The sequence below is a fragment of the Eptesicus fuscus genome, chromosome 22 (genome assembly GCF_027574615.1).
Source record: "Eptesicus fuscus isolate TK198812 chromosome 22, DD_ASM_mEF_20220401, whole genome shotgun sequence".
NCBI classification, from domain to species: Eukaryota; Metazoa; Chordata; class Mammalia; order Chiroptera; family Vespertilionidae; genus Eptesicus; species Eptesicus fuscus.
The window spans coordinates 31711159-31781221 of record NC_072494.1 but is presented as its reverse complement, the minus strand read 5'-3'; the positions used below and the strand labels follow the sequence as shown (position 1 = coordinate 31781221).

The window sequence follows — 70063 nt, the reverse complement described above, 5'->3', positions numbered from 1 at the left end:
TAGCCCCTGCCCTGGGGATCCCCAATCTACGTGGGGAGACACAGGACCTGCCTTCAGAAAGCACTCAGTCCAATGGGCGACACATAGCCCTGAGATCTTCAGTCTGAACAGTCATAGGCCCTGTCCTGGGGACCTCCTAGTTTGTTGGAAGAAGATGTAGTCTGATGGGAAAGACACAGTCCCTGCCCGAGGGGAGTTTTCAGCCGCAATAAATCCTCTTCTCTAAGCCTCTTCCTGACCTTCAGCCCCCAACCCACCGCGCTCTCGTCGTGCCCCAGGCTTGACTCTGCCTTTGGTTTGCAGCTCCGGAAGTGTTGGCCCAGAAACCCTACAGCAAAGCTGTGGATTGCTGGTCCATTGGCGTCATCACCTACATATTGTGAGTAGATGTTGTCATTGGCTCAGTTCCTGGGAATTCTCAGAACCTGCTCACCCCCTCTTCTCCTGTCCTCTGTCTCCGCTCCTCAAGCGGCATCCACCTCCAAAGCATGTGCATAGACATGTGCACACACACACACACACACACACACACACACACACAAGCACGCTTGCACACACAGCTCCACCTGCCCTGGTGTCTACCAGGTAATGAAAACAGCTCAACAGGAACCCACTGTTCAGCCACCTGGTAGTCCGTCTTCCCGCCCCCTTTACTGCATGTGCTGAGTCCTCCTCTGCGGGATGAGCAGTGAAAAGGGGAGAGGCCAAGCGCAGCTCGGAAGCCACGTGGGCACAATGTTCACATCTAAGATTTTTCTCCTGGTGATGTCAGCCCAAGGCCACGCGATGGTCTGGGTGAACCTGGTCATTGCTCCTCCCCACACACTCCCAGGCTCTCCTTTCCAAACCTGCTCACCACCCCTTCCCCTCCAGCTCTCCTCACCTGTAGTGAACTCTGCTCTTAGAAAAATAACCTACTGTTTGTTATTTACCACTTAATGTGGATTCAGTTCTCTATTTCCTTAGCTTATGTCGAATAATGACTCTCATTCATTCATTTACTCAACAAATATTCACTGACTGTCTACCCTGTGCCAATCACTGGTATAGGTACTAAATAATAAAGAACAAAACAGCCTTTTAAATCCCTCATAAAGCTTACACTCAAGGATGGACATTCTACCATCCTTCTTAAAGATATTTTATATCGCCCTAACCGGTTTGGCTCAGTGGATAGAGCGTCAGCCTGTGGACCAAAGGGTCCTGGGTTTGATTCCAGTCAAGGGCACAGACCTTGGTTGCAGGCTCCTCCCAGGCCTGGGCCTTGGTCGTGGCTCATGCAGGAGGCAACCAATTGATGTGTTTCTCCTCCCTCAATGTTTCTCTCTGTCTTCCCCTGTCTCTTCCACTCTCTCCAAGAATCAATGCAAAAATATCCTCAGGTGAGGATTACAAAAAATGTGTGTGGTGGGGGGGGAGGAAGATATTTTATATCATCTGGGAGTCAGGGGAGGTACAGGGAGAGGTGGCAAGGGTTTGGGGGAAGAATGTCCAAAGGGGCCTTCCAGGGCTGCCTGTTCCAAGCTTTGGCTGCTGCATAAACACTTGATGGGACCTGCACTGTTCCTGAGTCAGAGGCAGGCCCCCGTCCTGGTCACACTGCTGGGGGGGGGGGGAGGGGGGGACCCTTGTTGCCTGCCTGTGTGCCCGGTGGGAGGCTGGCCCGTGGGGAGAGGCTGGCCCAGGAAGGAAGGGTTGTTCAGCAGCATGGCCCTCCTGTTCCCCTGCAGGTTGTGCGGGTATCCTCCTTTCTATGAAGAAACTGAGTCTAAGCTTTTTGAGAAGATCAAAGAAGGCTACTATGAGTTTGAGTCTCCATTCTGGGATGACATTTCTGAGTCAGGTAAGGCCGGTGGGTGTGAGTGACAAGATAACAGGCTCCAGGCTGAGGCGGCCGAGAGAAAAGAGCTTAACAAAGGATGACAGCAAGCTCTTGAAAGTCCCTGGGGAATCTCACGGAAAACAGGCTGCCAGGGAGGGCAGAGAAATCTTTATCTGGTTCAAAGGCCAATATATTATGCACATCTAAGGTTCATGCTTTCGCTTTCCCTGGAGATAGAACCATAGTCCGCCTGGGAAAAGCAGGGAGGTAGTCCATATGAGGGGGCAGGAGGCACAGCCAGGACAGTCTTCCAGCAGGACTGGCAAGACCAAGGCCAAGTTTTGCCTTTTACACGCCAAGACCAAGACCGTGCCACGTCTCTGTGTGCGAAAGGCAGTCATTGCATGTTGTTGGATCCATTATGTAGAGATCAGAGCTGGGAAAAGCCAGCACTCACATGTGTGCCCACATGTGGGCGCTGGCCCCTGAATGGTGTAAATACACACGTTGGTGCCTCGTGAGGAGAGGTTGACGTGCGCTGCTACGTGGGTGAGGCTGAGGAGAGGCTCTCTTTGGTGCTTTATGGTGGGTTGTTGTTAGGTGGTTTGGTTTGTGTGTTTTTTTTTATCTCTTTTTAAGACTTAAAATTACCTCTTTGGAAGATTAGCTAAAAGATGCATTCACTGCCACCCACCAGCCGGAAGTGAATTTCCATCAGTCATGAAATCTGCTCCTTAGCTGCTGTGTCTTTGATTGCTCCTCTTAGCCAAGGACTTTATTTGCCACTTGCTGGAGAAAGACCCGAGTGAGCGGTACACCTGCGAGAAGGCCTTGAGGCACCCTTGGTGAGTGAGGAATGGGGTGGGTTCAATCTCCAAGCCGTGGCTCCCCAGATACCACGCTGACCTGTCCAATGGAATATTTCCCTGGAGTCTGCTTGCCCTGAGCTGTCTACTGTTGTGGCATTTGGGGAGCATAGATGTATTCATTGGGTCCAGCCAGAGACGCAAACAGCATTTAATTAAGTGGGTTCTGACCCCAGGGTGGCGGCTGGGCCATCTGGTCAAGTGCAGAGGGCAGCAGCTAGGCTCTGTGTCAGCACTAGAGGGCAACACTCAGTTCTAGTTACCCAAGAGGCAGCTCTGTCTACTCTTCAGAGCATCATTTAACGCTACTCTGCGGTTAAAACCTGTTCCATATGAAGTGGTTTGAACATGACCACAATTCATGAAGTAGGTCAATAAAGTCTTGAAACACCTCCTTTTCTTCTTGCTACATCCCTGCTCAAGAATTAACAATAGCTCCCTATTTCCTACCATAGCAATCCCAGAATCCTTTGCCCAGGTTTTCCCTAATCTGGCCTGACCTCCAACTTTACTTCCCAGGATTCCCAACACACCTTCTCTATTCCAGAAAGGCCCATGAGATATACTTCTGTCCCTGCCTTCCCCAGCCCCATATACCAAGCTCTTTCCGAATTGCACCTTGGGTTATACCATTTTCCCCACCTGGGAGGTCCTGCCTCTTGCCTTGCATGTAGCATCCTTCCGGATCCAGAGTGGTCTCTGCCCTTCCCTGAAGCCATGGTTCCTCAGTCCATGGCGTGAAGCTCCACACCCACACTGTAAGCCCCTAGGGGATCAGGACCACGTCTGTTCCCGCTCTGGGTCCCTTAGTACCTAGCAAGTACCGTGCACATGGCACGTGTCTGAGGAACACTGAGAGACGTGTGAACAGGGGCTGAGGGGACAGGACAAGGGCCGCCTATATTGGGTGGCCTCACTGAGGAAGGTTTCCAGAAGGAGGTGGGTTCTGAGCAAACTTTTGAGCTAATGGATGGTGACAACCCAAGTGCCTCTGACCCAGCAGTCAGAAAACTTTTTATATAAAAAGCCAGATAGTGAATAGTTTAGGCTTTGCTGGCCATGCCACCTCTGTGGCAGCTAGTCTATCTGCCTCTGTAGCACGGAAGCAGCCATAGCCCATCCCTGAATGAAGGGGCATGTCCGTGTCCTGGGAAGACTTTTTTTTTTACAAAAGCGGCAATAGGTAGATTTGCTGATCCTACTCTATCTAAAGCAGGTTTGGGTTTTGCCAAAGCACAGACCCCTGATGACTTTCCCAGGGGACAGAGGAGCTCGGATCCCAGCCTTCCCTGCTGTGGGCCACCCTCTCCTTGGGCTCCACTTGGTTTAACCTGGACCTACATGCACAGTCTCCTGACTGAGTTCCCTTAGGCATCCACTATCCAGGTGTCCCCTCTGCATCCACAGGATTAACGGAAACACAGCCCTCCACCGGGACATCTACCCATCAGTCAGCCTTCAGATCCAGAAGAACTTTGCCAAGAGCAAGTGGAGGGTAAGTGGTCCTCCCAGGAGGCCGCAGGCTGCTCTGGGCCCCTGGAGGCTGGGCTGGGGCAGGGCTAGTGGAGGGCTTTCCTTGAGGATTCCCAGCAGACACTGGCACTCCCTGGACCCTCTCTGCACTGAGAAGTGGGCATTTTGGTTTCAAGAGGCCACAGGGCAGAGGGAAAGTGAGCCCTGTGGTCCTCCGAGCCTGGAGATGGCCAAGGCCGGCCTTGTCTCCTTAGCAAGCCTTCAACGCAGCCGCCGTGGTGCACCACATGAGGAAGCTGCACATGAACCTGCACAGTCCCGGTGTCCGCCCCGAGGCGGAGAACAGGCCTCCGGTCATGAAAGCCTCAGAAGCTTCGAGACCCAGCTCCCCGGAGATCACCATTATTGAAGCCCCCGTCCTGGACCAGCGCGTGGCACTCCCTGCCCTGACCCGGCTGCCCTGCCAGCATAGCCTCCGGCCCACAGCTCCTGGTGGCAGGTCCCTCAACTGCCTGATCAACGGCTCCCTCCGCATCAGCAGCAGCCTGGTGCCCATGCAGCACGGGCCCCTGGCTGTGGGGCCCTGTGGCTGCTGCGCCAGCTGCTTGAGCATCGGGAGCAAAGCGAAGTCCTCCTACTGCTCTGAGCCCTCACTCTTCAAAAAGGCCAACAAAAAGTACGTGTTTTCTTTTCTTTTCTTTTTAAATATGGTTTTCTTGGTGCTTAGAGAGAGCGGAAGGGAGAGGGCTAGAGAGATAGAAACATCCATGAGAGGGAAACATCATTGATCGGCTGCCTCCTGCACGCCCCCTAGTGGGGACTGAGCCTGCAAACCGGACCTGTGTCCTTGCAGGGTATCGAACCAGTGACCTCTTGGTTCCTGGGTCAATGCTCAACCACAGAGCCACACCAGCCAGGCAAAAAGGATGTATTGTCACCCAAAGACAGAGGTCTTGCCCTACTCAGCCTGGGTCTGAAAGAACTCGGGCAACGAGCTAAAATAAATTGACCAAAGGATCTCTCCCATTTGAGGAAGCTCCGTAGTGTGGGAAGAGCTCTGGCTCAGGGGTCTAGGGAAATGCTGTCCTTCTCACCCACTAGCTGTGTGGCCATTAACAAATCAATGTCTCTGCCTCTATTTTGCTCATCTGTAAAATGGGTTCATTGAATTATATTTACCTGCTCAGCCTGCCTCACAGAGGCACTATAAAAGTTTGGTGAAGCAACAGGAATTATAAATGCCAGCAGAAACCTGGGCGTATGTGTGAATGAATGAGCATTAGATTCCTTGAGTTTCTGGGGTCTCGGTGTTTTGGGGGGAAGGAAGGGAGCTTGCTTGTCTTGTTTGTCTTTCCTGCAAGTGCTTGTACTTTCTGAACCGCCTAGAGCAAGCATGTCAAACTCAAAGGCTAACACAGGCCAAATAAATGAGGCATGCGGCCCATGGGCCGAGAGTTTGAAATGCTTGGCCTAGAGCCGTGGTCGGCAAACTCATTAGTCAACAGAGCCAAATATCAACAGGACAACGACTGAAATTTCTTTTGAGAGCCAAATTTTTTAAACTTCAACTTCTTCTAACGCCACTTCTTCAAAATAGACTCACCCAGGCCGTGGTATTTTGTGGAAGAGCCACACTCAAGGGGCCAAAGAGCCGCATGTGGCTCGCGAGCCGCGGTTTGCCGACCACCTGGCCTAGAGGAAGGGCTGAGTGGGTGCCACAGGCACTGGAAACTATCTGGGCTCTTCTTCCCGTGTCAATGACATCATAGCCTGCTGCCCCACTTCCTCTCCAGGAACTTCAAGTCCGAGGTCCTGGTGCCCGTCAAAGCCAGCGGCAGCTCCCACTGCCGGGCGGGGCAGACTGGAGTCTGTCTCATTATGTGATCCCTGTGTCGCTGCAGCTTTCAGGTGAGGGGACTAGAGGCAGGAGGGCTGGGCGGGGAGCTTGGTGGGGGAGCTTCTATCCCAGAAGGAAGGCCCCATCCCAGAGTCTGAATAATGGGGTCTGAGGGGTGCCAGCAGGGCACCCCCACTCCACCCTGCACCCTTTCCTCTGCAGGAGAGATGGCCAACTCTTCTCTGCTCCTCTGAACCTGGCTCGACTCTGCAGCAGGAGGAAGGGGAGCAAGCGGGGCAAGGCGTGGCAGGAGCAATTTCTGGTCAGAAGCAGCCAACTGCTTCCGCCTGGGGCACACCCTCACCGCAGGCCCAGGCATGAGCCACCCGGTGACAAGGCCTCCGAAGCTGTGGGCAGGAGGAACGGCACCCGCCGGCTTCCAGGTCTCCCTGGCCTGCTGCTCTGCGCCCCACTCCCCACGTGCCGTGGCTCTGTGCAGTGTGCGTAGATAGCTCTTGCCCAGGTCTGTGTCGTTTGTCTTGAAAAGCTTAACAGGCTGGCCAGGCTGTGTCACCCTCAGAGCAAAGCCATAAGGAGCAGCTACCCAGACTCCCCGCTCAGCACTCACTCGCTCCTGCCTCTCAGGCCTCCAGCCCTGTGGCCAGAATGGGCTCATCCGTGTAGTCGCCTGCCCATCCCATCCGCATGAATGACGGGCAGCTGGGCGGCCTGCCTGTGCGCTCTCAAAGGGAATTTCTAACTCCAGGATTGGCTCCTCACTGTGCCGAGACCCCCAGCCCACTTCTGAGCCACCTCCCTCCCCGCCCCAGTCCAAAGGCAGTGCCGCACCCTCCAAGACGGTAAAGGAGGAAAACCATGACGACGTACTGTGAGGAGTAATATATCCTGGCCAGATGCCCTCCGCACGCACATCCGATTGAGTAAAAACTGGAAGTTGACTGTTTTCATTGCAGCCAGTAATTCTAACCCTGCCTCTGCTCCCCTCTCTCTCCCTGAGAGTCAGGCGCATCGTTCTTATCCCCCACCCCCCACTTTTCTTGCCATCCGACCCCCTTTCGGCTTCATGCTCAGTGTTGTGCTTAATAAAATGGACATATTTTTCTCTATGAGGCTTCTGTTGGTTCCTTTTTTAAAACATATTTTTGTTGATTTCAGAGAGGAAGGGAGAGGGAGAGGGAGAGAAACATCAATGATGAGAATCATTGATCGACTGCCTCCTGCACGCCCCCTACTGGGGATGGAGCCTGCAACCCGGGCATGTGACCTCCTGGTCCGTAGATTGACCCTCAATCACTGAGCCCTGCTGGCCGGGCTCCTTTGGGTCTTCTAAAGTCAGAAGCAGCTCAGGGACTTGTGAGCATGTGTGGAGAGGAAAGTGCATGGGGAGGTTGAGGCCAGGAAAGACCTAGCAAACATGGACCTGGAGCATACGGTGTGCCAGGCACCTGGCGACGGGAGTGAACACACTGACCCATTTCCTCCTCACAAGGACCCCCCGGAGCCCAGGGGGTCCAGCTGCAGCCTCCATGCTCCTAATGACTGTATGAGAAGAGCATGAAGTTGAGGCCCAGCCCTGCCCTGCCACATCGGCGACCCTGGGGAAGTGATGGAACCCTCTGTGTCACCTTGGTTTCCTCATTTGTCAGATGAGAACAACAGCGCCACCTACATCATGAAATAGTGCAGAAGGGGTGTCCAGCCCAGTGTCAGTAAATAATCTCTTGATATAAAAACCCTGAGTGTAACACGGTCACGGCAGAAGTTCGACCAACCTGAAGGAAGTCAGTCCTGAAGGGGTCGCCTTGGCAACGGCTGTGTCCTCCTCGAGCTGTTCCCGTGGAGGGCGAGGTTTGTGGCAGGAACCGGCCCTCAGAGCGTGGAGGGTCCTGGGTCACCTTGGCAACGGCTGCATCCTCCCTGAGCTGTTTCCTTCGAGGCCTGAGAGAAGAACCCACCCTCGGAGTGCCAGGAGCGCCCAGCAGCAGTCAGTCCTGGGTTGCCGAGGCCTAGGCCATGGCGTGGTAGAACTCTGGGTCTGGCCCAACAGGGGGCGTGGCCGGCCTTCAAACCAGACCCTGACAGGAGGGAGAAGGGAGGAGGGAGGAGGGAGCCCCATTCCTCACGGAATCAACAGGTCAGCTAGGAATCCTATTCACCTGCATATCTGTATGTGCTGTGCCTGCACGGCCAAGGGTGACCCTGAGTGGGGGTGGTGAGAGGCTTAGAAAAGGCAGACAAGAGAATGAAAGCTGGGTCTGGGTGGGATGCTGCTTCTCTGAGGGAGAGACAGCGACCAGCGCCCACAAGCCGTGTCTTTATTTTATAGCAGATGCCACGAGGCAAAGTAAGGGCGTGATCAAGATGTTTACAACATTCTCATAGGTTTCAATCCTACTCAACTACATGCACCTGAACTCTATCAAGCCCACGTCACTCAGGCACGTGGGGCCACGTGTTCGGACCATAGGTTCAAGCCCACAACCATAGCTGTTGGCTATCATTGTGCTGGGAGGGCCCTGCCCTCCAAGCTGGAACTTGCACGTGGCCACGAGAGGACTGTGCCCTCTCATCAGTCCAAGGCTTGAACCTGTCCAAACACTGTAGCTGCTCCCCACATCAGTATAAAGTTTTAATACATTATATTAGAGGTCGTGGTGGTACTGTTTTACCCACAGCGTCTACAGGAATTGCTGCAAATTTACTTCTCGGTGGAAGTAAATTTATTCCCAATATAAATTACAAATTCCATTAAATGAAACTTCAATTTCTAGACTCGATATAAACAGTGAAGTTGCTAAAACTATTAAAAAGGCCCAACTTCTCATTATTAATGAATGCACCATGGCATCCAGTCATGCTATAAACGCCATAGGCAGATTACTAAGAGAAATTATGAATTTAAATGTTGTATTTGGTGGGAAAGTTCTCCTTCTTGGAGGGGATTTTCAACAATGTCTCAGTATTGTGCCACATGCTATGCGATTGGCCATAATACAAATGCGTTTAAAGTACTGTGATGTTTGGGGATGTTTCAGAAAGTTGTCTCTTACAACAAATATGAGATCAGAGGATTCTGCTTATAGTGAATGGTTAGTAAAACTTGGAGATGGCAAACCCGATAGCAGTTTTCATTTAGGAATGGATATTATTGAAATCCCCTGTGAAATGATTTGTAATGGATCTATTATTAAAGCTACCTTTGAAAATAGCATATCTATAGATAATATTAAAAATATATCTAAACATTCGATTCTTTGTCCAAAAAATGAGCACGTTCAAATATTAAATGAAGAAATTTTGGATATACTTAATGGAGATTTTCACACATATTTGAGTGATGATTCCATTGACTCAACAGATGATGCTGAAAAGGAAAATTTTCCCATTGAATTTCTTAATAGTATTACTCCTTCGGGAATGCTGTGTCATAAATTAAAATTGAAAGTGGGTGCAATCATCATGCTATTGAGAAATCTTAATAGTAAATGGGGTCTTTGTAATGGTACCAGATTTATTATCAAAAGATTGCGCCCTAGCATTATCGAAGCTGAAGTATTAACAGGATCTGCAAAGGGAGAGGCTGTTCTGATTCCAAGAATTGATTTGTCCACATCTGACACTGGTCTTCCATTTAAATTGATTCGACGACAGTTTCCCGTGATGCCAGCATTTGCGATGACTATTGATAAATCACAAGGACAAACTCTAGACAGAGTAGGAATATTCCTATCTGAACCCGTTTTCGCACATGGTCAGTTATAAGTTGCTTTCTCTCAAGTTCGAAGAGCATGTGACGTTAAAGCTCTAAATACTTCATCACAAGGGAAATTAGTCAAGTACTCTGAAAGTGTTTTCACTCTTAATGTGGTGTACGGGAGATATTAGAATAAGTTTAATCACTTTATCAGTCATTGTTTGCATCACTATTGTTTTTATATCATGTTTTTGTTGTTTTCATATCATGTTTTTGTTGTTTTTATATCATGTCTCAGTTGTTATATCCTTTTGTTACTGTTTATTTATTAATAAACTTATATATTATTTTCATATACATTTTACTAATTTTCCTTCATCTCTCATACTTCTATTATAGAGAGAGGGCAAATAGCAATATTAAAGTATTTCCTCTAATTAATTCCCTTTTAATGTGCACTGGGCCACTAGTATGCCTAATAATGATCAAGATGTTCCTATAGATAAATGTCTAGCACAGTGCCTGGGCTATGGCAGCACACAAACCCTCACGCCATTTCCATATCCACTCCCCATACACACACACACACACACACACACACACACACACATGTCCATTACAACTTCTCTGTGAGATCCCAAAACACAGAAGTTCTGGTCGTAGTGCTGCTTTAGAAGCCATGTGAATTTGGGCACCTTGCTTCACTTCTCTGGATTTCTATTCCTCATCTACAAACGTGAAATCAGGTCATTGTTCAAAGACAAAATGGCTCCTTGGGTCTCTCGAGGATGGAATCTGCCAGGCCCTGGGACAAAGGGGCCGGGTCTCCCTGAGGTTGGGTGATGAGCAAGCTGGAGGAACAGCGTGGGGCAGCCGACACCTCCTACACCACCAGGCCTGGGGAGGCAGACACACGTGACAAAGCGTCACTTTATGGGCGACAGACTCCTTTTGAACCTCCAGGCTCCTTTCCAAAGGTTTTATTGGGCCTTTTCACTTGTACATCATTTGGGTTAAGTTTCTGTGTTGGTCCAGGATTCAGCCTCAAGGGAGAATGAAGAGCGAGGACACTGCCCAGCCTACCTCCCTCCATTTGAGAGCTCCTGGTCACAAGGGTATGGCTCATCTCTGCCATCTCTGACCCTCACATGTGGCTGTCCCATCCGCTCAGCCTCAGCTGCGGCCCAGAGTACTATTAGCTGCACGCCAGGGGTGGTCCAGGCGGTGCTTTCGGCTGCATGCAAGGAGCTGGAAAGCATTCCAAACCAGTCTGCGCCCCCCCTCCCTCCCAGAAAAGAGGGCAGATGCGTGGGGCCGGGGCTGGCAGCTGGAGCATCACTTGCAGGTGGCGTAGTAGAGCACCCGCTCATTGATGTAGTCGCGGATCTGCTCCACGTGCTTCTCCAACCCCGTCAGGTCCGCGGAGCGAAGCATGATGGCCTGGCTCCCCTGCAGCAGCTCCGACTCCATGACTGAGGGCAGATGGAACAGCAGGGGGAGGAGGTGAGGCTGGTGAGACCCCCAAAGACTCCCAACCCTTCCTTCTCCTCCCACCCACCTAGAGGCAGCACCTGCAGGAGGAATCACTTCTGGGGAGCTCCATGCCCCCCCCCAACCCTATCCCACTGTTGGAGAAACAAACATGGCAGAGGCCAGACCCAGGAAGCCTTTGCCCCACTTATCCCATGGCCCCTACCTACCCTTCTCCTCTGCTCTGGGCTCCCTCAGTTGTCCCAGACTAGTGAGGGAGGCCACTGGCGCCAAGATTAGCACCTGCTGCTGTTGGACCCAGAGAGCTGCCACCCCACCAATGATCCTCAAGTGAAGAGCTGGCTGAGTGACCAGAATTTCTCCCCAAAGTGCCACTCCGGATAAATCCAGTCCTCTCCCTGCAGTCCATTCTGCACACCACCACCACCAGGCTGTGCAGAGAGGATCTGAAGGACTCCAAAGTGGCCTAGTCTAGCTGGTCTCTCCTGTCACCCTAGGAGGAGACCCTTTACCACATTCATGAGAGCTGAGACCCAGCCTCAGCTGGGCTTCTCCAGGAATAGGGAGGGAGTGCACTGCCTCCCTAGGCTCCAACATTAGGCATCTCTAGTTGTTTAAAAAAAGACTAGTCGCCCTAGCTGGTTTGGCTCAGTGGATAGTGTCAGCCTGCAGACTAAAAGGTCCCGGGTTTGATTCCGGTCAAGGGTACATGCCCAGGTTGCAGGCTCCAACCCCAGTGAGGGGCATGCAGGAGGCAGCCGATCAATGATTCTCTCTCATCATTCATGTTTCTGTCTCTCTCTCCCTCTCCCTTCCTCTCTGAAGTCAATAAAAATATATTTTTAAAAAATAAAAAAAGACTAGTCATTAAGCCAGAATCTGATCACTTCTTGTTTATTATACCCATCGTTCCCAGTCTATCTCCTGGGGACATAGGAATATATTTGCTCTGCCTCCCACATTGCAGTCCTTCAAATGTCTGAGGCTCATCTTCTCTAGATTAAACCTCCTTAATTCCTTCATCCATTCTTTATTCGATGTAGTCATAGAGCCCTTCCCTACCTCCCAACCCTGGTCACTCTCCCCCTGATGTTTGGTTTGTCACTATCCTTTCTGAAGGTGTAGCAGCCACCACTGAACACCACCCCCAGGTGAGATCCTATCAGCAGAGTGCGGCAAGGTTGTTCCTGGGCTGACATTCAGCTGGTGAGCACTCATGTGGGCCTATGGGCTGATAAAATATTGACATTTGAACAGCTGCTGGCCTGTTCCCAGTACCCACCCTTAGGGCCCCTATGCATGATCATCCTATAATCTTGTAATAAAGGTAAATTCCTGCAAGCAGCTAAACGGCTGTCCCAAGGCTAGAACCTGAGCTTTTTCTGATTGTTAACAGCATGACACACTTACATCGTTTCTAAATATTTTTAATATCATCCCTGAGCCAGTATGTATTTTGGCTGCTTTATATGTGTTCACTCTTTGCCAGTAACAATGCATGGCTGACTTATGTCAAGGTTACAGTTACTCAGCACTCAAGTCATTTTCAGGTGAGTAACAACTCACACGTGCTTATCATTTACTGGTTAATAGAGTGTTTTCACTACATTAGCCACTGAGAAGCCAGGCCTCACTTGTGCTGTCCTTGTGGGTTTAGGCCCAAATGAGGCCAGAGGGAAGATGACTTTTCTCCTTATTTAATTTCATGGTGTTTCAGCCCATCCTTTTAGACGTCTGAGGTTGCCTAAAACACTGGTTCTCTTATCTAATGTATTCACTATCTGTTATACACAGATTTGATTAGCATATTCTTTATCTTCATATGAAACATCAATGGACAAGACCGGGCACCCACTGACCCAGCTCCTGGCTCCTCCATCAAGGTCAATTCCTCTCACCTCAGCCTAAGATCTGGCTGATCACATCTATTTACTGTTGACCCAACAGCCCAACCTTCTCCATAGAATCCACCTGGTTAGCCAAACAGATTTTTGTCTGTTTCTCTGAAATTCAGAGAAACTGTTTGAGGCGTGCGCTGGCACACCCGTGCAGCAACCCCATCAGCATCACATCTTAGAGACAGAGCCTGGTCCCAGGAAATCCCTGTCCTCCTCTCTGAGACACTCAAAACCCTTTCGAAAGCTCCTTTCATTACACCTCTGCCATATTTGAAAACCCTTGAAAGGTCCCCTACAGCCTCCAGGGCTGAGTCTGCCTCCATCCTGGCATGGAGACCAGGCGCACAGACCCAGCTGCACGGACCCCTGCTACTTCTCTCCATCCCACCCTGAGCCTCATCAGCCCTCCTCTCCTGCTGGGTACTCCTGCCCCATCTTCAGAACATGCCTCATCCTTCCCGCCCACCCTGTCTTGAGATACCTCCCTTCTTCACAGCCTCTCCCATGTCTACACATCCTTCAGGCCCATGTCTAATCTGATCTGCTCTGACCATCCCTTACTGAACATTTCTCTGACATTGTTTAGTCTCTGAATCCCCAGACCTCTTATTATTTGGGATCCTATCATAGACCCCCATATGCTATTAAATACAGTGCCATGCACCTCGTGTATAATAGGAAGAGTGGTTATATCTGGATTGCAAGCTTCTTGAAAACAGGCCACGTCGTATGAACATCTCTACATTCCCCCACAGCCCCACCATTGTGGCCCATACTTACTATGTGCTCAGGAACTTGCGACTGACCTCGCTCCCTTAGTACCACGAGCTCCAACAAGACTGAGCCTCAGAAGCCCTGGGATGGGACCAGCCCTCACCTCTCATCCTGTCCATCATCTGCATGGTTTCCCCAAACAGCTCCTCTGCCTCCATCTTGACGTTCAGGATGCGGTTGCCCTGCTCCCCCAGAGCAGGGCCCTGACGCAGCCGTTCCTTCAGCTCCGCATATTTTCTCTTTATTATGTCAAATCCCTGAAAAAGGTAGAACATTCTCTGTCACAATCATCATCATCATCATCCAAAGTCCTAAAGGCCTTTGGCTAGAGCACTTGATGTCATCCAAATCAACATCGAGGGATAAGGCACCACCTAATATCCCCAATGGATTGGTTTTGCCTATAAAAAAACAACAACCTAGGCCATAAGCTATCTTAAACTTCTTCTGAATGTCCCTCCCTTCATCTATAGTGCCTGTCACTTCCCACTCACCTCCAGCACAGTGTCGGGCATATACTTGTCCCTTAGTAGTATTTGGCAGCTTGGCCATTGTACCAGGACTAAGTACTAACGTTCCTGGTACACTGAGAACATTGAGAATGGCTCTTGGATCTTCTCTCTGGTCTAATACTGGCCAGAAAGAGAGGGGGCTCTCAGGTTAGGCTAAGTCAAGAGTGTGTCCGGGCTGGGCAGCCATGACAGGGACAAGCTCTGGATCGGATGTCAAGAGACTTGCTTTGTGCATGGAACAGAGTGCAGAATCTCAGAGGGAAGGCGGGGGTGTGTGTGTGTGTGTGTGTGTGGCGGGGCGGGGTAGAAGGAAATCAACCAAAGACCTTGTGTGCCTATATGCATAACCATGGACACAGACAATTGGGTGCTGAAGGCCTGAGGCGAGGGCGGAGGGCTGGAAGGGGTTAATGGGGGGGGGGGGGGGAGAGGACATATGTAATACTTTCAACAATAAAGAATTAAAAAAAGAAAAGACACCTGCGTTGCAGATGAGCTTTGCTTTGGACAAAGTAACCATTTAATCTGCAAAAGGAGAAGACTGGACTAGATCGTGTCCAACATGTCTGAGTCAGCTACGACCAAGGCAGCCAGGAGTAGAATTCAGATGTCTGGCCAGATCTGGGTGAATCCTGAAGCCCCTTCTGGTATTCTAGAATAACTGTCATTCTACTTGCTCTTGAGCCCATGGTCCTACAAAGTGTACAAGTATCTCCTAGAGAGTGCCCTCTCCTGCTCGCAAGCCCCCCACTGCTGTGCTTCCTCAGGCCAACTGTGACCTCTCTGTACCTCCTGGGCACTCAGCGCCTGCTGGTTGGCGCCCTCCGCGAGCTGCTGAGCCTGGGCCGCCTGTGCCCGCTGCTGGCTGGCCTGGAGGCGGAGCTCCTCCATCCGTGCTCGGAAGCCGCCCAGCTGCTCCGTCATGCCCGTCACCAGCCTTTCCGCTGGCCCCAGCACCTGCTGGACCTTTGTGGAAAGAGGGAGACCTGGTTCAGTGGTGGGTCTCACAGGCTGTGATCTTGATCCCTCCTTTCTCCAACGCACCAGGAAGCTACAGCTTTCTCCAGCCAGAACACCCCCACCGCCCCCTCCCAGTCCCCGGTCTGTCCAGGGCATCCGGCCTCCCCCTTCTCCAGCTCGGCGACCCCACTCCTTGCTGCACCTGGCTCCAAGGCCCAAAGCCGGGTTCAAGGCTACAACCCTCCTTCTTCGGGGCCTCGACTCGGATTCCATCCAGGTCACTTTCTGGCATCTTCTATGCCTTGTGCCTGAATCTGTTTGCTCATCCCCAAAATGAGGGAAGGAGGCCATGACAGCTCACCTCAGCAACCCTGTCCTGGATGAGCCGAAGGGAGCGGCTGGTGCCCTGCATGGTGCCCTGTGCTTCCTGCAGTGCCACGCTGCCCTGGCGCAGGTTCCCCACCACGTCCTCCACCTGGCCCTCCACTGCGTGCGCCCGGCTCCTGGGGCCGACGGGGCAGAGGGGAGAGAATGCGTGGACAGGAATGAAGAGGCGAGTGGTTCTACCCACTCGCCAGTCCAAGAGAATGTTCTTCCCAGCCAAGACAAGGGAGAACCAACTCAGTAGCTTTTCCATGCCAGGCCCCCACCCAGCAGACATGATGAATGGGAGGTTATGTCAGAGACACCCCGTGGGCATGGTTTCCCATGTGGATGGCAAGGGTCCCCTTGAGTAAAGTTCTGTTGTGTCTCACGTTGCCATCCCCCACCACAGTGAGCACCCCCTCCTGTCTCCCAGCCCCCCTGCACCCCTCTGACTCGGAGAGCTTCTTCTCTCACTTCCAGCAACAGACTTGGGGAGCAGGACGCCAGCCCAATCCGGGGCAGGGAGGAGGAGTTCAGGCCCAGGGCCCTACCTGGCCTGTTCGGCCTCGGCCTGGAGCCTGCGGGCCCGAGCAATGTCCTGCTTGGTCTGGGACAGCACCAGGTCCACGTTGGGGAGCCTGGCTGCGATGGCCTGGATCTCATTCATCTTCCGCAGGACCGTGGCCGAGTCTGTGGGCAGCCACAGGGCCAGCACCGCCTCGCTGACCTCCTGGATGGTGGCTGCGTCGGTGTCAGGGTCTAGAAGGCAGCCGGTGGTCAGACTGGGAGAGCCCCGCCACCTCCCCCAAGGTCAGAGGCCTCTCTGGGCTGAGCGGCACCCATGGGGGCGGGGGCACCGCTGGGGCATCTCGCCTGGTGCCCCAAGGCCCTGCTGCCCCCTCTCAGGCACACTCAGCGGCCCATTCTCTGAGGGTTTCCGGAATGTGGGAAGATGACTGTTGGCACAGCTGTGACAACTAAGTGTCTGGTGGCACAGGAAACTGCAGGCTGGGGAGAAGGAGGTGGTGCCAGACAGCTGGTCCTGCACAATGCCTGGAGCACAAACATAATCAGCCCTAAATTGGGGAGGGCGGCCAGGAACTGGAACTGCTCCCTTGGCAATACGACTCCTTCCGCGTGCTCCCCCTCAGACCAGAGTGCTCCTTTTGGCAAAGGCAGATGAAAATGATCAGGTCTTTGCTCAAAGGTCACCTTCTCAGAGAGGCCAACCCTGGCCATCCAATCTCAGATCACAACCTCCACCCTACACTGACCCTCCTTACCTTCCTTCTCTGCTTATCTTTCCCTGCCTTATCACCACCCACATGCCAACACATAGCTCCTTTATCTGGTTTTCTGTCTCTTTTCCTACTAGAACCTGAGTTCCATGAGGGCAGGGTCTGTTTCATCCACAGCTCTATCCCCAGCCCCTAGCACAGTGCCTGGCAGGTGGGGTCACTCAGTGTTTGCAGAGTGAATGAATGATTGCAAGGGCTCCAGACTCAGCCTCCCCACTGCTAGTCGAGCAACCTGGGGCAAGGCAAATGGCCTCTCTCAGCTCAGTTTCCTGATCTGTGAAATGGGAATAACCATCCTCAACCTGAAGGGATGAAATGACACAATCAAGTAGCAAGAATTTTACAAACCATCTCTGGATCAGAGAGTAAGCTCAGAAGTACAGAGAGAGCATCCCCTCCCCATCTCTCCCTGTTCACTTTTACAGATCCCACTGCTATTGACGGGGTCGGGAAGGGAACGGGGCGCCTACCTACCCAGCTGGTTTGCCCTGAACTTGAACTCCTCTGGGGCCCTTGGACCCAATCTAAGGGGTCTGGGATAGGCTTCCTAGAGAGTAAGATACCTGGAGAGTTCCTAGAGGATGAGTAGGAATCAGCAGGTAAGGAGAAGTGGGGCAGGGAAGACAATCCAGGGAGAGGAAAAACATTAGCAAAGGCAAGGAGGCAAGAGTTGTATGTGTGTGCGCTCATGCTTGTGTATGTGCTCATGCTTGTGTGTCCGTGTGAACTATGGAGTAAAATGAGTCCTCTGCACTCCCTCCAAGCTGGATGCCCATTGGCAAGTTACTTAGCCTCTCTGTGCCTACAGTCCTCATCGGCAGAACGGTAGGCAATCGGGATGGAATGATGTAATACATGGGAAGCACTTAGAACAATGCCGGGCACTCAGTAAGAACTCAGTAAACCTGAACTATTGTTTTGTCAGTTCCATTTGAAGATTCAGGAAAGGTGACACCCCCTCTTCCCCAAGGTCTCCACCCCCACACTGTAACCCTGAGTGCCAGCTGCAGCTAGACCCATACCTGCCGCACCAGGACTCTGGAGACCAGACCTGCCATGGAGACTGAGAACTGTCCTGGGCCCCTCCTTCTCTCTGCCCCTGGCTCTGTAATAGGACTTGACCTGAGACACAAGTATAACTAAGAGGACGAAAGTGGCCCCCAGCCCACAACTCCCTGCTGTTCATGTGAGCCTTGCACCCTGAGGACAGACTTGGTCTGAGTCTGAGCCCCAAACTTTGCCCTGCCCCTCTGTCCATGTTTGTCGGGCCCCATCTCCCTGCATCCCCAGGTAATTCTTCCCCACTCTGGGGCTCCCTGGGAGGACGGCTCCAGCATGACCCCAGAGAAGCCAGGGGACCTCAAGGGATCCTTTCTGCCCCTCTCTGACCCAATATCAACTCTCAGGAGGGGGCTTCAGCCTGTTTGGAGCAAAGACAGTTCAATAGTAGCAAGAAGAACCACTGTCGTCATACCAAGCCCTCAGCTCCTTTTAACGAGGCTCCCAGCCAAGCAAATTCCCTGGCGGGGACCAGAAATCTAATAATATCAACTCATATTCCTGAGGCACCTTTAATTTTTCAAAACACATTTTACATCAGTGACTCGATCCCCGGAATACACTTGTGAAATACTACCTTCCCAGTGTGCAGAAGCAAAAGAGGAGGCAATGCGAAGAGCGACTTGTCCAAAGTCACCAGGTTCCTGCGTCCCGTCCAGGGAGCTCTGCACTCCCCAGGTGGCGTGGGAGGGGCTCTGGTTCAGTTATTCATGCAACCAGCGTTGGGTGTCTGGCCTTATCCTAGGTGCCAGTGACATAGAGAACAAGACAGACAGCCATCCCTGCCCTTTGGAGTTTAAGGTCTAGTGGGGAGACAAACAATTCACTCCTGGACGAATGGATTCTAGAACACAGGCTCGGAGCAACGTGATGAAGGTCGGGTGCCAAAGGGGAATGGGAAGGAGGGGTGGCCCAGGTAGGACAGCCACGGAAGCCCTCCCTCTCCCCCCGCACAGGAGATGATATTTAAGCTGAGACCTGGAGGGCAAGAATCCGCAGCCTTGGAGCGAGCACGCCAAGCAGAGAAAGACCAAGCAAAATTCTCGAGACAGGCAGGAGCCTGGCCTGTTCAAGGTCATCAGTGAGCAAAGCAGGAAGACACAGGGCCGCCTGCCCTGGAGGTGAGCAGAGGCCACGATAAGGAGCTGGGAGTTTATTGCAAGAGCAAGGGGAAGCCAGGGGAGGATTTTAGGCATGAGTGGGATCCCACGAACACATTTTTTAAAGATGTTTTGTTGAGGACAGGCCTGAGGGAGCCAGAGGGGAGGTGGGAGCAGCCAGCCAGGGGACTGACAGGGCCTGGCCCAGGTGGCCTGGAGGCAAGGGAAGGAGGCACTTGGCTGACCTGCCAGGACAGCAGGAATGGAAACATCAGCCCAGGGCTGGGCAAAGGCCAGGCTCACCTGAGAGGAAGTCCCGGACCTGCTGGATGAGGAGCCGCGTGCGCCTGACATCCTCCTCCATCTGGGAGCGGCTGGTGCTCACCTGGGTCTCCAGGCGCTGAGCATCTGACTGCACCTGCGAGGCGGCCTCCTCGGCCGCCCTGATCTGCAGACACGCGCTCCAGGTCAGCGATCATCAGAACCCCAGGAGAGCCTCCCGCAGACCCCAGGGTTCTGAGGACACCCGCTACCCAACATCTGCCTGGGAAACATTTGTAACTAACTCAGTTTGGTCCCAGAGAAAAGGGGTGTGGAGTCAGGTTTTTTTTTTAAAGCCCAAAATGTTGGCACCGAAGTCTACTTCTCACTTGTTGTGCGGCCCGGGACAAGTCAGGGGATATCTCTGGTCTGTAAAAAGGGAATTGCCCTCCCCAGGGAACTCTGTCCTCTCTTCCCGCTCCTTCGGGTGCCCACCTCGCCTTGGTCGCACCTACCATCTGTCTGGTCTGCTGGAGCTGGGCGTTGAAGCCCCGTAGCTGCTCGGCCACCTGCCCCGCTGTCCGGAAGGCCCCACCGGCCTTGGGGAGGGTGCCTCTGCAGTGGGAGCCGCAGGCTGTGCCGTTGTCTCGGGGGCAGAGCTCACCAGGGCACGCTCCTGGGGTGCAAGGTGTCAGCCTGGAGCCCCCACAGAGCTGTGCAGAGAGGGGCCATCAGAGGTACCCAAGGCTCCTCAACAACCACTCCCATCCCACACAAAGAGCCAGACATCTCCATGGCAACTGGGCACCAGAAATCTGTTTCCTTGGCAACAGTTGAGCACACCGTGAGGGGCCAAGGGTCAGGGTGGGTGGGGGAGTGGGGTAGATTCACATTGCCCTAACAGGAAATGCATACAAGTAGTTGGTGTGTGACAAGCTGGGGTGTGTGACAAGCTGGGACCGGGCCTCTGGGAAGTGGGGCCCCATGCCATGCCTCACCTTGTTGATGGTGGGCGTCAGATCAGGCAAGGAGGCCATCTCCAGCTTCAGGGCTGCGAGCTGGGGGCCCCCGGCTCCTCCTCCGCCTCCCGCCTGCTGCTCCAGCCTCTCAGCCTCTCTCCGGCTGTCCCTGACTTGGAGCAGCCGGTGGGAGCTGTCCGAGACCTGCTGGCTGGCCTGGGATGACCGCTGGTAGGCCTCGGTCAGCATCCGGAAGGCTCCTGTGGGAAGAGGAGAGGGAAACTGAGCCACCCTGGACCGGAGGTCTGGAGATGGAGGAGCAAGAGGCGAGGTGTGGTGTGGGCGTGCACACGGCTAAGTTCCCCCTCCTCACCTGAAGGGTCGGCACCGCTGATCTTTTCAAACTGCTCCCTCTTATTCTGATACAGAACGAGGAGGTGATTGAAGCTCCTGTCCAGCGTCTCCAGGTCTCCGGGGAGGGACAAGGTCTCCTCCTCCAGGGACAGAGCGGGCTGCAGGTCCTGCAGGGTCCGCCTGAGATGCGAGAGGAGTGCACTAACATATAGGAGGGGTTGACTCCCCAGAAACAGCCCTCCTTTTGGAGAAACTGCTACCAAGTCAGGAAAGACAGAGAGACCTTCAGCAAAGGCAATGGGACGTGGCCGCCACAGGCTGAGGATTCTGCTGGGCAGAGGCTGGGAGGGCAGCCTAACCTCCCTCACTCCATCCCTCTGCAGGCAGGTCCAGAAAAACCTCTCCTTCCCTGACTGCTGTGCCCCCGACATCCCCGACTCCCCTGCACCTTGACTGTGACCCCGACATAACCGACTCCCCTGTACCTTGTCTGTGACCCCAACATTCCCGATTCCCCTGCACCTTGACTGTGACCCCAACATTCCCGACTCCCCTGCACCTTGACTGTGACCCCGACATTCCCGACTCCCCTGCACCTTGTCTGTGACCCCGACATTCCCAACACCTCTGCACCTTGATTGTGACCCTGGCATTCCCAACTCTCCTGCACCTGCCCACAGCTGGCTCCCTTAAGGGGCACCCCGACCCTCCTCCTGGGGTCCCTACAGGTTGACCTCAGCCACCACCTGTGTAACTGAGGCACCGAGGCTCCCCTCGGTAGCCACCCTTGCCCACTGAGCTCCTACAGCTGCTGCCCGCTGGCTGTCTGCACCTGAAGGGGGTCACCTGCCCAGACCCAAGCCACAGAGCTTTCAGAGATTGGCCTCTCATCTCCCATGCTCAGGCCTGGACCGCCCATCCACGGACCGCCCGTCCGTGCCTACCAAACGCCTACGGACTCACTGCTCAATTGTGAGAGTTAGGTCAATCACACACCTGGACAGCCCTGGGCACTGACGTCCGTGAGGACTCTGGGAATGGAAACTAATTATAGAAGCTTCGAGAGCCAAATCTCACTAAGAAGGCGCCTCTGCTGGTAGGAGGGGTGTGGGTGGGACCGCTCCCATTCCAAAGAAAAAGACAAGTTATTCTTAGATCCCCTGCCTCTCGGATGCCCTCCGCCCGCCGGGTGACTAATCCAGAGCTGAGTCCCTCTCCCAGGCAGGCCCGGCACTGGAAAGAAGCCCGGCTTGGGCTCGGGCCTGGGCTCAGAGTCCCCCCTTCTTCCCTCCCCTGCCCCCCACCTGTGGCTGCAGGGCTCTGTCATCTCATCTACCCGGTCTTGTTTCCTCACCTGAAAAATGGAAGTGATGACACTCATCACACCAACCACACGGGCCGTTGTGACAGTTAAAAGAGAGAGTCTGTGGAAATGCTTTGTAAACAGCAAAGGGCTCTACCCACTCGATGAAAGACCGGGGCGCTCTGGTGTGAGGCCCTGTGGCCTAATTCTTCTCAGGGCTTGGCAGGGAGAGGATTACCTGAGAGAGAAGATGGCATTGGCCACCTGGGCCACCTCCTGCTCGGTGGCTGGGGCGCTGCCAAGAATCGCCTGGATCTGCTCTATCTTGGTCTTTGCATCCAGGATCCGGGAGGCCAGGTGGGGGTCCTCCAGGCCGGACCCGGGCCACAGGGTGGCGGTGGCATTGCGGAGGCCGCGGAGGCGCCGGGCCTGCTCCTGGAGGTTGGAGTCGTAGGTCTGGAAGCAGGGATGGCAGGACACACACAGCGGGTAGCGGTCGCAGTAGCCTCGCTGGCACTGGTCACAGCGGGGCCCGGTCAAGCCAGGGCGGCAGAGGCAGCGGCCGGAGGCCTTGTCACAGCCTGGGCCCTCCGTCCCCCGGAAGTCACAGTCACAGGCTGGGGAGGAGGAAGGAGGCCGGGGTCAGGGAGACAGAGGGGTCTAGGAGGGAGAGTCTGAAGAGGAGGTCTTTCTGACTCCGAATGAGAGACCAGAATAAAATCATGGTGATGCCAGCAACCAAAGCCAGCACTGTCTTAGCACCTACTGCGTCCCAGGCACTGTTCGAAGTCACCACACACACAGGAACGCGCTTAACCTTCACAGCCGCTCCACGACAGTTGGCCACCCTCCTGCTCTCATTTTTATAGATGAGGCAACTGAGGCACAGAGAGGTTAGGTACCGAGTGCCCCTTCCCCAAAGGAGAAGACGGAGGCCTGCAGAGGGGGGTGACTTGCCCCCGTCACTCAGCAAGGCCGAGCGAGCGTGGCCACTTGTCAAATGGACTTTCTGAGCAAATTACTCCTTTCCCTCAGGACTCACTGTCTCCATCTATGAAGAGGGACGAAATGTCGCCCCTCCCGGCTGCAGCCCTGGAGATGGCTCTGGCACCCTCCTGTCATGGGGACGCGGGGAGGACCCCATGTCCCTGGCCCAGGGCTGGGAAGCCAAGCCGGCTGCTGGAGCAGTGGGGAGCCTGTGCTCTCCCGGGGCCCCCAGGGCCCACACCACATGAAGCACGTGACATCCTCCCAGATCCCAGACCACGGGCCCCCACCACGGGCCCACCCACGTGCTCATCCCGCCACAGCCTCCATGTCCCCCTGCTCCGCGGGCACGAACCTCGGCATCCCCCGGCCACATCGCCGTAGGTCTGGTCGGGACACTGGCGGATGGCTGCAGCGTTGCACATCAGGCCACCAAACCCTTCCCGACAGGGGCACTGCCCTGTGAACTGTGGGGGGAAGGGGGCACCATGAGGGAACCTCCCTGGAGTCCCGGCCTCGGAGAACCCCCCTGGTGTGGCCCCACACAAGGGCTTCCACTCAGAGACAAGCTCTTAAGTCTCAGCCTGGGATGGCCCCGCAGAAGGGGTGGCGAATGGGCAATGCCAATGCTCCCAGCCACAGAGGGAGCTCACTGCTCAATTGTGAGAGTTAGGTCAGTCACACACCTGGACAGCTCTGGGCACTGACGTCAGCGAGGGCTCTGGGAATGGAAACTAATTATAGAAGCTTCCAGAGCCAAATCTCACTAAGAGTGGGTGGCCTCCCAAAGGCGCTGGGGACAGAGCAGCCCAGCCTGACTCTGGAAAGGCCCAGAAGGGCAGCGGGAGGGGATATGGATGTGCTGGTGGACAGACCCCCCTCTCCTGTTCGGGGGCCCACGGAGTCACCCCCACCACATACCGGGTTGCACTGGGGGCTGAGGGAGTTGTTTGGGTCGCAGGCACACGGCTCACAGCCCCGGCCACTGGCCAGCTTCCAGTGGTAGGGAGCGCACTGGTCACATTTGGGGCCCACCACATGGGGCAGGCACAGGCAGCGCCCGCTCTCCTCTTCACATGGCATGTCCCGTCGGGACCCCAGGATGCTGCAGTCACAGCCTGCAGGAGGGAAGGCTGCTGAGCTTGGGGGTCAGCCCACCAAAAGCTCACCCCCAGAGAACATGCACTAGGAGGGGCCCAGCCTGGAGAAGAAGCAGGCAGGGCCGATCCCTCCAGATAACCTGGCTGACTCATAAGGCCACCGGGGTTCCCACCAGTCCCAGCACCTGCCCCCTGGGCTGCCCGCCCTGCCTCCCACTGGTTGACTCAGTCCCACCGTCCAAACTGGGCCTGTGCTGCCACCTGCTGGAAGGCATCGCACAGTGAGCAGGTTAAGTCATGGATCTGGTGGCTCCAAGCAACCTGCCCCAGGCCATGCCAGGCTGGGCCCCCTACTCACGGTGGCAGCCCTGCGGGTTGGTGTGGGTGAGTCCTGTAAAGCCCGGCTTGCACAGGTCACAGCGCTCGCCCTGCACATGCTCCTTGCACACGCACTGCCCGGTCACTGGGTCGCAGGGAGCCCCCGGCACTGCCCCGTCCGGGTCACACTCGCAGGCTGAGAGACAAAAGCGGCCACCACAGGAGGAATAAAGAAGAGCGGAGAGGGATGAGCCCACTGTAGGAGCCAGGCTTCCTGGTGAAAACCCTTGTTCCGCCGCTTACTGGCTCGCAATCTGATAACCTTAGTAGAGCTATTAAACCCTCTGTGCCTGATTCCTCAGAGGCTTCTTTTGAGGAATAAATGAGTACATGTCACAGGGACCAGGGCTTGGCAGGTGTTAAGCACTATACACGTTCTGTCACATTATTTACTGAACAACTACTGTGCACCACGCACTGAGCCAGGCACTCTGGCATGCTGCCCTAGGTCAGTGGTCGGCAAACCGCGGCTCGGGAGCCACACGCGGCTCTTTGGCCCCTTGAGTGTGGCTCTTCCACAAAAATACCACGTGCGGGCGCGCACATACAGTGCGATTGAAACTTCGTGGCCCATGCGCAGAAGCCGGTTTTCGGCCTGGGCGAGTCTATTTTGAAGAAGTGGCGTTAGAACACTCAAGGGGCCAAAGAGCTGCATGTGGCTCATGAGCCGCAGTTTGCCGACCACGGGCCTAGGTCATCCTGAGGATAACCATGAAAGGTGGAGATGATCGTCCCTATCGTGCAGCTGAGGAAACTGAGTCTCACTGATGGTAAACGATGTACTCGGGTCACACAGCAAGAAAGTGCTGGGAACAGAAGTCAAACTCAAGTTTTTCTCGCTCTCTCCATAAATAAATAATATCAACAGGAAGGGACCCACCACCACACCGAGACCTCTCGCGTGCCTTTCAAAACACAGACTCCCTGCCTCCAGAACGGCTTTCCTGATTAACCCCGCCTGCGCCGATGGCTTCCGTCCAGCCTGCTCTCTCCCGCATGAACCCCTGGACCTGTGGCCGAGTCAAGTCACCCCTGGGCATTCATTCCCTTACATGCCATTCATTTCTTCATTCACTAAACATTCTTTGAGCATCAGTTCTTTGCTTGTCATTGTGCGAGGTCCCGAGGATACAAGCTATAATCCCTGCCATGGAGGGATTCTCAGTGTTTGGGGAAAATGGAAAAATATGGAGCAAACCACATTATAGCATGTAAAGGCGGTGACCTATATAAAGACAGAGGGCTGTGCCCCTCCTTTGCCTGTGTGTATGGTTTATATTACCAAACAGTGTATGTGCTTCTCGACAGCAGGAACTGTGTCTGATATTTACTTTTTTTCTCTCCTCTGCCCAAAAGAAGGATTACATATGATTGATGGACCAACTGACTAGTGGCCCAGGCCACTTGCTTAGAAGCAAGTGCACAGCTAAGTTAAAACAATGGCCCACAATCCTGACACACAGCCAAGTCTTCCTGTGGGTTTGTATGGTCCCAGGGACATGGGCTCTGTTGTGTCCGGCACAGATGGGGCGTCGTGGACAGACGGTACCCGGGGAGCCCCCAACTCACGGATGCAGGTCTCCTCAATGGGGGCACCGGGGCGCCGGTTCCGGAAGTAATGGAGCTGGCAGCGCTCGCAGTTCTTGCCCTCGGTGTGGTGCCGGCAGTTGTCACACACCCCTCCCTGCGCCCCCTGGCTGGAGGTGAACACGGCTGGGTCGAAGTGACACGTCTCTGAGTGGCCGTTGCAGTCACACTCTGAAAAAAGGAGTCCCCAGGGCTGATGCTGGGCCATCTGCAGAGCACAGCCCCTGCTACCTACCTCGTTGGCATCCCTCACAACTCGACAACAGGCTCGGGTCTGGGAAATGAGGACACTGAGGCCCAGGGAAATTTGTGTCATTTATTTAAGGTTATATGGCCAGTCACAAAGCAGAATAGAGTGAGAACTCGGGCCTCCTGACCCCAAGTGTGGGGACTAACCCAAGAATCATGTCCGCGTTGGGCCAAAGAGAGAGGGCCTTGAATGGTCCATCCCAACCCTCCCCCATTGCCACCGTGGGTCTCCTGCTGAGTCACTGCCTCTTCCTGGACTGGGGACCCCTGTTCCTTCCCCTCAGTTATGCAGGGAAAGGCCCTGACTCTCGGGGACCAGCTGAGGCAGGAAACCGGACACATCTACACAGGAGAGGGCAAGTGAAGAGGCCAGAGAGCAAGGATCTCTCCCAGCCTGGCTGAGGAGAAGGATGGGGAGGCACCCGGAGGTTGCAACCCAAACACTCTCTCCATCCCCACAGAGCAAGGAGACCTTAAACTGCAGCGGTGCAATTAAGACTAAATTTAAATAATAAAGAATCCGTCCTCCCTGTGTCCCAGGAAAGGTGGCTGAGGCAAAGAGGGGCCAGCACCCCACTCAGTCATACCTTGGCATTCATGGGGGTCCTGGTCGTCCGCAGGTCTCCAGGGCCGGTTGTTGTAGAAGGGCGCACAGCGCTCACAATTGGAGCCGGCAGTGTTGTGCTGGCAGACACAGGCATCATGGACCTAGGAGAGGGGCCATCGGTCATTAGGAAGGATTACCAAGGGAATGGCCCAGGATGGGTCTGCCCTTTCCCTCTGACCTTCTCCTAGGTCCACCACTCAGGGTCCAGCTCAGACCCCAGCTCCTCCGGGGTGCCTGTGTGTGCATGCGTGTGTGTCTGCTCTGCTCCTCTAGCTGGGCTTCTACAAACTCACTCCTTGCACCTGGACACCCCACCCCCCGTGATGCCCAGTGCAAAGCAGCACCCAGAAGTTCCCCAGACACCCTCACTGGTAAACGGTGATTCGAGAAGTTGGTGGGCCCTGTCGAGCTTTCTATTGCAACAATCTATGACTGAGGTTGTTTGGCTAACGGACCGCATGATGAATCGTTACTAGACTCATTAAGGTATAAAAACAGAATAGCTATTATGTGCTAATTGTCTTCCAAATTCAGCCCAACACCCCCAGCCTGGCATTCAAGGACCTGTATGTTTATTCCATTCTCATCACTCCCTCCTGACAGCATAGCCAAGCTGAGCTCCGGAGCGGCACCCTCCACCAGCCCTTATTCCCTCACCTTTTGGCTTTAACTGATGTTCTCCTTTCTGCCTGGAATACCTTTCTCTCCCTGTGCACCCACGAAACCCTGCTAGCTCCAATGGCACCTCCTTCGCAGACCTCCCTGGCCCCTCCAGTTCCATGGATTTCAACCCTGGCTGTGCTCCAGAATCATATGGGGAGTTTTGGTTTTTTTAAAAAAAATACCAACAACAGGACCAATTCAGTCAGAATCTCAGGGGCAAAGGCCAAGCATCGGTACTTTTTAAAGTGGCGATTTCCTTGTACAGCACCATTTGCAAACCACTGGGGCTAGGCGAGCCCTCTCCCTGCGCTCCAGCCCACAGCACGCCGTATTATTCCCCATGTTGGCAATCCCATGCTCTGGTCCTTTGTTAATGAGCCTTCTGGCCTCCCTCTGGCCTCCTCTGCAGCCGGGGCAAGAGCTGGCCCAGAAGCAGAAAGAATAAAGCTGACCAATGTTCATTTTGCCTGTATTTCCCTCCCGGGCCATGTCACATGATTGCTGGTGCCCCCCTGTGGACAGGGCAAATAGCAGGCTGCCTGTGTGAGAAGAATGGAAGCCCTGCACAGCGAAATGACAGCTCCCTCCTTCCTGGCCCAGGGTTCCCTCCACTGGTTTGGTTTCACAGCAATAGCCCCTGGGTGGCTGGATATGTTGGAGCCTCTAACCCCATCCCTGATGCATCCGACTCGGCTGCTCTGGGGCACACGTGGCATCCGTGTTAGATGTTCTCTCTCTCACCCTGCCCATCGCTCACCACTAGATGGGACTTCAGAGTTTCCAGGCCAGGAGCGCTCAGCCCTGGGAGGGTATTAGAACATCTCAAAGCTTTAGAAAACAAGGGCCTGGCAATATTTCCAGGAACTGATCGTGTGTGGGTAGGGCTGAGAAGCACTGCCTTAAACTCCCCCACGCCCACACGCGTGCTCACGTGTAACTGAGAATACCAAACTGCAGATCTCAGGCAGGGCTACAAAATCCTGGCCTTTGAAATGATAATCACTTACACTTTTCTCACCATTGCTAAAATATGAAACATTCACGACTTAAATAGAGTGCCCACCCTGCTTTAAGAGAGGCTCATAGATGTCCCTACTTGTTCTGGTCTTGCCCCTGCCCCTCGTCCTTCCCACCCCGGACTGTCACCTGCACGGCGGTGGAGGGGCCGGCGGCGGGGGCTCCGGGCTCGGGGGCGCAGCGGTCAGCATGGCCGTGGCAGAAGCAGCTCCCTCGCAGGCGCAGCTGGGACACCGCGTAGTAGGCGCTGGGGGGATAGTGGACCCTCTGGGGCACAGGGGGCAGCCTGGTGAAGTTGACTCTCAGGTTCGTGATCCCTCCCAGCTCTGAGAGCGCAAACACAGGGAGGGAGGGGGATGGGAAAAGACAATAAGGAAAGGAAGTTAGAGGCCATTCATGTCTCCATGGGCAAGGTGGGAAAAGAAGGGAATTCTGGTTTTACCAACCCGCTTCCCTGCCTTTATAAGGTTATCCCAAGGGTCATCCTCCCCATCCTCAGCCCTCCGAGGCAGAAAAGACAAACACACACACATTGAGGCCTTCTGCAGCTCTGGGCTACCACGGTAACCCTCCGGGGCAGGCAGGGCAAGTGTCCAATCCCGCCGTGTTGTCAGAAACAGGAAAGCGCAGGGATGCTCCGTGACCTGGGTCCCACCCCTGTTCTGTTCTCCACCCACAATCCCACAGGCTTGAGGGGCAGCCACGCTGACCTTGAATTTTTTGACTTTGAGTTGCTGGAATCCCAGAGGCTAAATCCATAACGTTAAGTTGGACCTAAGAGAGGAAAGAGGCAGGCACTGAGGAGGAGGTAGAATGTGTCCCCAAGCTCAGAAGTCTCCCTTCCACTCAAGGTCCCACCCTCCTCACACTATGCTGAAGTCCTTCTAACCTGGAACCCAAGACCACCATGAACGTGAGGCCTGCCAACTGCCCTCGGAGAGCGAGATGATCGCACATGTGTGTGTGTGTGTGTGTGTGTGTGTGTGTGTGTGTGTGTGCGTGTGTGTACAGTCTCTCCTCTCTATTGAAAATATAGCCATTCCAAGAATCTCCTGATTTCCTAGGACCAGAAATTACAGTAAGAGATGTACTGTACATTCACAGGTTTAGGGAATACTAGTTTTCCAAAACCTAGGATGAATGACAGGATCCGGAGCCTAAGGGGTGCATGGATGTGGTGACTCTCACCCTCTACACCCCAATTTTAACTACGCTTTTCCTTTTTAATAAGAGCCATTTATTGGATGTGACTTTATCTCATACCCCAAGAAGAGTTTTCACATCAACCCTCCACAAAGCAGGAAAAAGCCCTGTATTTTGACCTGGGGTCTGGAGACTGTGGTCATCGAGGATCTGGGTGTGATAATAACCAGGGAGCAGCTGTTACAGCGAAGGAAAGAGGCCATCCAAGCACCCCACAGGTCAGAGCAGCTCAGAGGGCTTCCCTGAGCCTGGGCCGGAGAAAGAACAAACAGCCTCCCCCTGGCGGTGGGGGACGCAGTGATGGAAGGAACGAGGGGATTTGACCGGGTGGGAGGATTCGGAGGAGAGGCACTGAAATGTTTCTAGGGGCATTTTCTCATTTCCAGCCCAGGGTTTAGGTTTAGGGGACTGTGGCTTAGACCTGGATTTCCTCCAAGGCAACGACGGGGCTCCATGAATGGATTAAATGGAAAAGTTAATTCTCGTGTTATACCCTATTGAGGTGAAAGCAGAGGTTAGATGAAATGTGTGTCTTTGCTCACTTGACTCTAAGTAGCCGTCTCAAAATCCTCACACTGGAGCAAAGTTGGCTGTACCCTCTCCACTATGGGGATAGGCCGATGAGCCGTGGGGTAGGGAGCCATGGCGAGGGCAGGGCTGGGTCAGCAGTGCACTCAACATGTTTCTGAAATACCCTTCCTGGGCACGAAGAGGACAAGCAATGACTATTTTGGGGATGGAGAGCTCAGGAAAGACATTGAGGCGCACTGCCTGAGGGGGCTCTCATCTCTTCTCAAGAGTCTGGGTGAAGGTGTGAGCGACGCCATGTCAGAGACCCCTCGGGGCTACGTGTCCAGGGTCCCTTCTACTTACCCTGCCCCCATCTAGGTGCACATTAGGCCTCTGGGGCATAGACTGGCACCGAGGGTCCTGCCAGCTCTGAGGCTGGCCCTGGCGGACGCGGGGGAAGGCAGACCTGCAGTCGGCAGCCAGGTACTGGTACACGTGCCAGGTCTTCCCGAAGTCCGAGGAGCGCTCGATCAGCATCCCGTCGGGCATGGGCCCCTGCAGAGACACAGACAGGGTGAGGCCTAAGTGACTGGAGGAAGGGGAGGACCTTGGGGACACAATCACAGAAACAGGCTCCTAGAGACGTGCTGGTGGCTGCTGTCCTGGTCACCGCAGGATGCTTAGCAGCATCCCTGGCCTCTATTGACCTCTACCCAGACCTCTACTCACTAGACGTCAATACCCACGGCGTGACAACCAGAAGTGCCTCCAGAGACTGCCAAACATCCCGACTGAGTACCACTACAGACCCCTTTGTCTTATTCACAGTTGTACTTCCAACATCCAGCGCATAGTAGGTGCTTAGAACACATTTGTTGAATAAATGGGTAAGTCTTTAGTCTGCTTTCTGCCTCCCCATTTATATCTGTAAACTCAACTCTCACCAGTTTTCTGCCTTCCATGTCCCCATCTCTCATCACCAACACACACTTTCCCCTCCACACCCCATGTCCACGCCCTTGCCCCCTCCCCAATGATATACCTCTAGCCTCTTGTCTCCTGGTCTTTGCTCTTTACTATTCCCTTTGCCTAGAAAGAACTTTGCCCCTCCCCTGGCTATTACTGGTCTAGGAAGGCTTATCTTCCTGTGGGTTCATTCTCTGACACCCCCTCTTCAAGACATAACAAGCTAGATGTCCCCTCCCATGCTCCCCAGAACCCCTACTTAGCAATATCACAGCACATTCACTACTGGTTCAATGCTTTCCTTGCATGTACTAAGGCAACATGAGGTCCATGATTTAGCTTGATTCATCTTTTATCCCTGACAGCCAGCACCAAACCCAACACATAATCAGTGTTCTATGTGTCTGTAGCAAGAATGGACATATACATGAACAGGTGAGTGATAATGAAACTAACCGTATCCATCCCAATGAAGGCACCCTTGGAGACTGGGCATTTATCTATTTAATGACACTGGCATTTCTCAAAACACTTTTGGCCTTTTCTTGGGGTGAGGCTCTTCATTTCCTCAGGAACACAAGAAATTCGGTTCTATTGCTTTTTATTCTCAGCTCATTTTAACTCCCGAAAATGGTATCACCCTTCCTGGCTATCTAATCTTAATAACCAATCTTGATCCTTAAATATTTCACCATTTCTGTAGAAATATAAAATCAAACCTTCTCTCTCTCTCTCTCTCACACACACACACACACACACACACACACACACACACAAAAGACCCATTACAAATGAATAAAAATGCTTCCTCCAAAAGGAGTATCTCAGAAGGCTAGTCCCACAGCAGAAGCCGAGAGGACTCTGAGAGGTCACAGCGCTGGTGAGCAGTCAGCTCACCAGCAGGGCAGCTCCGAAAGCGCACCTTCCTGTGGATGGATGGGCCAGCTCCTGGCTGTTTGTTAACTCAACCTCAGCTGCAAACTTGTGAGAGCAGAGTAATCAAGAGGGCACAACTACCTAAGTGACGGCCCCAGTGGAATTGGTACTTGGCAGAGCTGAATCCGTTAGGTGTGCTGGTGGGGGGAGCGCAGCAAGGAAGTGGATTTATAACCACTGCACCACAGAGACGGGGAGCCTGGAGTTCTCCCTGGAGTGCGGCCTCTGCTGTCACCACGATATAGGCTCAGGGCAAGTGTTGCCCAGCCTAGGGGAGGGAGGCCCACCCAGCATGTGGTGCCATCAGCCCAGCCCAGGCAGGCAAGAACTCTGCGCTCCCCGTGAGTCAGCTCGCATCACCCAGGGTCCCCTCTCCTATCCCGTGCCATCCCGGGAAGCGCACCTTAAAGTCCATCAGGATGTCTTGGAGCTGGAATCTCCTGTCCAGGTCCAGCTGCAGAGAGACAGGGTTCACGTCTGGAAGGACAAAAAGGAGGAACTTCAGGCCAGGGACTCTCCACCTTCGCAGCCTGAAGAAGGCTCTGGACCACCCCAGCTCTAGGCAGTGAGAAACTCGCTGACCCTGATTCTCTGATTTCCCTCTCGGGGAGGAATGGCACGGGCACGTTTCTACTTATATTATCTATTCAGCATCCTGTGTGCTTTTGGCCGAACTTCCTGCCCCCCATGACTTGTTGCCCCTGAGATGTTAAAGGGGTTTCAACTTGTCTATTCAACACAGACCTGTTCCCAAACCTCAATTCCTCCAACAAGCCCATTGCAGGTAAGTGGGGGTAAAATACCTGTAACATCTGCAAGCCCTCACACCTGGAGGAAGTAGTCTGCTTGTCAACCACCACGTCCCAGAGCCCTAACAAATGCCTGTGAAACCCAAAGAGTTCCCAGGCACCCTTCGGCCACCCCACCTGTGGGACCCCCCCTCCAGCTCGGTCAATTCTCATGTTATACCCTAGAGGCGGGGGCCTTTACCGTTCTGTGACTGCCACCAGCGCACGGGGCCTGAAGACGAAGCCACATTCTCCACTCGGTGACTGTTGTAATGGTGAGGCAACCTGGAGTCGCACTTGCAGCATTTCACCTTCCACTGTGGGGACAGGGAGACAGCAGACTCAGGGGTGAGGTCCAAACAGCATTCTCCCCTTGGATCCTGAGAGTCCAGGGCACTCCCTCCATGGAAATCCTCCCCATTGATACACTTGACAGGATTAACCTCTTCAAACAAGGATGATGGTCATCTTTAAACTTAATTCCTTTGTGTCCATCCTAAGACATAGCTAAATGAATAATAAATTAAAGTTCGGGTTGGGAAAGAGATGTGAGGTGGTAGGAAGTCATTGGTATATGACCTTGCCTCCAAGAGAAACTTAAAAATGAGGCCAAGGGGGATAAAAAAGGAAAAACACGTTAATTTAGCATCTACTATGTGCTAAATGCAGGCTACAGAGTTTTATATCGCATCTCACTTAATGCTGGCAGCCTGGGGGGAATTGCATTTCTGAGGATCAAGGAGAGGGACCAGGGAATCTGGGGTTCCAGCCCTAGCTCTGGGAACTCACTTTCTGAGCTCAGTTTTCTCCTCTGAAAATTGAGTGGAGATTGGAAGAGTCATTGAATCATTCAACACATACCTACGTGGTAGCATGTACTATGTGTTAGATCCTGCTCTGGCCTCTGGTGTTATAATAATGAACAATACAAAGACCCTGCCATCAGGGACCCCACATTCTGGTAACATTTAGGGGATCCCTAGGGCCTTCCAACACTGATGTCTAGGACTCGAGGCTCTTTCCTAGGTGTGGCCTTCCTCCACCCCAGGAGAGAATCCTGGGGGCCCCAACCAAGTGGGACTCTAGGTAGGCAGTCCCGAGGCCAGAGAAGCATGCAGCCCTGGGCTGAGGACAATGGCTCTTGCCCTTGAAGATCGGGGCTGAAGTGGGCAGCCAAGAAGGACACAGCCTCGCGGTGAGGTCCCATAACCACGCCTTCCCTAGCCTGTGCCCTGGAGGGAGACAAGAGACAGAACTGCGCGCCATGGGCTCCACAGGAGGGCAGGGATCGCCAAGGAAAAAGAACATGGCCAGAGAACACGGCCCTTGTTCTTTTAGTTATTGTGTGTGAGCACACCCCACAGAGCGAGCATCACCTTGTCCCAGCTGCCCCTTCAACACACGTACAATTGTTTTCTCCGAGTAACCATCATCCCAAACCTTGTGCCCAGGGCAAAGATCACTGTGCAGAGGGCTCCAAATTACCCATAAGTAGAAGCAAGGCTTGGACAAGACCCTCCCTGCCCTGCTGGTCCTCCTGGGTAGAAACCACTGTACCTCCACTCCCTGCCCCTCAGGCCTCTGCTTCCCCCTGGGCCTCCTCCTCTGAGGCCCTCCAGCTGTGACCCTCCACCCTGCCAGGGAAGGTGATGAACTACCGAGGTCATGTCTCCTGAACTGATTAGCCCCAAAGCTCCGGCCCAAAGGGACCCAGTTAATTAGTATGTCAGGCCTGTGACTTAGTTATAAACTCGTTGCCCAACGCCACCCTTCCTCTCCACAGCTGACAGCTTGGAATGGTGACCGCAGAAGGGGTGCCAGGTGTCCTGGCTCGCGGAGTCTCTGCCTCCCACCCCTTCCCAGCTCTCACCTCCCATCTGCAAGAGAATTGGCACCATCCTGGTTCTTGGAGCTGTCCTCATCGTGTCCAAAAGTGTTTTTTTAAATAATAATTTTTGGACATTTAATGCGCCCATTATGGCTGGCACATGTGGCCTGCAAGACACAGCACCCACTGCCCCCGCCCCTCTCTGTCCCTGTCCATTCCTTGCCCGGCCACATTTTTCTTCATAGTACATATCTCCACTGGATGTCTGTGCATTCACCATCTACTTATTTGCTTACAGTATTTGTTTATTGTCTTCCTCCCCTGGCAAGTAGTATGATTCCCATTTTACATGTGAGAATGCTGAGGCTCAAAGAGGTTACGTGACTTTCCTATTGACTGATAGGCAGTATCAGCATCAGAACCGGAGAGGGTCCCTTCCCTCCTGCTCCTCCCTCCTCTCTCTCTCTCTCTCTCTCTCGCTCTCTCTCTCTCTCTCTCTGCACAGCCATCATGGGAAGCATGGTCAGAAGAAACAATGTCTGTCTCCCCCAAAGGCCATTTCTGACCCTGAAGCTGCCCCTGGGGGAGGCTAAGGCAGAGACAGCACCTTGGGAAGAAAGCCCAGCTCAGTTAGCACGGAGACTGCTAATGTGTCCGTGGCTGAAAGAGCGACACGCCACCTCAGATGATCCTTTCTGGGCAACAGCAGCCTCCTGCTGGGACCTGACTCTCCCGCAGGTCCCTATTTTGGTCCCTGGCAGAGAGCACGCCCTTCTCCCCACTCTGCCCAGCCTCTCAGGGGCAAACGTTCCTCCTCCCCGCCCTCTGCACTCAGCACCCGTCCCTCAGAGACAAGAGCCGCTGTCTTCCGGTGGCCTGTCACCAGAGCTGTCTCCCCGCTCTGCTGGGAGCTGATCCCAGCTGCTCCCTGGCCAAGAGAGCGGCAGAAGCAGGCTCTTTCTTTCCTGGGGCCACGGGAATGGGAGCTAGAGCAGCTCAACCCAGGGCTCTGGAAATGCCCTTGATATTCCCAAATGATGGGATATTATGTAACTATTAAAAAACTGTTGACATATGAGGAAAATGCTTACATTATAGCTTACATTTATGAAAAAAGTTGGGCATAGACTTGAATATACATCATGATCTCAAAAGTATAAATAAACATATATATATATATATATATATGTATGTGTATATATATATATATATATATATATACACTAAAGGAACAGAAAAATGTTTGGAAGGAAATACACCAATATTATAAAATTGCTGATATTCAGCCATTTTGACCCACAAAAATGACAACTGCATGTAGTTTAATCTAATATCTCCGGAAAATGGATTATAGGTAACTTTTCCTCCATCTTTGTAATTTTTTAATAATTTAAACCTTTCATACTTTGGATATATATTAACTTTTATACTCGGGAAAAAGGCATTCTTAAAATAAAACAAACTAAAAATGTCCCAGGTGTTCAGTGTGGACTTGTTACCCTGCCGCCTCCCTCAGTCCTCACAGTGTAGGGTGCCCATGCCTTCTCCACCTTCCCTCCACGTGTGCAGCCACTGATGGAGGGATCAGATGGCTCATACCCCTAACACTATGTGCTGCTTATCATAGTAACACGGCTAAAGGAGGGATTTGTCTCAATCCTTAGAGACAGGCTGAGCCAGCCGGCTTGCGACAGGTATTTTAAGTAGCTCTGCTTGCCCACCAGTTAGCGGGATGGCGGCCCAAAATAGAACTGCTCATGGCAGAAGCCCACGTGAGGACAAGCTGCTGATTTCTTCTTTCCCCCGGGCCTCAGTGTCCCTTTCTACTTTATTCTTGTATGCCTCTATGCAGTGTGTGTGTGTGTGTGTGTGTGTGTGTGTGTGTGTGTGTGTGTCTGTGTGTGTGTGTGTTTCTCAGGGTGAGGCTCTTCCCCTGGTGTGTGCTACGTGTGCGTGCCTCTGTCTCTCCGAGTGATAGAAGCTCACAGCTGCAGCTGCTCTCTCTGGGGTCACTTGGCTGCATTCTCCTGGCAGCGCTGCCTCGGAGACACAGAGTTAATATCAATCCAGCCTGTCAGGCCTCCAGCCAGGTTGGCTCCTGCTTGCTCTCCATCTGGCAAGGTTGAGCCTCTTTCCTTATCCTGGAGCCTTCTAGAAGCTCAGCTCAGTCTGGCCAGAAGACAAGCCCTCCCAGGGAGCTCAGGGAGGGCAAAAGAGAGAGCAAGAGTCAGCAGGAGGCAAACGCCGTGGAGAGGGGTGGGGAAAAGACAGCAATGCAAGTAAAGCTCTGTGTCTTTGCAGAACACAGCTAATTCGGAGGGGCGGGGGGGGGGGGGGGCGCGAAATGGAAAAACAGGCCATGGTTAGACATGGCCCAGCTCCCTCCCAAGAGCAAGCCAGAGGCCACCTGTGTCTATATAAGGAGCTACAGTCAGGGTCGTGGCTGGCAGCCAGGGCCAAAAGAAAAAAAAAAAAAACAAAAAACAGGATACACAAAAAATAATACAATTTTAAAAATCCAGCTCTCTGCAAGAAAAAAAACATTCCCTCCACTTCAGCTTCCTCATTGGTTAAATGCAGGGGTGGGATGAGATAATGAAGTTCCTCCTTGCTTTAACATTCTATTAGAATTCTCCCCTACTCCATCCAGCTTGTCAGCTCAGAAGTTAGAGACTCCAAACAAGAATGCAAAGAAGTCCTAGCTGGTTTGGCTCAGTGGACAGAGCACTGGCCTGTGAACTGGAGGGTCTCAGGTTTGATTCCAGTCAAGGGCACATGCCCAGGTTGTGGGCTTGATCCCCAGGAGGAGGCAGGCAGGAGGCAGCCAATCAATGATTCTCTCTCATCATTGATGTTTGTATCTCTCCCTCTCCCTTCCTCTATGAAATCAATAAGATATATATTTTTTAATTTTTTTAAAAAAAAGGAAAGAATGGGAAGGAAGCAAGAGAAATATAAGCCATTGGCCAGACCCCATACTGGAGAAACACTCTTCCCAGCAAAGTGGACAGGGAGAGAAAGGTCCCTAAAGGCCTTTGTCAGCAAGGCCTTCATTAGACCCCAATGAGATCCACCAGCCTCACCACTTCTATGTCAATGGATGTTGCCAGCAAAGGTCAAAAGTCAGGGCCTGCTGGGGTGTGGGTAGGAGGAGTACCCCAATGCTATGAGGTACATTTTGACCAAAGCCTTAATTCTATACCACCCTTAACTCCATCCAAACTAAGTTCAGAAAGGTCACTTTCTGAAGCTGATTATAAAAATGATGTCTACCACACATCCAGAAATTACACTGCACCGTGCTCTCTCCTGTGTTACCTTATTTCATCCTCCCAAAACCTCTGAGGCAGATGTACTGTATTAAATGGTAGGTATCCTCATTTCACAGATTAGGAGAGCAAGTCTCAGAGAAGTTAAGAAATGTGTCCAAGTCCATAGAGCTAGGAAGAGAGGAAGCAGGGATTTCTGCTCCAGGCTACCTGCCTCCAAACCTTCTTGTCCTGTTCTAAGTCAAGGGATTCAGTGGTAGGTTGGCAACCATGGAAGATCGCAGAGACTAAAACTGGTTGCCAAGAGGCTTCTTCCCCTCTGTCCTGGGAAGGGCAGACCAGCCTAGACGTCTACAGAAGGAGGGGTCCCCTTACACCTGAGTGCAGAGAGTTGGCCTGGACCTCTGCAGACTCTACCAGTGACAATGGTTCCTACAGTTCCTGATAACAACTGAACAAAATAGGTCTGCAAGAAATTGCCCAGAAACTTCTTGTGACCTGAACCCCTGGAGCAATGGGGTGAAAGGTCAGGCCAGCAAGGCTGTGAGCCCACCCAGGTTTGTGTCCAGGCCTTCCCATCACACCTTTCCCCTCTCGTCTCTCCTTTTCGCTCCATAAGCCACACTCCTCAGTCCATAACAAGTAGGACCCAAGAATTTTGTATTCCACCAACCCAAGTTTTGCTTCCCTCTGACAGCAACTCTTTTCCTCAATGTCCCTTTCCATTTTCTTCTATCTCCTCAAAAGTCACTCATCCTGGGTCTTACTCTCTTGGGACCTTTTGCAAAATCCAGAGCTAACTTTCTCATAAGCAAACCCTTGCTGAGTTATAAACAGTTGATAATAGACTAATATGGTACCTTTCCCAAGGGTGTTTGCATTTTAAACAAGGAACTCAACAATGCTTCAACCCCAATGGTTAGAGCCTTGCTTTGAGAGTCTCAGACCTGCTGAGAGCTTCTGGGAAACAGGAGAGCAGATATTTGACTCAGAGACAGTCTCGAAGTCCTCTGAGAGCAAGGAGGATGAGACTCTCAAGACCTACATGAACACCATCCTCTGTAAACACATTCGCCATGACAAAGGTCAAGAAAACAATCAATAAAGAAAGACAGTGGTTGTTGGGTGTGTGCATGTGGGTGTGGGTGCACTCACGTGCATGTGTGTGTGTTGGGGAGGAAGGGATGTCAACTGGCTACTGCCCCCTCAGCTTGCTTCCAAGTGATAAAAATGACAGCTGGCCCTGGCTGGTTTGGCTCAGTGGGTAGAGCATCAGCCCACAGACTGAAGGGCCCCAGGTTCAATTCCAGTCAAGGGCACATCAATGTTTTTCTCTCGCTGTCTCTCCTCCTCCCTTCCACTCTTTCTAAAAATCAATGGGAAAATATCTTCAGGTGAGGATTAAAAAAAAAAAAAAAGACAGCTGTTTGGTGTACACAGCTAATTAACCTGAGGAATGCACTGCGTGAGACTGTTATTAAGGCAGCTGGGTAATTAAGTTTTCCCCGACCAAGGAGGGAGTGGGGGATAAATCAAGCATCTGGGGGAGCAGACACAGCATTGGAGGAGACACTGTCAGGGGCAGAAATGGGGCTGGAGAGCTTCCAGGTGAGGCCCACTGGTTCCTGAGGAGCATGCACCAGCCCAGAGACGACCAAAGGGCATGGCTCAGGCCCTGCCAGTGCTCACCTGAGAAAGAACACGGCAGACCCTCAAGGTCACACACAGACACACCAGCCCAGCCAACTCCAAGAAGCTGGCGGAGATATTAAAGCTGAACTAATGTAAAGGTTGACTAACCCAACTCTTTCACTTCATCAATGGGGAAGTGGTGGTCTAGAGATGAGCCACGGCCTTTGTAAGGTCACATTTCTATTCTAAGTGTCAGAGCCAGGACCAGAGCGACAGCCAGGACCAGGCAGGCGACTTCGCTGACCATGAATTCCTACAGATCCTCTAACACCCACTGCAAATCAGATCGGTGGCTGTCACCTTGGCGGCAGAGAGTGGATGGCCCAAGGATGGGTTCATTTCAACAAACATGCGAATATCTATCCTGATCAGGGAAGAAATGCTCACGAGTGTGATTCACAGACGGGGTGGTCTCTACGTGTAGACACGGGTCCCAGAGGTGGGTGGGAAACGGGATGAGACATTTAGCATCTTCCAGACACCACGCCAGTGGCCAGGTGGCTCATTCTTTTATACAGTCCTCACAACAACTTACTGAAGTGGACACTGTCCTTACTCTCATTTTTTCAAATGAGGAACTGAGGCTCCGGGAAAGCACAGAAGAGAACCAAGACTAGGGATGGTCACAGACCTTTTCATTCATGCTTGAGCTTCCGGGGACAATGGTGCAGTGAGGTTACCCAGAGGTTATCTAGAAGCTGGAAGAAGGAGAACAAGGGGACAGGATGGTACTGCAGCCTCAGGCCATTTAGGTAAAAAACTGCCCAGGGCCCAGCCCAGGCAGCTAATGGGTAGTCAAGATAGGCAGCCTGGAAGTGAGTGGGGAGGAGTGCCACAGGCAAAGCCGGCCAAGTTCTATGTCCATCGGGAGGGTTGCAATATGGACCCCAAACCCACCAAAGCTAGCCTCCGAAGCCAGTAGGATTTAGCCACTGAGATAAGATTGGGCAGAGGTAGCATGCCAACAGGCTAACATGGCCCACACAAAAAGAGACACGCTCTGATATTTAGAACTGGGACAGACAATTTTGGAACTGGAAGGGGTCCCACCAGCTTCTGCAACGCCTATTCCACTGAGTCCCCATGCGGCTGGGGGGTGGGGAGTGAGCACTGCAGAAATGTCCAAGGTCATAAATCCCCATGGCACTTGCATCCGTGCCAGGGCAGTGGGCAGGCAGCGGGTGCTGGGTGATCTTGTACTGAGCTCAGGGCTCCACAATGTCACCCCTGGATGGAAATAGGACAGAGGCACTAACCAGAGGCTTTGACTTAAGGAAGGTGTGTATATGGGAGGGGGGGCTGGTAGAGAGGGGACAGGGGATGGGGAAGAGGAGAGGCACTAGCAATGCATCTCTGTATCATGCCACCCTCTTTTCAGCTGGGGCTGCTCAGAAAACTCAACCCCGATGTGTTTCCATCAGAAGTTTGGGGTCCCAGCACACACCCTCCCAGGACCTCATGGGGATAACAAGAGCCACCTCAAGGAGTATTGTGAGAAATTAATTGAGATAATTTAGATAAGCCGCTTAGTATGATGCCTGGAATGAATAGCATGTGCTTAATAAATTATAGCTGCTATAATATCTACTAATAAAATAAACTTAAGAACTGAAATTGGAACTCAGCAGGGGGATTTCTAATTTTCATCACCCAGCTACCTCTGCACCCGGTGAGGACTTGGGGTACATCGTAGGAAGGGAGTGTCCGTGCCTTCAGTGTGTGGGTTCACCACTGGCAACCCGTGGCCTCTGGAAGATTAGGCAGGGAAGGGAGAGGGGAGGCAAAATCAGACAAGACAGAGAGCGGGTGGGAGAGAAGCTGGTTAGAAGTTAGCTCATTCCCAAAGAGGGCTGGGGCAAGGAGCGGCCCTGAAGACCATTTCATCTGACACTCATTCTCGGAAGAGAAAATTGAGACTTGGAGAGGGGTAGCATCTGATCACATCACAGGTGAGTGGCAGACCTGGGGTTGCACCCTGCACTCAAGATGCCCTGCCCGCTACTCTTTCCAAGAGGGCCCATGGATCTACTACCCTTTGAGAAAAAGGGCCAATGCTTCTCGACAGTCATAGCTACAAAACAGCTGAGATTTAGCGATCCCCAGGGTTGTAAGTCTAGACTTCTCTTTTGCAAGCACCCTGTTTCGCTCTCGAGGGGCTACTTAAAAGCAGGGAAAGCAGTTGGCTTCCTGGGGCATCCACGGGACTCAGAAGGTGAGCCAGAGGGAGAGAGGCTGTCCAGACAGGCCTGGGGCGGAGGGGACGGCCCAGCACTGCGGCCTCCGATCTCTCCTTGCTTCCTCTCCCAGAGGTGGGTCAGCCCAAGGAAGGGAGGCAGAGGTCTCCCTGAAATTTCTAGGCGTGGCTCAGTGGCACAGGATTTTGAGAGTGTGTGAGAAGGGACAGCTACAATCGTTCTATTGCCCAGAAAGCTCAGTACCGCCAGGTCACCGGATGCTTGTGGAGTAATCTGGGCCCACAGGGAGGCCTCGCCTGAAGCTGGCCATCTTACCCAACACTGTCAGACGGTTTTCCCATTTCCAAGTGGGTGAGATGCAGAAACCACAGCCATCTCTGCTCAGCACATTCAAAGGACAACTCAATACCATCTGTGATTTAAAGTTGCCAAAAGAACACTGGGGACTAGAAGAGCAGTGAGGCCCAGATGCAGTATCAGATACATCGCCATGGTCCTGAGGACAAGAACATTCTGGAAAGAGGAAACCACTGATAACACAAGTCTCCTTCCTGGCAATCAATCTGTCTCACTCCCTTGCTCTCTCTGTCTCTCTCTTCCCCCCTCCCCTCAAAGGCTGCAGAGACTCAAAGGAAACCACGCCCTCACCCACTCCTTCACCCAAACCTGTATTTTGAAAGCAGAAAAAATGGTCCAATGAGATAAACTGCTGGGAAACAAAAAAACACTGAGTGATTTCAACCTTCGTGAACACGAAAGCAAAGAAGGGCCCCGTCCTTTTTGAAGTTCCTACAAAAAAAAAAGCTCCAGAGGCAATATAGAAGAAAAATCGAGAAGAAAACTCACAACGGCTCTTTGAACAAATCCGTTACCTTACAGGCGATGTTAACTGGCATAGCTTGAAGCGTTGGCGCTCCTGGATTCGCTCAGCTCGTTTTCTCACTTATCCACTGAGCCCCTGCACCTCCTTGCTAACCTCACATCACTTCCTCATTTATTTCACTGATCTATGCCCCTTAACAACAGTTTGAATGCTTCCCCCTCTGCCTCGGGGAACAAAGCGTTTGGACCAAGGAGGCTGAGAGGTAAGGAAGCTGGATCTTCATGCGTGATAACTACAAAGCATAAGAGGTCAGCTCCAGCCTACAACCATATATTCTCCTGCTAGCTCTGTCCACAGCCACCCCCCCAACGCTGGCCAGAGAGATGCTGGCAATAGAGTGACCGTGGTGCCACTCAGTTCACGCCCTGGCAAGACACAAGCCAGCGCCCACATCTCAGCCTCTGTGCTCCGCAGGCTTTGACTTTGTCCACCAAACATGGCACAGCAGACCCTACATATAAAGCATCTCTACTTATCTGATCGCCTAGCCCCAAGACTTAAATGACTGCCCCGCCCATGCCCAGGGGCTGAGAAATAACCGTCCTGCCCATGCTCCGATTGTATGGAGCAGAAGAGAGAAAAGAGCTATTCAGCTACTTCTGAGCACCTTTCCTCTTGCCCAGCCTTATACTTCCTTGCACACCTCCACTCCCCATAGTGCATGGGGCTGGGCCTACACCAAGTACACTGTAAATATTCAGTGAACAATGGCAGGCTCCCCACCCCACCCATCTCTCCTTCCTCCAGCGCTGGAGGCCATGGAGCTCGGGCCTACCTCGCCATACTGCGTGCAGTAGGTCTCAGGCCTGGTCAGTCCACAGGTGGAGGAAGCTCGGAGATGGCGGGTCCTCCCAATGAGCAGGTCCCCAACAGGAGGATAGCAGGCCCCACGGGAGCAGGCTTGCTGGGTACACAGGAAGCTGGGCAAGACTGAAATCACAGGGGTGCTGGGGTTCAGCCTGAAGAGCAGTGGGTCTAGACGGCCACCCCCGCGTCCCTCAGGGAAGCAGACATCGACAAGACTACACCCTCTCCTTCTCTCCTGCTCACACTCGCTGGTGAAGGTAATTATTATAATCCTGGGGCTATTAGGCAAAAAAGCTGATTTCATGTTCTGTAGCCCCAACTTAAAAAAGAAAAAAGGAAGGAAAACTGGCAACCAACATCCATGGATAACCCTGACATGTAGCTTTCAAGTCAAGCTTCAGACACACGCTTGGCCACCAGGACACAGTCCACATCTCTCCTCGCTGGCAGCGTGGCCTCTGTCAACAGCCCAGAGGAGGGCTGGCTGCTGGCCACTTGTGGGGCACTGGGAGGTACCTGCATTCTTGCTGCCCCCTTATCTGCAAAGCTGACCCACATTTTGTGAGTGCCTCGCTCCAATTCAATGAAAAATCGAGAACTTGAACCATGATGGGACTGGAGCCAGCCTGGGAGTGAGAGGGTGGGAAAGAGACCGTGCAGGGAAGTTGGGGAGCAGAAACCACCCCCGGGTGGGACTAGGAAGACACCTCAAGAGAGACAGCAAGTCATCTTCCCGAAGGCCTGAAGGAGCAGAGAAACCTCATGGGTGTCCCCAATAGACAAGTGCTCCAAACCCTAGGACTAAAGGGTGGCAGGTTATGCTCACATTTTGGTTAACTGTCCTTCTACCCATAGCTGCCACCACCCTGCTGTGGGATATGACAGATCCCAGCAGGATGGGAAGGGATACTTACCGAAACACAGGAGAAGGACTGACCTCATCTTCAGCCAATGGGGTGATCCCCAGAGAGGACCTCACCTGAGACAGAGCAAAGCAGCCTGGGTAAAAGCCATGCAAACTGCTGGGGCACACTAGCCCCTTTTCTGTTTCTGGGCTCAGGTTTTTTCAGAAGTCTTTACCTAGGGTCTTGACCAACTAGGACACCTCTGAGCAGCAGGTACATTTGGAGCCAAAAGCTTGGAAAATGCCAGAGCCCTAGACTACTGTCCCAGCTGGCATATGACTCATGGGGTGCCCTGGTGGAATGCCATCCCCTCCCAGACTCCAGCTTCCTCCTCTGCAATGAGAGGCCCTGCCCCAGATAGTCATAAGGACAACATGGGGAGCAATAAACGGCTGGGCCCTTTGCAGAGAGATGTGAGGCCTTGTTGCTGCCCAAGAAAGAGGACGGCCTTTCTCAGAGCCCAGCCCAGCCCACAGGTCCAAAGGCGAGTGGGTCAAATTGGCTGAAAGTCTGGAGGGACCCCTGTCCCTTCCATTGGCATGGCCTTCATACCACTGAGGGCCACCTCGAGGGTAAGGCTGTGGAGGCCACAACTCTAGCCTAGACAGTTAGCTGGCATGTGATGGGGAGGCCTAGAGGATTTTACCTAAACCGGAAGCAATCCAAAATGTCTCTATGATGGGCCAGGGCTGTGCGGGAAGGGTAGGGTTGGAGGCCACAGAGCGGGGACTGAAGGAGGCCGGGGATGGATGCTGGAAGGGTCCGAGAGGCAGGCAGGCCTGCTCAGCTCATGCAGCACCCGCCTCTGCCTGGGCCTGGATGCTCACTCTGCGCCTGTCAGCCCTCGCTCCGTTGGCTGCGGGAGGGAGGTTGGCAAGGCAGGGCCAGAGAGGGAACTGGGGCTCTCCTGGCATCTTTAAATTACACATCCTAATGCTTTGGACTCCTTCCTTCCAATCAGTTCCCAGAAGCATCAGGGGCCCAGGGGGGAGACAGGTGACCTGAGGTCATACAGCTAATCACGGCCCCAAGAGGAAGACTCATCTTCTGGTTTAGATCCAGAGCTGTCTCTGCCCCTCACTCCCAGAACAAGGCATTGGGAGCGGCCTCAGAAGAGCCCTGGCCCCGCCAGCCCACCCTTCCCGCTCCCCTTTGTGCCCAGCCCCCGATCTGAACTTGCTTTCTGCTTATCAGATGTGAAAAGGCAATTCAAACAGAGGCAGACATTCAATGGAGCCTTTGCAGGTGGCTCCTTCAGGTGAGGCGGCAGGAAGAGAAAGAACGGGGCCCTGCAGCCAGGCCCCAGAGGCCCAGAGCAGAGCCCTCCTCCCCGCCCGCCCCCACCGTGCAGGCGAGGGCAGGAAACATACCTGGCTCCTTGCTGCCACTGTCCTTTCTCCAGATCGCCTCTCTGAGAGCACCCCTTGAATGTGGGGGTCTCTGCTCCTGGCTCCCAGTTTTTAAACAACGGCCTCACCTCTGGAGACTCCCAAGCTGGGCGTAGCCCACTGCTGGGCGGGCCTCAGGAATCTGGCAGCTGGCACGCCCATCTGCCGTCACTGCAGCCCCACAGCCCCACAGCCCCAGGACAGGACTGGGCAAGTGGGTCGGTCCCGGAGGCCTCGCAGCAAGCCTGGCAGTACCAGCCTGCCTGTGGGTGCCTTGGGGGGTGGAGGGGAGCATTGCAAACTGAAAGCACCAGGCAAGTATTCAGGGTCACTCCAGACCAGGATTCGGGGGGCAGGAAGGGCGCTGGCATCTGAGGCAGGCGCTGTGCTTGGCATTTCTCGAGGATCGGAGGGGTCAGCTTCCTCTCGTGTCCTAGACCACCTGGACAGGAGATCAAGCAGAGGACGCAAGATCAGGGCTTGGAGGCAGGGTGTTACAGCCCAGACCTGGCCCGGGCTGGGAGGTGAGGAGACCCTAACACCCAGGGCCCCGGAAAGCACCAGCTCCTCCCCTTCCCCACAGAAAACAGAAACGGTGGAAAATCCCTGCTTTTTGGGGAATTCGGGAGAGCCTTAAAAGGCTCCAGCTCATCAGGAAGGGGTCAAGGCCCAACCCACCCGAGGAAGCTTAAGAGGCATAAGCAGGACTAAACTCTAAATGCCTCCCCTCCGGCTCCCTCCCTGGGCTGGCAGGGAGCCCTAGGGCAGGTAACTACCTGTGAGTCACTGCCCCCAGCTTAGGAGGAGGGCTGGTCTCCTGGCCTCTCCCTGCTGGGCAGGAATGCCAGCCTGGAGGGCCAGAAAACAGGCCTGACCACAAGTGGTGGAGGGCAAGGCTGAAGACTAGCCCTGGCCCCCCGCCAGGCTGGGGAACACAGCTTCCTTTGTGGGACCCTGGGCCGGCTCCTGGCTCAGGGCCACGGGGGCCGAGCCACTGTAAATGGCATAGCAGGCCAGATCAAGAGAACACCCTTCCTTCCCCCAGGTTAGCGTCAGAGGGCTTTAGAGACATCTGGAAGGTCACCGGCGCACAGCTTGGCCCTGAGAGCCTGCACTGGCATTGTTCGGGAACAGTATTGCCTCCAAGTTTCTATTTAAAGGAGACTCTTCACTTGGAATCCTGGCCGGTCAGTCTCTCCTGAGCAGGAAGTTCTCTCTACAATGGAGGGTTCAGTCCAAGAAATCGGTTTGGGAACACTTTAGGAGAAATCGCAGCATTTCGTGGGTTGAGCTGGGCACTTTAATCCTCAGTTTCTAATTCAGCCCAAGAAATCTAGGTGGGCAGGAGGAATCATTAGCCAATGGGTAGTAAGTTGCTTAGATCCATAATGGACATTCCAATAAACATTAGCATCTTGACCCATATAAGCATTCCAGTGAAATCTGGCTCGGCCCAAAACCCCGAGTCAGTACAAGCAGCCTCCCTTCGTGGGCCCGACAAAACACAGAGGCCCTCATGGGGTTCCCAGAGGTGCTGACACCCCGGGTTTTGAGGCCACCTGCCTGGCTCCTTTCTCTCTACTCCTCCAATTCCCTAAACGCAAGGCTTCCAGGAAGCTCCCCACTCCCGGAGCTGCCTGGCCTCTGCCCACCACCAGGAAGGAGAACGTGACAGCCGCTCATTAACTGTTAGCTCAGCAGAAGAGCCGGGTGGCAACCCAGATGCTCAGCTGAGCTGGGCCGGGCGGGTGGTGGGCCTCACCTTTCAATCCCCTCCGACTCCCCTGTTATGAGGCTGGAGCCAGGCAAACAAGCCTTTAGTGGCTCAGACATCACAGGCTGGGGCAAGTCCAGGGAGCGGCTCGGCTTTGCAGGAGGGAAATGGCAATTGTTCTGCTTGGGCCTCCCACGCGCTCCTGCCAAGTCCGGAACAGGGAACAGGGAACAGGGAACAGGACGTTATTTCTGCAGTGCCCAAGAGCAGCCCAGCCAGCCGCACTCCTTAGGGACACTGAGCCCTGCTCCGGTAGATCTAGTGCCCCCAGGACTGCTGGGCCCCAGGCCCAGGCTTTGAACTTCAGAACCCAATTTGTTCAGACACAAGAAGCCTAAAACAGAGCCAGAGGCTGGGCTGGGACCCAGCCAGGGCTACAGGGGAGGCAGGGGCGTGGCTCCAACACTGCAGCCTCCCCTCCGCTCTCTCCCTGCCTCCCACTGTGCTGCCCTGGAGCCCTCAGCACTCAGTGCCCACTGAGCCTTGGCTCATGTAAACTTACCCCTCAGGAAAGTGGCTGCCAAGTCATCCCTGACTCCTGACTCCCTCGTCCCCACATCAACCCATCAGGCAATTCTGCTGGCCCCCATTCCAAAGGCAACTAGGACCACGGCTACCCTCCCAGCTGAGCCTCTCTTCCCAGACTTCTCCAGTGGCCTCCTAACCGGTCTGGAGTCCAGCCCCAAAACACCAGGTCACGGCCTCCCCTGCTCAGAGCCCTGTACCAGCTCCCCAATGCAATCAAGGTTAAAGCCAAAGCCCTTAAAGAGACCCCATAAGATATGACTCCCCCCTGCACCATCACTCTTCTACATGACTGCTGCTCTCCCCTTTCTCCTTCCATTCCAGCCACATGGCCTCCTTGTTGTGCTTCTGAATGAACCAGCTACTTCGTCTGAGGGTGTTGTTCCAGCTGCTCTCTCCATCTGGACCACTCTTCCTCCCGTGTCTGCAAAGCTAACTCTCCCCCCACTCTTAACTCTTTGTTCAAACAGTAACTCCTCAAGGAGGCCGACTCTGATGACTCTCTTTAAAATGACCACTAAGTCAGGTGGGTACAGGACTAACCGGGGGGATCACTTTGTAAGGTATATAAATGTCTAACCACCTGAAACTAATACAATATTAAATGTCAACTGTCATTGAAAAATAATAAAATAAAATGACAGCCAAGCTCCCTGCCCCATCCCTGTCCCCCACCCCAGTACTCCCAAGCCCACCTACCCTACATTATTGGTAGGTTGGGATTTGGGGTTGGGGTTTTGTGGGGTTTTATTTTGAACACTTACCTCCTTCTAACTAACTCTATAACTTACCTATCTATCATGCTTATTTTCTGTCTACCTCTATCACAATGTGGTGTCCAAGAAGGCAGAGATTTTTGTCCATGTTGTTTACTACTATTTTTCAACTGCCTAGAAATAACTCCTGGCACATATTAGGTGTTCGATATATGTAGAATGAATGGATTCACGATGAAGAGTAAATCATTGATGTGGTTAATGAGTCTCCATGCCCTTGTAAGTATAGTTAACTCTCAGAGGGCACAGTCTGGGCTTTTGATCACTAGAATGAATAGCTAATAGTAGTAATTCATACATCAGTCAGCTGCGGGGGTCAGGGGTCATCTTTTGAGGCAGCTTCCTTCAGATGACAGAACTGCCCCCATGCTAATGTAGGCAGGCTCCTCCTCTGCCTGCTCATCAGCGTTCCTGGCAGTGTCTCTGACAGGGAGAGGAGTGGCATTGGGAGCTACTGTCTCCATTATCCATCTGTCGGACTTAAACCGTCCAAGTTGCTAACGAGATCAGTCAAGATCTGATCAATGAGATGTCAAAGGATAAGGAGCGAGGAAAGGAGGAAAGGAGGAGGAAAAGGAGAAAAGAGGTTAGGAAGGATAAGAGAGCCTGATCCAGGCTGTGCATGCTGATGCTCAGGTGTTGCAGGAAGGGGCGCCAGGTGACTAAGGCGCAGGCCTCACCTGCATACAGTGAGTCATGGCTGAGTCCTTGTCTGTGGGACAGGGTGGGCTCCAGGAGTGGTGCTGAGATTCGCCACGTGACTCAAGCTGGCGTGGCCCTCACTCCAGCACAACCGCTCAAGAGCCCAGACAATCAGTCACTCTTCTGTGTGCCTCCCCAGGAACCAGAGAGAGTGGGTCTGCTGTGTTACTGAGCAGGCAGGCACCAGCCTCGGGCAGAGGCCAGCAGTAAGCACAGGAAGAGCCTGGGCTGCCTGTCATGGGGGGATTCTATTCCAGACCCTTCTCTCTACCCCCACTCTCACCTCCCCAACCTGAATGTCTGCCCAACGGACAACAGCGCACCTTGGCCTGGGCCTGAGGTCTGGGAGAAATCAGGCAGTCAGCCTAAATTAACTACAGCTAACATTTAGCCGGGTGCTCACAGAATGCCAGGCATTATATCTATTAACTCAGTTAACACCCACTACATTTCTTTGGAGGTTGACACTCAATTCTCCTCCCTTTACAGAAGGAGAAAATGAGGCACATTTTCAATAGCTTGGTCCCACCTAGTAAGTGGTCCCAGACCCTTACTTGTAATTACACCTGAACTCTCTGACTCCACCCTTGGGAATCCTTGACCAGAGTCCAGACTCTGAACTTCACGTTTCCCGAACCTAACCAAGACGATCTAAAAATGTCTCTTCGAGTCCTTGATCCAGCTCTTGGAGCACTGATGTTGACTGAGGGCGCCTGGGGAGACACTGCAGAAACATCTAGAACAGATACCACATGTTGTTTGTTTTCCATACTGACGGCCCCTCTTGGGTGAGCTCAGCTGGAGAAGGTGCTGGCCCCCAGATCCCTTGTCCCAGAGACTCTGGTCCATACCATCAGGGTTTCCCCTCATACCAACAGGAAGCCACTGTGAGTGAGGACAACAGCACCCTAGAAGGAGCGAGAAGACAAGAAGGTGACCAGACAAACATCGCGGTGAGCTGATGAGCTCACACAAAGGGCGTGATGACGGATAACACAACTTCCTCCTCACCCCAGGAAGGGAGATCCCCTCCCCTGAGGTCAGGCCCTTGAGTCACCTGGCGGGGGGGGGGGCCTCAGCTCCTTCTGTTCTATCTCCCAGGGTACCCCCAAAATGTCCTACACCCTCCCTCCCGAGGGGTACAGCCAGGGGCAGCCTGCAACTTGGTGGAGTCAAATACTGGCTCATGGCTGGCTGACTTCCCAGAGAAGAGGGAGGAGTATCTTGGCATTTCTACTACTGTCACTGCCCTACCTTCCTCTGGCAGACAGGCCAGCTCATGGCCACGCCCCCTCCTCCACTCCCAACCACCTCTACTGTGTAGCCTGTGCCCTCTGGGAATTAGGTTCTAAGTCCATCATTGTGACCTTTCATCAGCATGTCCCTGCAACGCCTGTGGCCACATGGGGTCTGTGCTTGAACTTGAACCTCTCTTAAATCCGAGACCTAGCTTCAACTCTGCTGCTCCATAGAAGCATGACTTTAGGCAAGCCCCTCTCCGGACCTCAGCCTCATGATTCATAAATAAAGGTGTTGGGTTTTCCTGGTTCTCAACCCAGGCCACCCCTCAGAAGCTGTAAGACCATATCTGCAGGCCAGGCCCCACACGGGGAGTGAATTGGCCTGCAGAGGGGCAGGACATTCAATGTTTGCCAAGCTGCCCTAAAGCCCCTCCAGCTCTAGGATGCTGTTCTCAGGGACTGGTGGTTTAGAACAGCAGTTAAAAGCCTGGACTTTACCATGAGAGAGGTGAAGCTTCAAGTCTGGTTTTGCACTCACCAGCTCTGACCGTCTGACGGTGGAGCAGCAAAGCAAGTTGCCTCTATTGGGAACAGTTAACAAGCTACCTCATGGGTCCTTGTAGAGATGAAAGGAAACAATGCGTGTAAACCTCTCAGCCAAGTGCCTGGCCAGGTGTTGCTCTATAATGGGGCCTGTCCCCACGTGTGTGCGCCACACAAAGGTGTTTGGGGCCATGATCAGCAGCCTTTCCCGTTGTTCAACAAAAAGCAAATATCACTCCCATGCAGACGTTTTACAGCTCACTCACGGGGCAGTGAGTGGCAGGGCTGCTCCTCTCTAACTCCCCTCAGGCGGCCCCAGGTCCCAACCTGAGAATCTGTGCTGTGTGCATTCCACTCTGTCCCATAAGGGCTGCATGCTCCCAGGAGCCGTGACCTGGACCAGAAGGAAAAACGGGGCACTCAGGGGGCAAACTGAGCTCCCCAAGAAGGGCCATGCTTCTGGCCTTTCTGAACAGGGGAGGACAGAAGGTGGGGGTAAGGGTTGTTTACAGAGGACAGAGGAGTGAATGGCTTCAAGCATAAGAGTGACATAGTTTTATGGCTTCAGGTGTTAGTAAAACCAGAGTCCACACCTGCTTAAGATAAGAGGCAAAGCCCTTCTGGACAGCACTGTTGGTTACTTAGCTTGGGGCAGTTGTCCGGCAAGTGTGAGGGCTACAGAGAGAGGGCGCTTTCTTTTCCTGGGGCCACAGTGGAGAGTTTAGTTTGCAAAACCTGAAACATCACAAGTTTGCCCTTCTGGAAAACTTTGGAAACAGAGACAATGAGATCTCTGCAAGTTGCACCCAGAGGGTAAATATCTATGAGGCATACATGCCACTCCAGTTTCTAAGGGAAAAACCACTGCGGGGTCAGAGCAAATCTTCAAGGAGACAATTCCGGTTTGTTGACCAACCATTCTAGTTTGCCAGGACTCTCCTCGTTTAAGCTCTGCAAGTTCCGTGTCCCAGGACACCCTTCAGTCCCAGACGAATGCTCAGTCACTTGGTTGATCACTGATACTTTTTTCTCCCAGAGGAGTCTTAAAAGCATCACCCCAAATGGCTCAGTAAGCTCTGCGTAAAGGTGCATAATGATCTGAGAAAGTGAAGCTGGCTCTGAGACCAAGAAAAACCTGGATGGAAACATCACATAAGAACAGAACTCCCCCATAGGCAAGAACTCGGGAAACTCCTGTATGAACGTTAGCCATCTTAGTAAAGCAGTCCTATTATTATTATTATTATTATTATTATTATTATTATGTTTTTATTGATTTCAGAGAGGAAGGGAAAGAGAGATAGAAACATCAATGATGAGAGAGAATCATTGATCGGCTGCCTCCTGCACGCCCCCTACTGGGGATGAAGCTGACAACCCTGGGTATGTGCCCTGGCTGGGAATCAAACCGTAACCTCCTGGTTCATAGGTCTAAGCTCAACCACTGAGCCACACCAGCCAGGCTGAAGCAGTCTTTTTTGTGGACTTGAGGGAAGAAAATAGTAGCCAAGAGGACTTTTGTTCTGGAGACTCTGTTCCTGCTGCTGTGAACTGATGACAGGAGGCTTTTGCCAGCCAGAGCACACCACAGATCCATACTGAGCTTATAGATGCATTAACACCTCTGTCTTTTCAAGTCAAATACTGTTAAAACAGGTTGCCCCTTCTTGACTTGGGGCTATTCTTAAGGCGGACATGCACATGCACACTTACACACAGGCACACATGTAGAAACACTCAAATCCCTTGCACTTTTACCTATGATGTGTTGTCTTGTTAGTTTTGGCCTGCTGCTCCATTTGCTAAGTTGGATTCGGAATGCACTTTGACCTGTACACACTCCATCATCTCCAGATTAAAGTCCAGAGTCCACAGCCAGGCACCCAGGGTCCTGCTGAGAAAAGCTGCATTTCTGGCCCTAACACACAGCCTCCTTCACTCAAGTGCTCTGATCCAGCTATGCCGTTCCCTTGACCACACTTGGGCTTGAGCCATCTGGCTCTGTCTGCGCTGCCCACTCCACCTCGGTGTCCTTGGCTAAGTCCTAAATCCAAGACTTGCTTCAGGTTCCTGGGCCAGTGATGGCTACTCTGCTGTTCTCTGTCAATTCTTCCCAAATACCAGCAGCAGAACTTACTGATACCATTCAATTAGCCATCAGTTCTTTCTGCTGTGTGAATCCCTTCTGTCTCAGCTTGACAAAAAAGTTTTGCAACTTTTATTTTGTGATTTGTCCCCAAACCTGGATTACAAACTCTTTGACAACAAGGACAACTCTTGCTCACTCTTTTTATCCCCTAATTAAGTGCATAACCCAGTGTTTGCACATAGTAAGTGCTCAATAAATAGATATTGATTTATTAGTATGGATCCTTAGGGCAAGGGAAAACCTAACAGATCACACAACCATTGACTAGTAGTGTGATCTGAGACACTACTAAATTAAAATTAATTTAATTAAGAGCCATTACTTAAGCTTTCTATTCCTCAGTTTTCCCATCTGAAAACCAGGAATAATAGTTTATCCACTGGATAGAGTTGTTCATAAGATTAAGAAATTAATCCATACATTAGAAAGCATTAGGGATGCAATGGCTTTTAGCTTTGACCATTCTATGTGAGCAATGATGGCAGATTGGCCCCGGTTGGATGCAGTGGAAATGGAGAGAAGTGGATAAAGTCAAGTTATGTATTTGGAAGTAGAACCAACAGGACTTTCTGAAAAATTGGCTGAGAAAGGTGAAGAAAAGAAGGGACTAATTCTGGTTGGAGTAGCTCAGTTGGTTGAGCATTGTCCTGGCACCGAGAGGTTGCCGGTTAGATTCCCGGTTAGGGCAAATACCAGTTGGGGCATGTATAGAAAGCAACCGATCAATGTTTCTCTTTCTCTCCCTTCCTCTCTCTAAGCATGTCCTTGGGTGAGAAATTTTTTTTAATGGGATAAAAGATGGTTTCCATGTTTGGGACTTTAGGAATTGGATGGAAAGTGATGCCATTTACCAAGAGGGATAAGACTAAGAAAGGAACAAGAATTTTTGTAAAGGAAAAAAATTAAAGAATTTCTTTTTGTGTGTATTAAGTTAAAGACAACCCATTAGCTATCTAAGAAAAGCTACCTATTAGACAGCTTAATATGTAAACCCGAAGCTCATGAGAAAGAAACAAACTGCAGAGTCATTATTGTATGGAGCTGTGCTGTCTAATACGGTAGCCACTAGCCACACTTATGGGGTCATTTAATTTAAATTTAGATTAATTAAAATTAATTTAATTGTCCATTCAGTTTATCAGTCACTTAAGCCACATTTCAAGTATTCAATATTGGACAATGCAGATATATAACATTTTCATCATTGCTGAGATTTCTATAGGACAGCACTGAGCCTCACACCATGGAACTGCAGGAAATCATCTAGGAAGTGGTTCACCATTCTGGCTACACATGAGAATCACCCCAGGAATTCAGAGTCGATTCATCTTGGGGAACTCCCAAGATGAATTTATAAAACATTCATTTATAAAAGTTCCCAGGATGACTGAAATGGAGCAGGGCTGAGAACCACTGACCTAGGGAAATAATGTAGGCAGAGGGGAGGGATCATGGCAGGACCCTGGGGTGCCCCAACATTAAGAGCAGTGATTCTCAAACTTGGCTGCATATTAGAATCACCTTTAGACTTTGAAATATTGCCCTAGCCAGTCTGGCTTCGTGCATGAAGCGTCAGCCTGTGGATCGAAGGGTTCCAGGTTCGATTCTGGTCAAGGGCACATACCTCAGTTGCAGGCCCCTCCCTGGCCCGGGCCCTGGTCAGGGCTCCTGCAGGAGGCAACCAATCAATGTGTTTCTCTCACATCGATATTTCTCTCTGTCTTTCCTTCTCTCTGCCGCTCTCTCTAAAAATCAATGGAAAAATATTCTCGGGTGAGGATTTTTAAAATAATAATAATAATAATAAAATAAGTATTACTGATGTATGCATCCTGCTTAGTGGGACTTCTGATTTCACTGCTCTTAGTGTTACCTGGTTTTCAGAAATTTAAAAAGCTCCCCAATGTTTCTAATGTGCATTCAAGGCTGAGAGCCACTGATTGAAAGAGGGTAAGGTGTAACAAAGGAGACCTAGAGAGAAGGAACTAATCTGGTAGGGTGAAAAATAGTAGAGTGCAGTGTCCCTAAAGCAATAAGTAAAAATGAAAAGGAAGAAATGGTTCTATCTGTTGGATGTGAAAAGTCACTTCATTCAATAAACAGCCTGCAGCCTATTAGATTTGGGAGGGGGGGGGGGGTGTGAATGGAAACCATATGGCAATGGGTAAAAGAGTGAATGGTTGATGAAGAAACTGTTGCAGTGATTGTAGACAACTGAAAAATAGATTTAGTTATGAAGAGGAGCAAAGAACCATGCAACAGCTGGATAGTGATTTGGGGTTGTGGACTAGACTTTTTCAGAATTAGAGTATGCTCTAGGCCAGTGGTCAGCAAACTCATTAGTCAACAGAGCCAAATATCAACAGTACAACGATTGAAATTTCTTTTGAGAGCCAAATTTTTTTAAACTTAAACTTCTTCTAACGCCACTTCTTCAAAATAGACTCGCCCAGGCCGTGGTATTTTGTGGAAGAGCCACACTCAAGGGGCCAAAGAGCCGCATGTGGCTCGTGAGCCGCAGTTTGCCGACCACGGCCCTAGGCGGTTTGGCTCAGTGGATAGAGCATCAGCCTGCAAACTGAAGGGTCCTGGATTCAATTCTGGTCAAGGGCACATGCCCGAGTTTCAGGCTTAATCCCCAGTAGGGGGCATGCAGGAGGCAGCGGATCAATGATTCTCTCTCATCATTGATGTTTCTATCTCTCTCTCCTTCTCCCTTTCTGAAATCAGTAAAAAGATATTTTTTTAAAAATATATATTAGAGTATGTTTGTCTGCTAACAGAATACTGTAATGAAAGGAGAGATATGGCAGGAAGCTCACTCCCTACCCAAAATCCATACCCTCCTTCCTTCCTGCTAAAGATCCCCAGTATTTTTCAAGTTTTCGGGGCAGTTGTCCTTTCTCCAGCTCAGAGATTAGCTTAAACGTGTGGTTCTCAAACTTTAGGATGTACCAGAATTACTTTGAGGATTCTTTACAACAAAGATAGCCTGTCCTGCAATGCATAATTCAATAGGTTTGGGCAGGAGCTCAAGAATCTGCATTTCTCCCAAGTTCTCAGATGATATTGCTGCCGCTGTTCCCAAGGACAACCTTCGAGACTGCTGGTCTAAGCTCATGATGGTAATCCTTTCCTTCAAGTAGTCTTAGGGATGGGCATTCATCCCAGTTCTGGCCATGAAAGGAAGTCTCTGGGAGGATTCTAGGCAAGCTTTCTTTGGCAATGAACGAGAAAGAACATCCTCTCTCCTTTCACTGGATGTTGTCATATTGAATGAAATGCCTGGCACTGTGGCAACTCTCTTGGAACCAACATGGGAAGACTATAATAAGTCTCCATGCTGGGGATATAAGATTGTAAAGACGGAAAGAACCCGGGTTCTTGAAAATGTTACACTACCGAATGAATTGATCCTGAAATCCCCGCTTAGTAAAATTATATATTTTTCTTATTATTGAATCATTTTGAATTAGATTTTCTTACTGGTAGCCTAAAGCAACCTGAGTTTTTCATGGACTCCCAAAACCTTAATTAGATGCGTCTGGATTAGATGGAGGGGCAGTTCTTTATAAAAAGAATCAGGGATGCTTCCTCCTTGGTAATGTGACAGAAAGTAGAGCAGATAGATTTGGTGGTTGGAAAATTAAGTAGTTCCTGTCTGATTCTTTCTATTCCACCAGGTCATGAGGTGTCTGTGGAAAAATCTTTTTAGAGAGTAATAAAGATAAGTGACTTGAGTAACACAATAAATTATAACAGATTGCCCTTTTGAGATTTGTGGTCTTAAATTCACAGAAAATACAGTCAGCCTGAATGGGTAATTTACTCCAGCAATAATAAACTACTTGGGTATAGATTGACATAGAGCAGATAGCTGACTGACTCCAACCATGGTTAAGTCTTGCTGGGTAAAAAGAAAAGAAACAGAGAAGGTCAAGAGAGTACAAGGTGACGATGGACCACAGAATCAAAGCCAGGTTCTTCCCATCCTGGTTAGTCTTCCTAGGCTTTGTCAAGTTTGTTGTTATTGTTTGGTTAATCCTCATCCAAGGACATTTTTCCATTGATTTTTAGCGAGAGTGGAAGAGAGAGGGAAAGTCAGAGAGAAACATCAATGTGAGAGAAACACACTGATTGGTTGCCTCCTGCACAAGCCCTAACCAGGGCCTGGGCCAGGGAGGAGCCTGCAACCAAGGTACGTGCCCTTGACCGTAATCGAACCCAGGACCCTTTGGTCCATAGGCCAACGCTCTATCCACTGAGCCAAACCAGCTGGGGTTTGGTCAAGTTTGAATGGGCTTTCTCCTGTCAACCCAGCAAGAGCTCATAGCATGCAGCTTGTATTAGTTCTCAGTTGCTACATAGCAAATCACCACAAACTTAATAGAACAAAATGCATTCATTAACTCACACTTCTGTAGTCAGATGTCTGGCACAGTGACTCGGGATCTCATGAAGCTAATAAATCAAGTTATCTGGTGAGTTGCATCCTCATCTGGATCTTGGGGTCTTCCTTCAAGCTGATGTAGTTGCAGACTAATTCAGTTCCTTACTGGTGTAGAAAGGAAATAAAATCAAGAGATACTTAAGAGGCTGAATGACAATCTTGGTGATTGTTTACATGAGAGGTGACAGAGGGGGAGACGAATAAAGGATGATTCCCGGGCTTAGTGCCTGAGCTACTTACTAGGTAGACAATGAAGCCTAAAGTAAAATAGATGGTGGTGCAAGTTTAAGGGGTAGAAATGTTGAATTTGGCTTTAGACATGGTAAGCTTGACACCTGCAAGATATCCAAGTGGAGATGCAGCACAGACAGGGGAGACAGGGCGAGAGCTCAGGTTTGTATGTCATCTGCATGGAGGCAGTAATGGGAGCTTTGGGAGAAACCTAAATCATCTAAAGGAGAGTGTAGAGTAAGAAAAAAGGCCCCAGTACTGGGTCCTGACAAATGCTGACATTTTTAAGTCGTATAAAAAGCAAAAGTGAGAAAAAGAACTGAGGAGTGTCCAGAATAGGGCAGGAGGGAAACTAGGAGACTATGACATCCTGGGAGCCAAGGAGACGGTGTTTCTAGACAAAGGGAATGGTCAGCAGTTGCTAGGTATGGCATATGCAGTTGATCATTTATGCAATTGTTCAATATTTGGCTCCTGCCTACCATTGATTCATTTCCTCCATTTCCCGAAACCCATCCTTTATGCTCTAACACCAATCTTGCCTCACTTCTCCTGGACCATGCGATGCTTTCTCATGCATCCTCCCATTTTCATATGAAGTCCTTTCTCATTCCAACCTCCCAACCCTGTCCCCCACTCTACCCCAGAGTTCCCTGGTGGGCACTATCCATCCTTTAATACCCTAAGCTGCTCAGTCATCATCCACTCTTGGGCCTTCTTTGACTACCTCCTTCCTGAATTGGAATCAATATATTTCTCACTCTAGTCTTTGTATACCGGGTATATACTAATATTTCCATTATTGTGCATATCCTGGTATAATGTAACAACTTATTTAATGTCTGTGTCCTCAACTAGAATATGAGCTACTTTGGGGCAAGGACAATTTTGTATTCTGCTTTTATAACTATACTTAACACAGTATTGAATACATAGCTAGCTTCAACAAAGGTTTTTGGACCTTATTGTTGCCTATATGTCCCCCAGGGAATGTGAATGTCCTGGGCTGGGATAAAGGACCATGGCAACTGCTGACATGGAGCAGGAGGTAAAGACAACTGAATAATAAAAGAATAATAACTGAATCAATAACACATTGATTACTTCATTTGTGCCAGACCACTAAGCCCTTTATAGTGGTCTAGCTCACTCAAGCCTCACCACACCCCATCTTATAGGGGCTACCATCACTCTCACTTTACAGATAGGAAAATGGAGGCTAGAGAAGGTTAGTCACTTTTCCAAGGTCAGACCCTGGGAAGAGGAGCTAAGACTTAAATGAAACCAAATCTGCTTGGCTCCAGATCCTTGTACTCTCAAGTCCAGCTAATATTTGAGCCGGGGGAAGTCCCTGTGCTGGTTGCAATCTGTAAAGTATAGCTCTGCGATTCAGACGTGATATGTGGGCAGCAGGGTGCCCATGGCCACCCAAGGCTCCCAGCACATCTGCATGCACCGGCAGCTAGTGGCTCTGTGTGACCAGAAGCCATGAGGGACAAAAGCAAAAAGTCTGTTCCTCAGAGTTGATTTAACAAGGCCCTGGCGTCCCAAGAGCAGGTTGGAGGGGTGCCCGAGAGTGAGCCAATCGCTGCCACGTCAGACACTAAGCTGGGAGTGCAAGTGAAAGGTGAGGAACCCAGAGTGGAGGGAACTAAGCCAAGTTGCCAGGGCTTGGGTAATTAGAACCCTAAGGACAAGCCAACGTGCCCAAAATAACTTCCCAAGAGAGTCTTCACTGATCCTTTTGCAGTCTCTATCCCAGTACTGACTTCCAGGTCTGTGAAATTAGCATGGATTGGGCCCCTATTATATGCTAGCACCATGAAGGGGACAAAGATCTGGTCTAGCACAGATTCAAGGCAAGCCCACGGGAAACAATGGAGAGCTGCATGGCACAGTCCACAACGCAGTGCCAACCGGTGCAGCACAACACACAAAGGCAGCTGCAGTTCACAGAAAGGAGCCGTCAGGGTGTGCTGGCACAGGCGGTGGTGGCTTCTTGGAGCACATGAATTGAAGGAGGGAAGACAGAATAGAAAGGGAACAGCACTCCAGGGAGGAAGAAGAGTATAAGCCAAGGTGAGGCAGCAACAATGCAAACGAGTGACTTCTTGGGCTGTGAGAAACCCACCTGTGGAGCTAAGGGTTCTTGCTGGAGATGAGTAGGGGAGAAAGTTAGATGAGTAGAGAAGATCAGATCGCAGAAGCCCTGGATTCCAAGAATATTGGTCAAGCAAATTCAACATGCAGAATCCAGAAATTCATCATGTGGGTGAGAAATCACCCCAGGCTTTACACAGGTGATGAAGAATAAAATGTAATTTAGGAAGATTTATTCAGTGGTAGTGTTTGAGATGGATTTGTGAGAAGACTAACAGCAAACTCCCCCCACCCCCACCAAAAAAAAAAAAAAATGCTGAATGCTTCTTTGAACATCCGCTAAAAACCTTACTTTAAGTTTATGCAAACTTAAAAAACATGGTCCCCCACACACACACCAGGCTTCACAGGCCAGTGGGGATGACATTCATTAATCCCATAGTTACCTATTAAGCATCTACTATGTACCAAGAAATAAATATACTGGGCCCTGGAGACCCAGGGAAGAAATAAACGAAGTCCAAGTCCTCATGAGGCTCATTTTTTTTCAAAGGATGTGGAAGACAACACAAAAAGCAAACCAATAATCATATCTACATAAAGTCAGTACTAAGGGCTACTGAGAAGAATAAAGCAGGGTATTGGGTGATGGGATGATGGGGTGAACTGGTCAGGAAGGCCTCCAAGAAAATGGGACCATATTTCAAGCCCAGAGAACAGGTGAAATGGAGATGCCGCTGCTAGAAATGAGGAGGCTGAGAAGGTGACTTAGTTTGTAAGAGTACAGACAATGCGGGGAGTCTTGTTTTAAGTGTGTCAAGCTTGTGACAAAAGAAGGATAAGCACACAGGAAGTTCTAGACTCTAGAACGCTAATCTTCAAGACCAGAGGAAGATAAAGATTAGAAATGTAGGTTCCATAGTCGTCTATTGATATCTGAGTGATAAGAAACCTTCTCTCCAAAATATATTTACATGAAATGAAAGTAACTCAAGGACTGAAAAAAATTGGAGTGTAAGATCCACAACTAGTTTTATCATGTCTCCTATGATGATACCCTCCCTCCAGCCGCAGGGAACCCTGGGTTAGGTAGTAACTTCAGTAGGCAGCAAGCCTCTGGTTAACAAAATAATGCTTCTAATAATTGAGGTTCATACATAACCAACCACCCGAAAGACCTCTGTCCCCTGCTCCTTCAGTCGCCAAGGCACAGTGGTAGGGACAGTTCTTTCCTCTTCCCTACTTCCCCCTTGGACTACACGTCACCCCTTTTTATTGTTTTCTCTGCAGGTGGCTCTGTGTACCTTAATGTTTGGAAGAAAGGGATTTGGAAAGCAAACTAAATTTTAAACTAGCCTTCTTTGTCTTCCTAGAAATGCCAATAATTAAATATTGGGGTAGACTCAAGGGTAAGGTGACGAGTTGTTCCTGACCGCCCAGAACAGCCCCAGTTTCAGCATTGTAAGTCATACATCTTGGGGGAACCCCTCAGTCCTGGGCAAAGAAGGCCAGTTGGTCACCAAGGCTGCTCAGAACCTCACAGCAATAACCTGTGACTGACCTGTGTGTTGCAACACAAGACTTTACATCTCTAAAGTGACATCAGTGCTTTAACGCATAGGCTTGGTTTCCCAAGCCCTATCTAATCCCTCACCCTAGAGGCTGGATTCTCTTTCCCCACCCAGACACAGGAGCTGTGTCAGCAATTCCTAGCTAGGGGGTGATCATGGACATCCGCTAACACCTAAGCCAGGAACACCAACTCCACAGCAACCCCAAAGCGTGCCACTTGCTGCCCTCTGTGCCCAGCCCTGGCCAGCAAGCTGGTGAGGTCTGGGGGCTGAAGTCAGATTGTCCAAGAGGGAAAGAACTCATCTGAGCTGGTGATGTGCCCTCCCACCAAAAATCGCAAGAAAGGGGAACCCCAGATACATTACAATCTGCTGACCTTGAAGGACATGTGGTTTGCGCCCTTCGAGTTACAGAAACACCGGAAATATTGACATGTTAATTTCGGAGTTTTGGGTTCATCGCTGGGTTGACTCACCGTCAGAGCAGAAACCAGGTAAAGGCCCTGATATGAAGATGCACGTGACATGTTCTCCCGAAAGCCACCATGTTTGCGACACTCACAGATCTTGGGAAAGCCTACAGATCATTTCTGCCAGTTATTAGAGATTCAAAGAAAATGCCAAGAATGATATTAATCTCCCCTTGTTATAGAATTTTCCTGCCTGACAAGGTTAAAAGGATAATAAGCAGGGGATACAATCTTCCAGAAATAATCCCAATTAGGACCATTGTCACCTTGACCACTGTGTACAGACAAAAATGTATAATGTTAAATTAGCTAGTTAGGTAACCTTGACCAATCTGCACAAACCAATCCTATTTCCTGAACTATGAGTAGCCCAGGCAAAAAGTAATTATTGATGCCATTTTTAACTAAATTGTCTGAGAAATTGCCTTAGACCACCTCCCCCCCCCCCCCCAAAGAAAGATTACTGTTAAAATTTTCAGAGACTCAACTTTTTGATCCCTGAAACAGCTCTTCCTCCTATCCCTCCCTGCGGGGCTTAGCTTGAATGATTGTGACAGGCTGTTGCAAGATTGCGTCACTGACCTTTGCAATTTTCTGGCCACTCCAATTTCCCCCTTCCTCCCCCTGCCCTCTCCCTTTCCTAGTTTAAAGCCCTTTGGCCTACCAGTTTCTCCTTTTCCTGACTAGCTGACTCTGGCATATGGAGAATAAAGCTAAATCAGAACCGCCATATGTACCCCTATTCCCCCCCACCGCCCCCCGCCACACACACACAGGATGATGTTTAATCCTAGTCACAATCAATCCAACTATCCTCTCACTTCTAAGAGTACTCTCCATTCTTCACCTTCTTACCAAACAATACTCTCACTCTTCTTCCCCTAAACCCGTGGTCGGCAAACTGTGGCTTGCGAGACACATGAGGCTCTTCGGCCCCTTGAGTGTGGCTCTTCCACAAAATACCACGGCCTGGGCGAGTCTATTTTGAAGAAGTGGCGTTAGAAGAAGTTGGTTTAAAAAATTTGGCTCTCAAAAGAAATTTAAATTGTTGTACTGTTGATATTTGGCTCTGTTGACTAATGAGTTTGCTGACCACTGCCCTAAACTATGGTGAGCTGAGCTGGCACAGTAGTTGCACCCCCAGATCCAGGGAAGTGGCAAATAACCTTTGAGGACAGCATGAAATGCTTACATTCCAGACCTGCAGGCTAACTTTTACAGACAACCCCTCTTCCATCTTTGTCTCCCCCCAGCCCCCAATTTCGCTTCTCACTCAGGAAAGGGAGCGATTTGGATTCAATGGTAGTTCCCTGATACACAGAAATACATACACAAACACCTGCAGGCACAGAGACTCACTCACACACCTCACACCTGTGTATAACAGGGCACCCTCAGTGAATAAGTTATCTATTCACAATGCAAGCACCTGTGAATAAAACCAGTCAGGCCAGAAAGAAACGGTATCGGCACACAAGGCCTTAGGCAGAGCCTGGACACCTGCTCAGTTCTGTATCCCTCCCCCTTGCCTTCTCCCCTATGATCCCCCCAACTGTGGGAAGATGACAACCCTTCTGAATAAAAACGAGCGGTTTTTTTTTCCTCTCAGGTAGAACCCCAGATGTCCTCATTAGGGGTCCTTCTCAGGCTGCCCCTGACCAGGGACGCTGTGCACCCACCCACGCTGCCAAGAGAGAGTCGTGTGGCAAATGCACGCAGTTACCTCCGGGGCTCTGGTTCTCACCCCTGCACGCACCTGGAGCCGGACCTCCCACGTGCAGGCCTGCCCTCCCCTGCACCCTGGCGCGGTCTCCCCCTCCCAGCCCCCAGTTCACACGGCCCCGGCGTGCACAGCTCGTGGCCGCCCCACCCGCTCCCGGCCCCGCTCCTCCCCCAGGCTCCCCTTCCGGCTCCCCCCACCCCTCCTCCGCCTCTCTGGCAAGAGCGCGCGCGCCCGGCGCTGGCCCCAACCCAGGGAGCGCTGGAGGCGGGTCCAGGAGGAAGATTTAAGCGGCCGCGGGACGCCGACGGGGTGTCAGCTGTGGAGTCTCCCACTGGAAGAGCCGCAGCAGCTGCAAAGGAGGAGAACGCGGAGCCGGCCGGACCGACGGACGCGCTCACTGCCCAGCTCGCGCTGCCTCCTAGGAGCTCGCTGTGCGGTTCAGGTGAGCGGCTGGGCTGGGCGCGGTGGGGCGCGGGGTCCTTCCTGCGGGGCTGGGGGCGGATGCTGCGGCCACCGGGGCGAGCCACCCCCTCGGTGACTAACGGGCCCCCTTTCTGCTCCGCTCCTCCCCCAGGTTCCTCCTGTCCCCGAGAGCCCCGAGCCGCGATGGAAACGGTGCAGGAGCTGATTCCTCTGGTCAAGGAGCTGATCGGCCAGAAGCCCAGCCGGAGGCTGGTGAAGGTGTACGTGCTGGGCGGCGTGCTGGCCCTGTTCGGCGTGGTGCTGGTCCTGGTGGAGACTGTGTGCAGCCCCTTCACGGCCGCCAGCCGCCTGCGGGACGAGGAGGCCGCCGTGGCCGAGCTGCGGGCCGCCCGGGAGCGCCAGGCCCTGCAGACACAGGCCCCGCAGGAGAAAGGCAAGCAGCACGAAGCCACCCTCTGCAGCCGGGCCCTGGCCCACCGGCAGCACGCCTCCTAGAAACTGTGCGAGCGAGGATGGGCGAGAGGAGAAAGAAAGAGAGCAAGCAAGAAAGAGAGAGACAGAGACTGAGACAGAGACTGAGATGGAGACAGAGACAGAGGCTGATTCAAGCCGGGGAGCGCAGGAGTCCTGAGCTGTGTGGACTTCGCAGAAGCCGCTGCCTGCTGGAACGGAACGAGCTCACAGATTCACCGAAAGGAGTTTGGGACGGGTTTTGCTGCTGTGCAGCACTGCGGAGGGGTGGCATGTCCAAAGCCACGTGTCATTGAGCTGAGTGCACCTGTCATTTTGCACTGGGGCAGAAGGAGGAGAAATGCTTTTTATATTATTATTGTTATTGTTATTATTTTTACAATGACCATTATTTTGCATTTTGAAAATGAAGACATTTTGTACTATATCTGTGTCTGATTCCTGGGGGGGGCATGGTTCCCTGGGTGGGCGGGCAGCAGAGGGGGGTGGGCATGCAGGTCCACCCTTCCTGGTGTTCACATCCCAGGCTTCTAAGTCGGTTGAGGATTTGGTTTTGTTTCACGTTGGCAGTGGGAAGAGAGAAACTTCCATAAGTCCCACCAGACTTAGCATTTTAAGATCAGAAGATCAACTTCTGAGCTAGGAGACATGAATGGGAGGTATGGATCAGCTCTGGGACAGAAAGTGCATTTGTCATTTCCCACCTGATACCTCTTTCTTCCTAACCATATGTTAACAAGAGAAAGAGGGAGAGGAGGAAGGGGAGGTGAGGGGGGGGGGAAACCAGCCAGCTGATAGAAAACGAGGGAAGGCAAGCTCCCAAGAACCCCTAATTGGATGCCTAGTTCTACCCAGCCTTCCTCCCTAGAAACTCGAATTGCAGTAAGAGACCCTGAGGTTAGAAGGACAAAAGACTGGTTGTCACAGATCTGAGTCCTCTTCCTCCAGGGACCAAGCTGGCTTTGCCGTAATAACTAATTCAGTGTGCCTGTCTATAGGGCTCAGCAAAGGAAAATTTGAACAATGACTCTTAAAGAGGTAATGAGGGACATGGGCTTGATGCCTCTCTCCTTGCAATTTTAATGTGTCTCCTGCCCTAGCCAGGTATACACAAGTCACTCGTCATCAATAGCGGTGCGTTTTTGCCAAACGTACCAATGGCTCCTGTCTTTGCCTCTGATCAGACCCTCTCCACCACCCCACCCCCTCCTACACACCCCTCCATTGTATTTCTGCCAGCTCAAATTCTACCCAGGGTTCCTGGCCCTGATCAAATGTCATCTCTCCCTGAAATGTTTCCTTATCGCTCCAAACAAAAGAACAACCCAGAAGGGGGTGAGAGGAATCAAGGGGAAAGAGGCATGTTTAAAGGAAGAGAAGAATATCAGTGGCACCCCTGTTCTCTCTGTTTCCAAATTGGGAACCCCATCCCTATATTAAGACATAGCCTCACCTTAAACGTCCAATCTTGTTCTCCCAGTTGGTCTACCCAAGTGCTTCTCCTTTAATGTTAATTATTCCTCCACCCATTTAGCTACCACTGTGTCCAGCTCTCAACAGCTGAAACCATCCCCTAGGACAGTGGTCGGCAAACTCATTAGTCAACAGAGCCAAATATCAACAGTACAACGATTGAAATTTTTTTTGAGAGCCAAATTTTTTAAACTTAAACTATATAGGTAGGTACATTGTTATTAACTTAATTAGGGTACTCCTAAGCTGGCCTTTGCTAAAAACTCAAGGGGCCAAAGAGCCGAATGTGGCTCGCGAGCTGCAGTTTGCCAACCACACCCTAAGACATTCCCCCCAAACTCATCCACTGCCAGACTCTTCTTCCTTCATGCAGTGAACCTAACTGATTGAAACTAAATAGGGAAGGAGATACAGTGCAGAATTTCGGTCCAAAAAAATCAGTTGCATGCTCACAGAATTGTGCAGGCTTATTCTAGCAGCAGATCATGTGGAAAAAGACATAGGTATCTTCACCAATTACAAGTCCAATATGAGCCAACAAGAGCTTGTGACAGGGCTGCCAAAACAAAGCAGCACCTTATTGGTAGAAGCAGATTGTCCAGGAAGAGGGAAGAGGAGGTGGTTTTGTTTCACTTGGCAATCTGCAGGTGGGAAACAGGAGAAGTGAAGTCCCACTGCCTGAGTGCTTGGATTTGCAATCTGACTCCCTATTTGTGAGCACTAAGGCCCTGAACAAGTAAGTTACTTATAAACTGCCTACCTCAAGTGACTTAAACTATTTTCTCACCTGTAAAATAGTATCTTCCTCGTGGCCTAATTTTGCAAATTAAATGAGTTAAGTGCTTAGAGAGTGCCTGGCATATACTAGTACAGTGGACCCTTGAAACACGTTAGGGGCACTGACTTCCGTTGCAGTTGAACATCCACATGTAGTTTTTGACTTCCCCAAAACTTAACTACTTTCATTATCCATGGGGGATTGATTCCAGCTACCCGCCTCATCTCGTGAATGCCAAAATCTGTGAATGTTCAACCCCCCCTATATAAAATAGTGTAGATCAATGCATATAGTAGGCCCTCCAAATACGTGGACTCCCAACCACGAATTGAAAAATGTATAAGTATTTATTGAAGAAGCTCTCGGCCCTGAACGGGTGGCTAAATTAGTTGGAGCATCATTCTGTACCCCAAAAAAGGTTGCGGGTTCGATTCCCAGTCAGAGCACATACCTAGATTGCAGATTCCAACCCTGGTTGGAGCACAAACAGGAGACAACCGAATGATGTTTCTCTCACATTGATGTTTCTCTCTCTCTCTCTCTCTCTCTCTCTCTCTCTCTCTCTCTCTCTGTGTGTGTGTGTGTGTGTGTGTGTGTGTGTGTGTGTCTGTATTTTTTTTTTCTTTCTCTTTCTCTAAAAATAAGTGAAATCATATCCTTGGGTAAGGATATAATAAAGAAGAAGAAAGAAAAGAAAAAATTATCGTATAAGTAGATCCATGCAGTTCAATCCATATTGTTCAAGGGTCAACTGTAGTAATCTTTCAGCCAATGACAGTTATTGTAATTGTTGTTGTTGCTATAATATAAGACAAAACTACTTTGATTAGAGTGACTTGGGCAGTTAACATTCCAGAACCCCTGTCACATACAGGAGAATCAAATGGATCACTAGAGAAGAGAATATACAGTAGTGTCACATAGCAATTGCCTTCAAATAGTTGAAGGGCTGCCCTATTGGTCCAATGAAATACAATCAAATGGACTTATTGTATGTGGCTTGAACTAGGACTAGCCAGGAAACAGAACTTAGGTCATTAAGAAATCGGAGCATTTCCAAACACAACACCTTCCTTGTGATGCATAGTAAGAGCCTCATTACTAAAAGCACCCAAGCAGAATTTAGACATCATCTGCCAGGGATGGTATGACATGGAGAGGAAATTTCTGAACTTGGAGGGATGTTAGTCTTATGACCTCTGAGGGCCCATCCAATTATAAGATGATAGGATTCTGTTTAGTAAAACCACCAAATAAGGGTTGCTTCTCTAGAACCCACCATCCCTTCTTCTCTATTTCCAATGCCTCTTTGCTCTTTTTCTCAGCATGCTGACAAAGATTTTCCTTCTTACTAGATAATTAAAAGTAATGAATTTAATCCCCCAAATGAACTACTTCCTGATTAAATTTATCTAACTAATACTCTTGCCTCTTAGAAAATGCCTAAACCTAGTGGCTGGACCTAATGGTTCTCAAACTTCGTCATAATGAAACATTTATTAGTCACCTTGCTCAGTACAAAACTCCATGGAACTCTGATCTATGAACATAAATAAATATATTATTTTATGTTTTATCAGATGCCAATTTGCACTATGTTCTAGTGAAAACAAATAGTAAGAATCAACTGTGAGAATATTAAAAAGTTACCACATTCTTGGGGAAAGTTTGATTGCTCTATAATCATTGTACCCAGAATTACTTTTAAACCCATTGGCTCAATCAATGACAGTTCACCTCAGTTAAGACACTTTTATAACCAATCAATCAGTGATAGCCCCGAGGGTCAGCCAACCAGGAACTAACTCACCCATAAATAAATGTCAGAGTGCCAGCCATCAACAAATGCTTCCATAAATGATATCAGCTTCCATAAACTCCATACTTCCCAAAAATCAACAATGTACTTACTGAGTTCCTTGGGTAAACTCTATTTACCCTTCAGTCTACTGCCAGATAAATCAGACCCAATACTAATCTGTGCTCAGCTAACTTCATTGAATCCTCACCATTTCTATGATTTTTAACCAAGCAGGTCATTGTATAAAATTATTAGCCCTTAATCTTTGTATAAAGTAATTGGAAATTTTAGTTTGCAGGTGTGCATTCTGGTTAATTATACCTGGGTGTTTGTATAAGGTCCTTAGATATTTAGTTTGGAAAGTAGATCATTGAATAAATAGACATAGATCTGTATATTAGACCTTTTGTTTTGGAGGTGTACCATTTGACAACTATTTTTGCCATTAAATTGCTTATTCTCCTGGTGCTCATTTTTCTTTTGCTTTTATTTGTCTATATTAAAAAGCCTCATTACATGTGTTTTTGTTTTGTTCTGGAATACATTGTTTCTCATAGATGAATAAGGGAGTACTTCATATGGAATGGCCCAATAAGTCACCAATCTAGTCCAAGCTGGTCGGTCCTAAGGTATAATGGCAGGAAGTCCATTAGACTGGTGACCAGTTCGGGAAAGGGCAATTGGTCAAACTTAGCTTTAGGTTCTACAAAACATTCATGTGGGCACTGTCTTGTCAATGTGTGACAGATTACTTTTAGTCTGCATGCCAGGGTCAAAGATTGTCAGGTCATTACCTGCATGGCCCACTCCTCACTTTTGCTTATAAAGGGAACCCAAGATACCATTTGCAGGCACA

At 51.2% G+C, this 70063-nt stretch overlaps 3 protein-coding genes across 3 annotated transcripts in view; 2 read left to right on the top strand and 1 right to left on the bottom strand.

Annotated features, from left to right (window-relative positions):
• CAMK1G (calcium/calmodulin dependent protein kinase IG) overlaps positions 1–6325 on the top strand; it is an 18012-nt gene extending 11687 nt beyond the window's left edge. Inside the window, exons 6-12 of the mRNA XM_008146015.3 lie at positions 304–379; positions 1731–1843; positions 2589–2667; positions 4096–4183; positions 4416–4837; positions 5955–6069; positions 6221–6325. Of these exons, the coding sequence (XP_008144237.1) occupies positions 304–379; positions 1731–1843; positions 2589–2667; positions 4096–4183; positions 4416–4837; positions 5955–6045 (869 nt within the window). The 3' untranslated portion in view covers positions 6046–6069; positions 6221–6325. The remainder of the gene's footprint in view (positions 1–303; positions 380–1730; positions 1844–2588; positions 2668–4095; positions 4184–4415; positions 4838–5954; positions 6070–6220) is intronic.
• Positions 6326–10678: 4353 nt separating this feature from the next.
• Positions 10679–46104, bottom strand: LAMB3 (laminin subunit beta 3). The gene is made up of 23 exons (XM_008146014.3): positions 45989–46104; positions 44628–44692; positions 43682–43836; positions 33242–33356; positions 32655–32728; positions 30713–30904; positions 29347–29410; positions 28766–28962; positions 26937–27057; positions 26083–26271; positions 24494–24649; positions 23957–24153; positions 23391–23502; positions 22287–22665; positions 20765–20925; positions 20431–20651; positions 19948–20145; positions 19475–19619; positions 16266–16473; positions 15710–15851; positions 15178–15354; positions 13980–14133; positions 10679–11185 (listed from the first exon to the last, which is right to left on the bottom strand). Exons 2-23 carry the CDS (start codon positions 44653–44655, stop codon positions 11049–11051), a joined length of 3522 nt encoding a protein of 1173 aa, XP_008144236.2. The 5' UTR covers positions 44656–44692; positions 45989–46104; the 3' UTR covers positions 10679–11048.
• An 18392-nt stretch (positions 46105–64496) lies between these two features.
• On the top strand, positions 64497–65259 carry G0S2 (G0/G1 switch 2). The gene is made up of 2 exons (XM_028152280.2): positions 64497–64703; positions 64836–65259. The coding sequence occupies exon 2, from the start codon at positions 64868–64870 to the stop codon at positions 65177–65179; it is 312 nt and encodes a 103-aa protein (XP_028008081.2). The 5' UTR covers positions 64497–64703; positions 64836–64867; the 3' UTR covers positions 65180–65259.
• The last annotated feature ends 4804 nt before the right edge of the window (positions 65260–70063 follow it).

Coding starts and splice junctions, on each gene's coding strand:
- LAMB3 (XM_008146014.3), bottom strand. CDS start 44,655: ATGAGGTCAGTCCTTCTCCTGTGTTTCG. Junction 20,652..20,764: donor CAGCGGTGCCGACCCTTCAG/GTGAGGAGGGGG, acceptor CTCTTCCCACAG/GAGCCTTCCGGATGCTGACC. Junction 15,355..15,709: donor TCCAGGACAGGGTTGCTGAG/GTGAGCTGTCAT, acceptor CTTTCCACAAAG/GTCCAGCAGGTGCTGGGGCC.
- G0S2 (XM_028152280.2), top strand. CDS start 64,868: ATGGAAACGGTGCAGGAGCTGATTCCTCTGGTCAAGGAGCTGATCGGC.